At 44.4% G+C, this 72,089-nt stretch overlaps 1 protein-coding gene across 1 annotated transcript; it reads right to left on the bottom strand.

Annotated features, from left to right (window-relative positions):
- Positions 1 to 17,609: 17,609 nt before the first annotated feature.
- On the bottom strand, positions 17,610 to 68,580 carry sema7a (semaphorin 7A). Its single transcript, XM_041849679.2, has 14 exons — positions 68,120 to 68,580; positions 59,813 to 59,952; positions 58,712 to 58,753; positions 56,140 to 56,235; positions 51,618 to 51,720; positions 49,957 to 50,067; positions 47,476 to 47,618; positions 35,621 to 35,799; positions 30,368 to 30,476; positions 24,136 to 24,331; positions 21,721 to 21,836; positions 19,193 to 19,338; positions 18,386 to 18,459; positions 17,610 to 18,262 (listed from the first exon to the last, which is right to left on the bottom strand). Exons 1-14 carry the CDS (start codon positions 68,202 to 68,204, stop codon positions 17,775 to 17,777), a joined length of 2,028 nt encoding a protein of 675 aa, XP_041705613.2. The 5' UTR covers positions 68,205 to 68,580; the 3' UTR covers positions 17,610 to 17,774.
- Positions 68,581 to 72,089: the final 3,509 nt, after the last annotated feature.

Genomic DNA, 72,089 nt, shown 5'->3' with positions numbered 1-72,089 from the left:
GTGTAGTACTACTGTGGGGAGTGTATGGTGTAGTACTACTGTAGGGGAGTGTATGGTGTAGTACTACTGTGGGGAGTGTATGGTGTAGTACTACTGTAGGGAGTGTATAGTGTAGTACTACTGTGGGGAGTGTATAGTGTAGTACTACTGTGGGGAGTGTATGGTGTAGTACTACTGTGGGGAGTGTATGGTGTAGTACTACTGTGAGTGTATGGTGTAGTACTACTGTGGGGAGTGTATGGTGTAGTACTACTGTGGGGAGTGTATGGTGTAGTACTACTGTGGGGAGTGTATGGTGTAGTACTACTGTAGGGAGTGTATGGTGTAGTACTACTGTAGGGGAGTGTATAGTGTAGTACTACTGTGGGGAGTGTATGGTGTAGTACTACTGTGGGGAGTGTATGGTGTAGTACTACTGTAGGGAGTGTATGGTGTAGTACTACTGTGGGGAGTGTATGGTGTAGTACTACTGTAGGGAGTGTATGGTGTAGTACTACTGTGGGGAGTGTATGGTGTAGTACTACTGTAGGGGGTGTATGGTGTAGTACTACTGTGGGGGAGTGTATGGTGTAGTACTACTGTGGGGAGTGTATGGTGTAGTACTACTGTGGGGAGTGTATGGTGTAGTACTACTGTAGGGAGTGTATGGTGTAGTACTACTGTAGGGAGTGTATAGTGTAGTACTACTGTGGGGAGTGTATGGTGTAGTACTACTGTGGGGAGTGTATGGTGTAGTACTACTGTGGGGAGTGTATAGTGTAGTACTACTGTGGGGGAGTGTATGGTGTAGTACTACTGTGGGGAGTGTATGGTGTAGTACTACTGTGGGGAGTGTATGGTGTAGTACTACTGTGGGGAGTGTATGGTGTAGTACTACTGTGGGGAGTGTATGGTGTAGTACTACTGTGGGGAGTGTATGGTGTAGTACTACTGTGGGATATGGTGTAGTACTACTGTGGGGAGTGTATAGTGTAGTACTACTGTAGGGAGTGTATGGTGTAGTACTACTGTAGGGAGTGTATGGTGTAGTACTACTGTAGGGAGTGTATGGTGTAGTACTACTGTGGGGAGTGTATAGTGTAGTACTACTGTAGGGTGTGTATAGTGTAGTACTACTGTAGGGAGTGTATAGTGTAGTACTACTGTAGGGAGTGTATAGTGTAGTACTACTGTAGGGAGTGTATAGTGTAGTACTACTGTGGGGAGTGTATGGTGTAGTACTACTGTGGGGAGTGTATGGTGTAGTACTACTGTAGGGAGTGTATGGTGTAGTACTACTGTGGGGAGTGTATGGTGTAGTACTACTGTGGGGAGTGTATGGTGTAGTACTACTGTGGGGAGTGTATGGTGTAGTACTACTGTAGGGGAGTGTATAGTGTAGTACTACTGTAGGGAGTGTATAGTGTAGTACTACTGTAGGGAGTGTATAGTGTAGTACTACTGTAGGGAGTGTATGGTGTAGTACTACTGTAGGGAGTGTATAGTGTAGTACTACTGTGGGGAGTGTATGGTGTAGTACTACTGTGGGGAGTGTATGGTGTAGTACTACTGTGGGGAGTGTATAGTGTAGTACTACTGTGGGGAGTGTATAGTGTAGTACTACTGTGGGGAGTGTATGGTGTAGTACTACTGTGGGAGTGTATGGTGTAGTACTACTGTGGGGAGTGTATGGTGTAGTACTACTGTAGGGAGTGTATGGTGTAGTACTACTGTAGGGGAGTGTATGGTGTAGTACTACTGTGGGGAGTGTATGGTGTAGTACTACTGTGGGGAGTGTATGGTGTAGACTACTGTGGGTGTATAGTGTAGTACTACTGTGGGGAGTGTATAGTGTAGTACTACTGTAGGGGAGTGTATGGTGTAGTACTACTGTGGGGAGTGTATGGTGTAGTACTACTGTAGGGGAGTGTATGGTGTAGTACTACTGTGGGGAGTGTATGGTGTAGTACTACTGTGGGGAGTGTATAGTGTAGTACTACTGTGGGGAGTGTATGGTGTAGTACTACTGTGGGGAGTGTATGGTGTAGTACTACTGTGGGGGAGTGTATGGTGTAGTACTACTGTGGGGAGTGTATGGTGTAGTACTACTGTGGGGGAGTGTATGGTGTAGTACTACTGTGGGGAGTGTATGGTGTAGTACTACTGTGGGGAGTGTATGGTGTAGTACTACTGTAGGGAGTGTATGGTGTAGTACTACTGTGGGGAGTGTATGGTGTAGTACTACTGTAGGGAGTGTATAGTGTAGTACTACTGTGGGGAGTGTATGGTGTAGTACTACTGTAGGGAGTGTATAGTGTAGTACTACTGTGGGGAGTGTATGGTGTAGTACTACTGTAGGGAGTGTATGGTGTAGTACTACTGTGGGGAGTGTATGGTGTAGTACTACTGTGGGGAGTGTATGGTGTAGTACTACTGTAGGGAGTGTATGGTGTAGTACTACTGTGGGGAGTGTATGGTGTAGTACTACTGTGGGGAGTGTATGGTGTAGTACTACTGTGGGGAGTGTATGGTGTAGTACTACTGTAGGGAGTGTATAGTGTAGTACTACTGTGGGGAGTGTATGGTGTAGTACTACTGTAGGGAGTGTATAGTGTAGTACTACTGTGGGGAGTGTATGGTGTAGTACTACTGTGGGGAGTGTATGGTGTAGTACTACTGTGGGGAGTGTATAGTGTAGTACTACTGTAGGGAGTGTATGGTGTAGTACTACTGTAGGGAGTGTATAGTGTAGTACTACTGTGGGGAGTGTATAGTGTAGTACTACTGTGGGGAGTGTATGGTGTAGTACTACTGTAGGGAGTGTATGGTGTAGTACTACTGTAGGGAGTGTATAGTGTAGTACTACTGTGGGGAGTGTATAGTGTAGTACTACTGTGGGGAGTGTATAGTGTAGTACTACTGTGGGGAGTGTATGGTGTAGTACTACTGTGGGGAGTGTATAGTGTAGTACTACTGTAGGGAGTGTATGGTGTAGTACTACTGTAGGGGAGTGTATGGTGTAGTACTACGTGGGGAGTGTATAGTAGTACTACTGTGGGGAGTGTATGGTGTAGTACTACTGTGGGGGAGTGTATGGTGTAGTACTACTGTGGGGAGTGTATAGTGTAGTACTACTGTGGGGAGTGTATAGTGTAGTACTACTGTGGGGAGTGTATGGTGTAGTACTACTGTAGGGGAGTGTATGGTGTAGTACTACTGTAGGGAGTGTATAGTGTAGTACTACTGTAGGGGAGTGTATGGTGTAGTACTACTGTGGGGAGTGTATGGTGTAGTACTACTGTGGGGAGTGTATAGTGTAGTACTACTGTAGGGGAGTGTATGGTGTAGTACTACTGTGGGGAGTGTATAGTGTAGTACTACTGTAGGGGAGTGTATGGTGTAGTACTACTGTGGGGAGTGTATGGTGTAGTACTACTGTGGGGAGTGTATGGTGTAGTACTACTGTAGGGAGTGTATAGTGTAGTACTACTGTGGGGAGTGTATGGTGTAGTACTACTGTGGGGAGTGTATGGTGTAGTACTACTGTGGGGAGTGTATAGTGTAGTACTACTGTAGGGAGTGTATGGTGTAGTACTACTGTGGGGAGTGTATGGTGTAGTACTACTGTGGGGAGTGTATGGTGTAGTACTACTGTGGGGAGTGTATGGTGTAGTACTACTGTAGGGAGTGTATGGTGTAGTACTACTGTAGGAGTGTATAGTGTAGTACTACTGTGGGGAGTGTATGGTGTAGTACTACTGTGGGGAGTGTATGGTGTAGTACTACTGTGGGGAGTGTATGGTGTAGTACTACTGCGGGATATGGTGTAGTACTACTGTGGGGAGTGTATGGTGTAGTACTACTGTGGGGAGTGTATGGTGTAGTACTACTGTGGGGTATGGTGTAGTACTACTGTGGGGAGTGTATGGTGTAGTACTACTGTGGGGGAGTGTATGGTGTAGTACTACTGTGGGGAGTGTATGGTGTAGTACTACTGTAGGGAGTGTATGGTGTAGTACTACTGTAGGGAGTGTATGGTGTAGTACTACTGTGGGGAGTGTATGGTGTAGTACTACTGTGGGGAGTGTATAGTGTAGTACTACTGTAGGGGAGTGTATGGTGTAGTACTACTGTGGGGAGTGTATGGTGTAGTACTACTGTAGGGGAGTGTATGGTGTAGTACTACTGTGGGGAGTGTATGGTGTAGTACTACTGTGGAGTGTATGGTGTAGTACTACTGTGGGGAGTGTATGGTGTAGTACTACTGTGGGGAGTGTATGGTGTAGTACTACTGTGGGGAGTGTATGGTGTAGTACTACTGTGGGATATGGTGTAGTACTACTGTGGGGAGTGTATGGTGTAGTACTACTGTGGGGAGTGTATAGTGTAGTACTACTGTGGGGAGTGTATGGTGTAGTACTACTGTGGGGAGTGTATAGTGTAGTACTACTGTGGGGAGTGTATGGTGTAGTACTACTGTGGGGAGTGTATGGTGTAGTACTACTGTAGGGAGTGTATAGTGTAGTACTACTGTGGGGAGTGTATGGTGTAGTACTACTGTGGGGAGTGTATGGTGTAGTACTACTGTGGGGGAGTGTATAGTGTAGTACTACTGTGGGGGGAGTGTATGTGTAGTACTACTGTGGGGGAGTGTATGGTGTAGTACTACTGTGGGGAGTGTATAGTGTAGTACTACTGTGGGGAGTGTATGGTGTAGTACTACTGTAGGGGAGTGTATGGTGTAGTACTACTGTAGGGGAGTGTATGGTGTAGTACTACTGTAGGGGAGTGTATAGTGTAGTACTACTGTGGGGAGTGTATGGTGTAGTACTACTGTAGGGGAGTGTATGGTGTAGTACTACTGTAGGGAGTGTATAGTGTAGTACTACTGTGGGGAGTGTATGGTGTAGTACTACTGTAGGGAGTGTATGGTGTAGTACTACTGTAGGGAGTGTATGGTGTAGTACTACTGTGGGGAGTGTATGGTGTAGTACTACTGTGGGGAGTGTATAGTGTAGTACTACTGTGGGGAGTGTATAGTGTAGTACTACTGTAGTGTATGGTGTATGTACTACTGTGGGGAGTGTATAGTGTAGTACTACTGTGGGGAGTGTATGGTGTAGTACTACTGTAGGGGAGTGTATGGTGTAGTACTACTGTGTGGAGTGTATGGTGTAGTACTACTGTGGGGGAGTGTATGGTGTAGTACTACTGTGGGGAGTGTATGGTGTAGTACTACTGTAGGGAGTGTATAGTGTAGTACTACTGTGGGGAGTGTATAGTGTAGTACTACTGTGGGGAGTGTATGGTGTAGTACTACTGTGGGGAGTGTATGGTGTAGTACTACTGTAGGGGAGTGTATGGTGTAGTACTACTGTGGGGAGTGTATGGTGTAGTACTACTGTGGGGAGTGTATGGTGTAGTACTACTGTGGGGAGTGTATGGTGTAGTACTACTGTGGGGAGTGTATGGTGTAGTACTACTGTGGGGAGTGTATGGTGTAGTACTACTGTGGGGAGTGTATAGTGTAGTACTACTGTGGGGGAGTGTATGGTGTAGTACTACTGTGGGGAGTGTATGGTGTAGTACTACTGTAGGGAGTGTATGGTGTAGTACTACTGTAGGGAGTGTATGGTGTAGTACTACTGTGGGGAGTGTATGGTGTAGTACTACTGTGGGGAGTGTATGGTGTAGTACTACTGTGGGGAGTGTATAGTGTAGTACTACTGTAGGGGAGTGTATAGTGTAGTACTACTGTAGGGGAGTGTATAGTGTAGTACTACTGTGGGGAGTGTATGGTGTAGTACTACTGTAGGGAGTGTATGGTGTAGTACTACTGTGGGGAGTGTATGGTGTAGTACTACTGTAGGGAGTGTATAGTGTAGTACTACTGTAGGGAGTGTATAGTGTAGTACTACTGTAGGGAGTGTATAGTGTAGTACTACTGTAGGGAGTGTATGGTGTAGTACTACTGTAGGGAGTGTATAGTGTAGTACTACTGTAGGGAGTGTATAGTGTAGTACTACTGTAGGGAGTGTATGGTGTAGTACTACTGTGGGGAGTGTATAGTGTAGTACTACTGTGGGGAGTGTATAGTGTAGTACTACTGTGGGGAGTGTATAGTGTAGTACTACTGTGGGGAGTGTATGGTGTAGTACTACTGTGGGGAGTGTATGGTGTAGTACTACTGTGGGGAGTGTATAGTGTAGTACTACTGTAGGGAGTGTATAGTGTAGTACTACTGTAGGGAGTGTATGGTGTAGTACTACTGTGGGGAGTGTATGGTGTAGTACTACTGTGGGGAGTGTATGGTGTAGTACTACTGTGGGGAGTGTATAGTGTAGTACTACTGTAGGGAGTGTATGGTGTAGTACTACTGTGGGGAGTGTATGGTGTAGTACTACTGTAGGGAGTGTATGGTGTAGTACTACTGTAGGGAGTGTATAGTGTAGTACTACTGTAGGGAGTGTATAGTGTAGTACTACTGTGGGGAGTGTATGGTGTAGTACTACTGTGGGGAGTGTATAGTGTAGTACTACTGTAGGGAGTGTATGGTGTAGTACTACTGTGGGGAGTGTATAGTGTAGTACTACTGTGGGGAGTGTATAGTGTAGTACTACTGTAGGGAGTGTATGGTGTAGTACTACTGTGGGGAGTGTATAGTGTAGTACTACTGTGGGGAGTGTATGGTGTAGTACTACTGTAGGGGAGTGTATGGTGTAGTACTACTGTAGGGGAGTGTATAGTGTAGTACTACTGTAGGGGAGTGTATAGTGTAGTACTACTGTAGGGAGTGTATGGTGTAGTACTACTGTGGGGAGTGTATGGTGTAGTACTACTGTGGGGAGTGTATAGTGTAGTACTACTGTGGGGAGTGTATAGTGTAGTACTACTGTGGGGAGTGTATAGTGTAGTACTACTGTGGGGAGTGTATAGTGTAGTACTACTGTGGGGAGTGTATGGTGTAGTACTACTGTGGGGAGTGTATGGTGTAGTACTACTGTGGGGAGTGTATGGTGTAGTACTACTGTGTGGAGTGTATAGTGTGGTACTACTGTGGGGAGTGTATGGTGTAGTACTACTGTGGGGAGTGTATGGCGTAGTACTACTGTGTGGAGTGTATGGCGTAGTACTACTGTAGGGAGTGTATGGCGTGGTACTACTGTGGGGAGTGTATGGTGTAGTACTACTGTGGGGAGTGTATGGTGTAGTACTACTGTGGGAGTGTATGGTGTAGTACTACTGTAGGGAGTGTATGGTGTAGTACTACTGTGGGGAGTGTATGGTGTAGTACTACTGTGGGGAGTGTATGGTGTAGTACTACTGTAGGGAGTGTATAGTGTAGTACTACTGTGGGGAGTGTATAGTGTAGTACTACTGTGGGGAGTGTATGGTGTAGTACTACTGTGGGGAGTGTATGGTGTAGTACTACTGTAGGGAGTGTATAGTGTAGTACTACTGTGGGGAGTGTATGGTGTAGTACTACTGTAGGGAGTGTATAGTGTAGTACTACTGTAGGGAGTGTATGGTGTAGTACTACTGTGGGGAGTGTATGGTGTAGTACTACTGTGGAGAGTGTATAGTGTAGTACTACTGTGGGGAGTGTATGGTGTAGTACTACTGTAGGGAGTGTATGGTGTAGTACTACTGTGGGAGTGTATGGTGTAGTACTACTGTAGGGAGTGTATGGTGTAGTACTACTGTAGGGAGTGTATGGTGTAGTACTACTGTAGGGAGTGTATGGTGTAGTACTACTGTAGGGAGTGTATAGTGTAGTACTACTGTGGGGAGTGTATGGTGTAGTACTACTGTGGGGAGTGTATGGTGTAGTACTACTGTGGGGAGTGTATGGTGTAGTACTACTGTAGGGAGTGTATGGTGTAGTACTACTGTGGGGGAGTGTATGGTGTAGTACTACTGTGGGGAGTGTATGGTGTAGTACTACTGTAGGGGAGTGTATGGTGTAGTACTACTGTGGGGAGTGTATAGTGTAGTACTACTGTAGGGGAGTGTATGGTGTAGTACTACTGTGGGGAGTGTATGGTGTAGTACTACTGTGGGGAGTGTATAGTGTAGTACTACTGTAGGGAGTGTATGGTGTAGTACTACTGTGGGAGTGTATGGTGTAGTACTACTGTAGGGGAAGTGTATGGTGTAGTACTACTGTGGGGAGTGTATGGTGTAGTACTACTGTAGGGGAGTGTATGGTGTAGTACTACTGTGGGGGAGTGTATGGTGTAGTACTACTGTGGGGAGTGTATGGTGTAGTACTACTGTGGGGAGTGTATGGTGTAGTACTACTGTGGGGAGTGTATGGTGTAGTACTACTGTAGGGGAGTGTATGGTGTAGTACTACTGTGGGGGAGTGTATAGGTGTAGTACTACTGTGGGGAGTGTATGGTGTAGTACTACTGTGGGAGTGTATGGTGTAGTACTACTGTAGGAGTGTATGGTGTAGTACTACTGTAGGGGAGTGTATGGTGTAGTACTACTGTAGGGAGTGTATGGTGTAGTACTACTGTGGGGAGTGTATAGTGTAGTACTACTGTAGGGGAGTGTTTGGTGTAGTACTACTGTAGGGAGTGTATAGTGTAGTACTACTGTAGGGAGTGTATGGTGTAGTACTACTGTGGGGAGTGTATGGTGTAGTACTACTGTGGGAGTGTATGGTGTAGTACTACTGTGGGGAGTGTATGGTGTAGTACTACTGTAGGGAGTGTATGGTGTAGTACTACTGTAGGGGAGTGTATAGTGTGTAGTACTACTGTGGGGAGTGTATGGTGTAGTACTACTGTGGGGAGTGTATGGTGTAGTACTACTGTGGGGAGTGTATGGTGTAGTACTACTGTAGGGAGTGTATGGTGTAGTACTACTGTGGGGAGTGTATGGTGTAGTACTACTGTGGGGAGTGTATAGTGTAGTACTACTGTAGGGAGTGTATGGTGTAGTACTACTGTGGGGAGTGTATAGTGTAGTACTACTGTAGGGAGTGTATAGTGTAGTACTACTGTGGGGAGTGTATGGTGTAGTACTACTGTAGGGAGTGTATAGTGTAGTACTACTGTGGGGAGTGTATAGTGTAGTACTACTGTGGGGGAGTGTATAGTGTAGTACTACTGTGGGAGTGTATGGTGTAGTACTACTGTGGGGAGTGTATGGTGTAGTACTACTGTGGGGAGTGTATAGTGTAGTACTACTGTGGGGAGTGTATAGTGTAGTACTACTGTGGGGAGTGTATGGTGTAGTACTACTGTAGGGAGTGTATAGTGTAGTACTACTCTACATATTATATATGTGGGGGATTGGAAATGATGCAGACAATTAAATTGTTAGAAGCCACAATCTTTCTGCAACATTAAAGCTGATCTACCCCCCTAAAGAAAAATAAGTTTAAAAAAATGTGTATAGTCGGTAGGGTAGTCGGATTTCTTCCTCTGCAAAACATTTCTACAAACTGGGATGGAAATGTAATACTGGTGCTTTTCTTATAACTAATTTATGTGTTCTATTCATGTCCTGTTCTAATAACCAATTTCTGTGTTCATGCAAGTGACTGATTGAACGAATCCTCACTTATCAGTATCTGCAATTTGGCAGTACGCCCAGACCTTATTTTGAGAATGAAAGATATCTCAGTTTCAAGGTCTCAGCTTAGAGAGAAGAAGCCTCGTGAGGTATTGGTCAGTCACAGTAATGAAGCAAACGTCCATTAATTATGAATGATGAATAAGCTAAATCATGCAAATATGACTTGTCTGCAGTAAATAAGGGAACTAACGGGACTGCCCCGTTAGAGCTCCTGATTGACATGTGTACTATGGTGCATTAAGTTGGTTGGAACCTCTCCAGCCCGCTGATAATAAAGGATGATTCATTTAAGATTGACTTCGAGTGTCCCTGGTGGTAATTTCCACGACATGGTGGTGAATCTCAACGACAAAACAAACAACATTATCATTTTAGCAGACGCTCTTATCCAGAGCGACTTACAGTTAGTGAGTGCATACATCATTTTTTTTTATACTGGCCCCCCATGGGAATCAAACCCACAACCCTGGCGTTGCAAACGCCATGCTCTACCAAATGAGCTACATCCCTGCCGGCCATTCCCCTCCCCTACCCTGGACCAATTGTGCGCCGCCCCATGGGTCTCCCGGTCGCGGCCGGCTACGACAGAGCCTGGATTCGAACCAGGATCTCTAGTGGCACAGCTAGCACTGCGATGCAGTGCCTTAGACCACTGCGCCACTCGGGATAACTACAAGCAAAGGGAAAGCGAGTGTGTGGTTGTCATATTTATATCTGATAGTAATAGTAAAACAACACATATTCCAGGTCAAGTGTGAGTTGAGTTCCTGTAAAAGAATGTGGATATTGTTTGAGTTTCAACTGATTGTATGGTTTCAATGAGCATCATATATTTAGAGAGTCCTTACCATAGTCCTCCCCTAGGAACCAAGGAGTCGTCAAACTGGAAGAGAATGAACAACAACAGGAAACCACAACAATCAATTCCACAGTGACACACTGAGGGATCCAAGGCTTGATGCTGCCCAAAATAACACAACCACTCTGATTCAACCTTCACCCAACCCTGGAACAATGTTGTCGTCCACCCCCCTCCCTCCCCACCGATACAGCTACAGAAGGGTCAACCCTTTGAGGGGGTTCAAGGCCTTCTGATGAAGCCTAGAGAAACACTACACTGGCGGCTTAGTGTTCACACCCCCAAGGCGTTTAAGGGCTGATGGTGAAAAAGATCCCTCAGCCCTTTTACATCCCCTATGCTGCTACCAGAGGTCAGGCGTGTGTGTGTGTGTGTGTCTGTGTGTGTGTGTGTGTCTGTGTGTGTGTGTCTGTGTGTGTGTGTCTGTGTGTCTGTGTGTGTGTGTGTGTGTTTGTGTGTGTGTGTGTGTGTGTGTGTTTGTGTGTGTGTGTGTCTGTGTATGTGTATGTGTGTTTGTGTGTGTGTGTGTGTGTGTGTGTGTGTGTGTGTGTGTGTGTGTGTGTGTGTGTGTGTGTGTGTGTGTGTCTGTGTGTGTGTGTGTGTCTGTGTGTGTGTGTGTGTCTGTGTGTGTGTGTGTGTGTGTGTGTGTGTGTGTGTGTGTGTGTGTGTGTGTGTGTGTGTGTGTGTGTGTGTGTGTGTGTGTGTGTGTGTGTGTGTGTGTGCTGATGGTAGGGGTTATGTGGGGTTATTCAAACAGTGAAACAGCTGCTGTTGAGGAAAACACAGCTGGGGCTGCAGAACAGAATCTACGAACGAGGATATGAATGAGAGTATTGTAGGTTAACAACAGAGGTGCTTTTAGAACCAGGAAGTCAGAGCTGATTAGTTTTACTGTCCTATCCCCCTTTAGCTAGAATCTGATCAGTACACAGGGCTAGACTACTATATTTCATTCTCCAACATGAGAAGATTCAAGGCTCTATTCAACCTGGATCGCTGAAGCGTTACTGATTTACCTGATAGAAATGTAAAGGTCATTTCACTCATAATTACAATGAGACTTATGGCTCTATTCAATCTGGATCGCTGAAGCGTTACTGATTTACCTGATAGAAATGGAAAGGTCATTTCACTCATAATTACAATGAGACTTATGGCTCTATTCAATCTGGATGGCTGAAGTGTTACTGATTGCCTGATAGAAATGTAAAGGTCATTTCCCATTGAGGCTACATATGCAGCGTTTACCGTTAACACGGGAACGTTTCCTTAAAATTGTTATCACGCTGTAACGCTGAACTTCCGCGATACGGATTGAATAGAGCCCTTAGTCCCAGGAGTGAAGTAATTAGGAGTCATGGCAACCTGAAGTAATTAGGAGTCATGGCAACCACAACACTTCCATCTCCTCTTATCATCCCCTTAACTATAGAATGTTCTGACTCAGCTGGTGAATTAGGCCAATTAGACGTGTTGTGTAACCGGGCCGTTGCCTCCAGGGTGATTCTGTAGCCTCCTGGCCAGAGCGGTTTGATTCCAGCCTTGGGTACTGTGCTGTCAGCTCTGGGCTTAATTCCATGATCTTCATTAAAGTGACCTGGGGTTAGGACAGACTGCATACACCACTGACGGGCCGCATGGCCCTGCCAAGTAGGACAGGTGGCTGCCTGTATCTCAGACTGCGTGGGATAGGAGAGAGGAGGGAGAGGAACCGTTTATAACAACATGGTTCACACACTCCGTTCAGATACTATATTCACACATCAACATCAGAGAAACAAGCATTTATTTCTTAGCTAATGGTGATAAACCCCAAAATGTAAACGTCATTCCAAAATGTTTCCTTTGACCATCCCTCTTGGGACAGGGGCTAACCCAATGCAGGGCTAACCCAATGCAGGGCTAACCCAATGCAGGGCTAACCCAATGCAGGGCTAACCCAATGCAGGGCTAACACAATGCAGGGCTAACCCAATGCAGGGCTAACCCAATGCAGGGCTAACCCAATGCAGGGCTAACCCAATGCAGGGCTAACCCAATGCAGGAACAACACAATTGAACCAAACCCAAAACAAAGGAAAGTGAACCAAAGCAGCAGAGGTAAGCAGACCAGTGAGGAAGTCTGTCTGGTGCTGGTCCATCAAGTCTGTATGGTACTGGTTTATCAAGTCTGTATGGTGCTGGTCCATCAAGTCTGTCTGGTACTGGTTTATCAAGTCTGTATGGTGCTGGTCCATCAAGTCTGTATGGTACTGGTTTATCAAGTCTGTATGGTGCTGGTCCATCAAGTCTGTATTGTGCTGGTCCATCAAGTCTGTATGGTACTGGTTTATCAAGTCTGTATGGTGCTGGTCCATCAAGTCTGTATTGTGCTGGTCCATCAAGTCTGTCTGGTGCTGGTCCATCAAGTCTGTATGGTACTGGTTTATCAAGTCTGTATGGTGCTGGTCCATCAAGTCTGTATGGTGCTGGTCCATCAAGTCTGTATGGTACTGGTCCATCAAGTCTGTATGGTGCTGGTCCATCAAGTCTGTATGGTGCTGGTCCATCAAGTCTGTATGGTACTGGTCCATCAAGTCTTAGTGGTGCTGGTCCATCATGTCTGTGCCTGTTATCCAGAGTAAATTGCTATTTGTTCCAAAGCCAGGCTGAGTAGACACTACTCCACCCAACTTCATAACATAGTTATATAATATTAATAATGTGAATGTTTCCCTTACTTCATAACATAGTTATATAATATTAATAATGTGAATGTTTCCCTTACTTCATAACATAGTTATATAATATTAATAATGTAAATGTTTCCCCTACTTCATAACATAGTTATATAATATAATAATGTGAATGTTTCCCCTACTTTCAGTACTAGATTCATTCTCTGATCCTTTGATTGGGTGGACAACGACAGTTCATGCTGCAAGAGCTCTGATAGGTTGGACGACGTCCTCCGGAAGTTGTCATAATTACTGTGTAAGTCTATGGAAGGGGGTGAGAACCATGAGCCTCCTAGGTTTTGTATTGAAGTCAATGTACCCAGAAGAGGACGGAAGCTAGCTGTCCTCCGGCTACACCATGGTGCTACCCTACAGAGTGCTGTTGAGGCTACTGTAGACCTTCACTGCAAAACAGTGTATTTTAATCAATTATTTGGTGACGTGAATATATTTAGTATAGTTTTATCTGAAAAGGATAACTTTTTTAAATGTTTCACTATTTTTCTTTTTCTGAAATTCACTGAGGAGGATGGTCCTCCCCTTCCTCCTCTGAGGAGCCTCCACTGGTTGTCCAGGAGGAGTCAGGACAGAACAGCCATAATAACAAAATCACGAACACACATTTCCAGAATGGAAAAATATTTACTTAATTTAGTATTTAGTACAGTTAATTGTTTAACTTACTGTTTGGTACATTTTAATTATTCATTTATGTCCATGCTGTTGGAAGCAAAGCACACCATTGCATTTTTTTGTTAAAATAGCAGTATCCTCCCAATATCAACTGAACTGGCCTTGGCATGGGAACAGGTGGTGGCAGTCTAGTTCCAAAAGGAATTACATAAGTGTATTCTCTGTTGTTTACCGCCTCACCCCAGCCAACCATTTCCTCTGATACTATCTCAACTGTCATTAGATGGCGTGGGTCTGTGTCTGGGTCAAGCTGTTGCATGTCATTGTCATGTCTCAGTGGGTACAATGGGCTTCAACAAACACATAGCGGCTATGACAGAGTCAACATTGCTGGGCGTTGCTAATGCATTGGGAGTCTGTATGACAGATCCTCTTTAGCTAACTGTTTACCCTAAGCAGATCCTACGGAAAGGTCTTAGTACTTTGAAACCATCCTTGTATTAAAAAACCCAAAGTCCATCAAAACATTGCTTGTTGCAGTTTGTCTGTTTTAGACAGAGCAGCAACACTCTCCTACTTTCTAAAAGGCATTTCTAGTGACTAACTAACTAAACTGTCCCTGACTGCTCTTATCCTGAGCCTTCTGCCCTGGATCAGTAATCAGGTGGTTATTTAATGAGGCATTCCCTTCAACGCGACACACTTCCTTCCACCAAGAGTGCTGCTGCTATCTAACATACCGGTAAAGAAAAGTGCTCTGGCTCCTGCTATCTGAGATAAGACATGCCTCTATATCCCCAGCCAAGCCTCTTTAGAAAGGAACAGCCCAATCTGATCTGGGTCCTACACAACAGGGTCGTGTTCAATCGGCACCAAACGGAAGAAAACTGACTGAAACAGGGAGGGACTAGCTGGGACTAACAGTTTCCATCGCAAAGCGTTTTTAAAGGTTTTGTTTCGGTGTGCCCTAACGAACATGACCCAGGTTAAACGTCCCCCTCCCCACCTCTTATACAGTGCATTCAGAAAGTATTCAGACCCCTTGACTTTTTCCACATTTTGTTACGTTACAGCCTTATTCTAAAATGTATTACATTGTTTTTTTTACTCATCAGTCTACACACAATCCTCTATAATTACAAACCAAAAACAGGTTTTTAAATAAAAAAATAATATCACGCATACATTAGTATTCAGACCCTTTACTCAGTACTTTGTTGAAGCACCTTTGGCAGCGATTACAGCCTAGAGTCTTCTTGGGTATGACGCTACAAGCTTGGCACACCTGTATTTGGGGAGTTTCTCCCATTCTTCTCTGCAGATCCTCTCAAGCTCTGTCAGGTTGGATGGGGAGCGTCGCTGCACAGCTATTTTCAGGTCTTTCCAGAGATGTCAAATCAAACCAAATCACATTTTATTTGTCACATACACGTGTTTAGCAGATGTTATAGCGGGTGTAGTGAAATGCTTGTGCTTCTAGCTCCGACAGTGCAGTAATATCTAACAAGTAATATCTAACAATTTCACAACATATACCCAATACACACAAATGTAAGTAAAGCAACGGAATTAAGAATATATAAATAAATATATGGACAAGCAATGACAGAGCGGCATGGACTAAGATACAGTAGAATAGTATAGAATACAGTATATACAGCTGAAGTCGGAAGTTTACATACACCTTAGCCGAATACATTTAAACTCAGTTTTTCACAATTCCTGACATTTAATCCTAGTAAAAATTCCCTGTCTTAGGTCAGTTAGGATCACCACTTTATTTTAAGAATGTGAAATGTCAGAATAATAGTAGAGAGAATGATTTATTTCAGCTTTTATTTTATTTTTATTTTTAGGGGGGGTGGATCAGCTTAATATTGCAGATAGATTGTATCTTCTATCAATGTAATTGTCTGCATCACTTCCAATCCCCCATGTTTTTATATATATACTCCCCTTTATTACTTTTCAACCCCGCCATCCTTTCCCTACTTGGGGTAAATTAGTGAACAACAATGCCCAGGCCTCTACTTCCGGTCTATACTTACTATCTACACCTTATGGACACAGTTAATTTTACAATAATTCTATTATATATACATATATATATATCTTTTTTTTGCTCCTGAACTTCTTCTACTCTCAACCTCTCCGATCATTTTCATGATGTCCATCCGGTTTGCTTCTATATGCCATATCTTTCTAACTGTGCTCTTTCCCAAAAGCTCCCAACATACAACCTATATACTTATTATGGACACAGTATGCTTACATTATTAGCTATCTTTGTTATTATTTGTTGTTAGTTGTTATTAGTCCCATCCTTCAACTCTATTCAATACCTCCCATCTATCTCTTAACACCATCCATATAGGATTTCTATTTGCCATATATATTTCAACCGTACTGTGATGTTTTACAAAAGTTCTGAACCCTTCTATTCTCATTGCTTCTACAGATTGTGGTAGCATTGGCTTTCAATTGTTTAACTTGGGTCAAACGTTTCGGGTAGCCTTCCTCAAGCTTCCCACAATAAGTTGGGTGAATTTTGGCCCATTCCTCCTGACAGAGCTGGTGTAACTGAGTCAGGTTTGTAGGCCTCCTTGCTCGCACACGCTTTTTCAGTTCTGCCCACAAATTTTCTATAGGATTGAGGTCAGGGCTTTGTGATGACCACTCCAATACCTTGACTTTGTTGTCCTTAAGCCATTTTGCCACAACTTTGGAAGTATGCTTGGGGTCATTGTCCATTTGGAAGACCCATTTGCGACCAAGCTTTAACTTCCTGACTGATGTCTTGAGATGTTGCTTCAATATATCCACATAATTTTCCTTCTTCATGATGCCATCTATTTTGTGAAGTGCACCAGTCCCTCCTGCAGCAAAGCACCCCCACAGCATGATGCCGCCACCCCCGTGCTTCACGGTTGGGATGGTGTTCTGATAGCAGCCTCTAATGTGCTAGTGATGGCTATTTAACAGTCTGATGGCCTTGAGATAGAAGCAGTTTTTCAGTCTCTCGGTCCCAGCTTTGATGCACCTGTACTGACCTCGCCTTCTGGATGATAGCGGGGTGAACAGGCAGTGGCTCAGGTGGTTGATGTCCTTGATGATCTTTTTGGCCTTCCTGTGACATCGGATGCTGTAGGTGTCCTGGAGGGCAGGTAGTTTGCCCCCGGTAATGTGTTCGGCAGACCGCACCACCCTCTGGAGAGCCCTGCGGTTGTGGGCGGTGCAGTTGCCGTACCAGGCGGTGATACAGCCCGACAGGATGCTCTCAATTGTGCATCTGTAAATGTTTGTGAGGGTTTTAGGTGCCAAGCCAAATTTATTCCGCCTCCTGAGGTTGAAGAGGCTCTGTTGCGCCTTCTTCACCACACTGTCTGCGTGGGTGGACCATTTCAGTTTGTCGGTGATGTGTACGCCACTGTGTTCTTGGGGACCTTCAATGCTGCAGACATTTTTTGGTACCCTTCCCCAGATCTGTGCCTCGAAACAATCCTGTCTCTGAGCTCTACGGGCAATTCCTTCGACCTCATGGCTTGGTTTTTGCTCTGACATGCACTGTCAACTGTGGGACCTTATATAGACAGCTGTGTGTCTTTCTAAATCATGTCCAATCAATTGAATTTACCACAAATGGACTCCAATCAAGTTGTAGAAACATCTCAAGGATTATCAATGGACACAGGATGCACCTGAGCTCAATTTCAAGTCTCATAGCAAAGGGTCTGAATACAATTGCTAAAATTTCTAAAAAACAGTTTTTGCTTTGTCATTATGGGGTATTGTGTGTAGATTGATGAGGAAAAAATACATAATTCAATCAATTTTAGAATAAGGCTGTAACATAACAAAATGTGGAAAAAGTCAACTTCTTTATAAATAAATATATGGACGAGCGATGTCTAAAGGAAAAAGTCTAAAGTCCTCTATAAAGTGCAGATGGGAAGTAGACGGAAAGTGTCATATCATGATGAAGTCCATGTGGACATGATTTATTGCAGAAGTCGCACGAGAATGGCCAAAGCTGCAAAGGTCCCGAACCATCCCGCGTGCACCGCCATAACAGCTGTCCCTCCGTTGGTCTTAGACTCCCTGTTCATGGGCCTCACAGGTCTCAGAGGCCTGGTGATTACGGCTGGGTTGTGGTTGTTGAGCAGCTGTGTAGCTCGAACCTCCCGGACCACCCTGGTATAGTCCCTCTCCTTGGAGACACACCGGTAATTCCCATAGTGCTCTGTCTGCATGGAGGGGATGAGGTGGAGACAGCTGGCCTGCAGCCGCAGACAGGGGTGTGTCGTGCCCAGGTGTTCCCAGCTGTAGTGTGCGTGGTAAGAGTCGATGGGACAGGACAGGTAGAAGGGGACGTCCAGGGGCAAAGAGTGGACCGATACACCGAGGGCGTTCGTGGACGAGGAGGGGGAGGGGGGGTGGGAAGGCTGTGTGTCGCGTCTGGTCCTGTTGCTGGTAGGCATCTTTGGTTCTGGAGAAAGAGCAGGAAAAATGTATTTAACCAGGTAGGGGAATGAAAATCCAGCCTACTCAGATTGACTGATTTGATTGATTGTATTATTATCAGTGTGTGAGATGTCAAAGTACAGTATACCTTCTGCTATTTCAGCTTCTGCTGTTTTAGGGCACACATTAGTTTGTCCTCCATTGATATTTTGAATGCCTCCCCTATGGACAGAGACACAACAACAACAACAACTAAAACAACATTTTAATCACAACATTCAGTTCACAAAGACTATAACTAAGGTTATATCAGTTTAGATACGGTAGACAGCAATTCTAGGTATTTAAATACGAACCAAAAGAGGGAAGCTCTGCTACAGTTACTGTAAAAGGTTCTTTGGGGTCTAGACAGGTTACTGTAAAAGGCTATTTGGGGTCTAGACAGGTTACTGTAAAAGGCTCTTTGGGGTCTAGACATGTTCCTGTAAAAGGCTCTTTGGGGTCTAGACATGTTACTGTAAAAGGTTCTTTGGGGTCTAGACATGTTACTGTAAAAGGCACTTTGGGGTCTAGACATGTTCCTGTAAAAGGCTCTTTGGGGTCTAGGACAGTTACTGTAAAAGGCTCTTTGGGGTCTAGGACAGTTGCTGTAAAAGGCTCTTTGGGGTCTAGACAGGTTACTGTAAAAGGCTCTTTGGGGTCTAGGACAGTTACTGTAAAAGGCTCTTTGGGATCTAGGCCAATTACTGTAAAAGCACTTTATGAAAACTGCTGATGTGAAAAGGCCTTCTAAATAAAGTTGATTGAAAGATATAACTTATGGAACAGCCATGCTGACGGAACAGCCATGCTGACGGAACAGCCATGCTGACGGAACAGCCATGCCGACTGAACAGCCATGCCGACGGAACAGCCATGCTTGGTCATTTGAGTAGGAGAAAAAGAGGAAACTTACGGGACAGTGGGACGGCAGCCAGCCTCTGTCCAGGCGCAGTACGGGTCTCTGGCCAGAACACACTCAGCACAGGATACGTTATAGTCCTGGCACCTCTGGAGGTCCAGAATGGAGATCTGCTCTGACAAACCCACCACCAGCTTCCTCTGGGCGTGGACAGAAAGACGCTAGTTAATATTAAAACATCCCGTCACATATATTTCACATTTGAACAATATCTATCTTTAATACCCATCAGAGTCTAAGCCCTGTCTTTTTTGGGCTTACTGATATTAGCTCATACAAATGCTTAGCACAGAGGGGTCATATTAGTGTGTAATCCAAACAGTTCGGACGCTACAAACAGAAGTTGGCAGATCGGCGTTACCGACTTCAGACGAGTCTCCTGACACTTGTGGAGGTTGTAGAGCAAAATGGAGAACACCATCGTGTTTGTGAGAGTGTCATCTTTCCAGGGGTCATACTAGTTTGTAGGCTAAAACGTTCGGACGCTACAGACGATATTGTGAGAAGACACAGTCTCCTGGTCTGACCAACACCGCTCTAGCTCTGCCACCTTTCACCACAGATGAGGAAGTGCGACATCGGCGGCTGTGGTGGATTGAGACGATGCAAAAAAACAACATATCTCCAGCTTAAACTGACAGATTTTTAAGGGGATTATTTGATTATGCTAATTAGATGGCAGTGCGGGCGTGGACATCGCCCTTAGGGGGTTAAAATCATTAGCGGTTTGTAAAAGCAATAAGGCATACAGTATTTTGTGAATAACAACACGGCTAATGGCGGTTCCCTTTCAGTCAGTCAACTTCAGTTCAACATACTATGGGGAATCGGAATCTCGCAACTTCAGTTGAAGGAACTAAAATTACGACTGACAAAGCCAATGAAATCCGCGTCTCACTGGAAGCCCCGGGTTCAAGTCCGGGCTCTGGCTGGGCCACTCAAGGACATTCAGAGACTTGTCCCAAAGCCACTCCTGCGTTGTCTTGGCTGTGTGCTTGGGGTCATTGTCCTGTTGGAAGGTGAACCTTCGCCCCAGTCTGAGGTCCTGAGCGCTCTGGAGCAGGTTTTCATCAAGGATCTCTCTGTACTTTGCTCTGTTCACCTTTCCATCGATCCTGACTAGTCTCCCAGTCCCTGCCACTGAAAAACATCCCCACAGCACGATGCTGCCACCACCATGCTTCACCGTATGGATGGTATTGGCCAGGTTATGAGAGGTGCCTGGTTTCCTCCAGACGTGACACTTGGCATTCAGGCCAAAGAGTTCAATCTTGGTTTCATCAGACCAGAGAATCTTGTTTCTCATGGTCTGAGAGTCCTTTACGTGCCTTTTGACAAACTCCAATTGGGCTGTCATGTGCCTTTTACTGAGGAGTGGCTTCCGTCTGGCCACTCTACCATAAAGGCCTGATTAGTGGAGTGCTGAAGAGATGGTTATCCTTTAAAAAAAATCCATTTTAGAATAAGGCTGTAACCAGTGGTGGAAAAAGTACCCAATTGTCATACTTGAGTAAAAGTAAAGATACATTAATAGAAAATTACTCAAGTAAAAGTGAAAGTCACCCAGTAAAATACTACTTGAGTAAATGTCTAAAAGTATTTGGTTTTAAATATACTTAAGTATCAAAAGTAAATGTAATTGCTAAACTATACTTAAGTATCAAAAGTAAAAGTAAAAGTATAAATCATTTCACATTCCTCATATTAAGCAAACCAGACGGCATGATTTTCTGGTTGTTTTAATGTACGGATAGCCAGGGGCACACTCCAACACTCAGACATCATTTACAAACAAAGCATTGGTGTTTAGTGAGTCCGCCAGATCAGAGGCAGTAGGGATGACCAGGGATGTTCTCTTGATAAGTGTGTGAATTGGACCATTTTCCTGTCCTGCTAAGCATTCAAAATGTAACAAGTACTGTTGGGTGCCAGGGAAAATTTATGGAGTAAAAAGTACATTATTTTCTTTAGGAATGTACGGAAGTAAAAGTAAAAGTTGTCAAAAATAGAAATAGTAAAGTAAAGTACAGATACCCAAAAAAATTCCGACCCCTTCACTTTTTCCACATTTTGTTACGTTACAGCCAGTGGTGTAAAGTACTTAAGTAAAAATACTTTAAAGTACTAAGTAGTACTTTATACCACTGGCTGTAACGTAACAAAATGTAGAAAAAGTGAAGGGGTCTGAATACTTTCCGAATGCACTGCAACCTGATCACATAGGGCTTAGGTCATATCTCATTTAACCTGTACACTCACTGTATATCTATACTGAATACCACCCTTCTGAATACCAACCACCCTTCTGGTCATGTCCAAAATAACATGATCACGGTACATTTTTGTAATTTAACAGACGCTCTTATCCAGAGCGACTTACAGGAGCAATTAGGGTTAAGTGCCTTACTCAAGGGCACATTGAAAGATTTTTCACTTAGTCTTCTCTGGGATTCGAAACAGCAACCTTTCATTACTGGCCCAACACTCTTAACCACTAGGCTTCCTGCCACCCCTGCCAGTACCTTTCTAGAGTCCAGTTTCATTGATCTGATGACATCAGAGTGGTTGGAGAGATGAGTCTCTGAGATGATGAATGGTTTAAAACCATCCTTTAAGATCTTATGGATCATTCCGGTGTCTGGGAGGGAAGAAGGATACAGAAAGTTAACACAGTCAGTTACAAGCTGAAGTAGGCCTGTTTGCAGAGGCCTGGCAGTAAGTAAGTAGCCCTCTAAGAGCTTTGGCTTGTGCCATCTGGATGAGACTGAGAAACAGCTTCTCCGCCCAGTACCCTGCCCTGAACTTAGTCACTGTCAATAGCCGGCTACCACCCGGTACTCTACCCTGCACCTTAGAGACTGCTGCCCTATGTACACAGTCATTGAACATTTTAATAATGTTTACACACTGTTTTACCCACTTCCTATGTATACACTGTATTCTAGGCATGGTTCATCCTATTTCCTTTTGTGTGTATAGTTTATTTTACATTACTGCCCTGGTATTACTGATCATGTAAATACAAGATTATTGTTGTATTTGACACTCTGAATAACATGTGAATGTGATAAAGTTATCATAATGCTGTTATCAACCATATGATAAACAATGGTCACGTTGTAATCTTCATTTCATCGTCCTGTTGTTAGAGGAATGTTCCAGAACAGCAGGAAATGCAAACTTGTTGTGGATTCAAGGTTTAAACAGGCTTCTAAAGTTTGTAATTTCCACTTTAAAACTTCAGGAAAAACTTAACAAAAAATGTATCAACCTCTACCACAAATGTCCATTAAATATAATCCACATTTCCTGTTGCTGCAGGATTATTTTCCTGTTGTGTGAAACTGGCTCAAATTAAGATCCGACATCTGTAGTTCACCAACAACATCAAGAGAACCAACAGCATCAATAGAACCAACAGCATCAAGAGAACCAACAGCATCAAGAGAACCAACAGCATCAAGAGAACCAACAGCATCAATAGAACCAACAGCATCAAGAGAACCAACAGCATCAAGAGAACCAACAGCATCAAGAGAACCAACAGCATCAAGAGAACCAACAGCATCAATAGAACCAACAGCATCAAGAGAACCAACAACATCAAGAGAACCAACAGCATCAAGAGAACCAACAGCATCAAGAGAACCAACAGCATCAAGAGAACCAACAACATCAAGAGAACCAACAACATCAAGAGAACCAACAGCATCAAGAGAACCAACAGCATCAAGAGAACCAACAGCATCAAGAGAACCAACAGCATCAATAGAACCAACAGCATCAATAGTACCAACAGCATCAAGAGAACCAACAGCATCAATAGTACCAACAGCATCAAGAGAACCAACAGCATCAATAGAACCAACAGCATCAATAGTACCAACAGCATCAAGAGAACCAACAGCATCAAGAGAACCAACAGCATCAAGAGAACCAACAGCATCAATAGAACCAACAGCATCAAGAGAACCAACAGCATCAAGAGAACCAACAGCATCAAGAGAACCAACAGCATCAAGAGAACCAACAGCATCGAGAACCAACAGCATCAAGAGAACCAACAGCATCAAGAGAACCAACAGCATCAAGAGAACCAACAGCACCAAGAGAACCAACAGCATCAAGAGAACCAACAGCATCAAGAGAACCAACAGCATCAAGAGAACCAACAGCATCAATAGAACCAACAGCATCAAGAGAACCAACAGCATCAAGAGAACCAACAGCATCAATAGAACCAACAGCATCAAGAGAACCAACAGCATCAAGAGAACCAACAGCATCAAGAGAACCAACAGCATCAAGAGAACCAACAGCATCAAGAGAACCAACAGCATCAAGAGAACCAACAGCATCAAGAGAACCAACAGCATCAATAGAACCAACAGCATCAAGAGAACCAACAGCATCAAGAGAACCAACAGCATCAAGAGAACCAACAGCATCAATAGAACCAACAGCATCAAGAGAACCAACAGCATCAATAGAACCAACAGCATCAAGAGAACCAACAGCATCAAGAGAACCAACAGCATCAATAGAACCAACAGCATCAAGAGAACCAACAGCATCAATAGAACCAACAGCATCAAGAGAACCAACAGCATCAAGAGAACCAACAGCATCAAGAGAACCAACAGCATCAATAGAACCAACAGCATCAAGAGAACCAACAGCACCAAGAGAACCAACAGCATCAATAGAACCAACAACATCAAGAGAACCAACAGCATCAAGAGAACCAACAGCATCAAGAGACCAACAGCACCAAGAGAACCAACAGCATCAATAGAACCAACAGCATCAAGAGAACCAACAGCATCAAGAGAACCAACAGCATCAATAGAACCAACAGCATCAATAGTACCAACAGCATCAAGAGAACCAACAACTTGAGAGTCTATTTCCAGACTTGGAGCCCAGACATCACATACCAGTTGCTAGCAGCAGGACGTTGTGCATGGTGTGGTCTGCCGCCTGTACTCTGTCCACAGCTATCTTGGTGTAGTAATAGTTAGATATGTAGAATGGGGTGTAGGGCTGGATGGGATGGATCCAGTCTGTCATCTCTGGGTGATCCTTTATCACGTTCACCGTAGCCAACGGCAGGTCTTTACTGTTAGGGACACACTGAGGAGATAAGACAGGAGAACAGGTCTTTACTGTTAGGGACACACTGAGGAGATAAGACAGGAGAACAGGTCTTTACTGTTAGGGACACACTGAGGAGATAAGACAGGAGAACAGGTCTTTACTGTTAGGGACACACTGAGGAGATAAGACAGGAGAACAGGTCTTTACTGTTAGGGACACACTGAGGAGATAAGACAGGAGAACAGGTCTTTACTGTTAGGGACACACTGAGGAGATAAGACAGGAGAACAGGTCTTTACTGTTAGGGACACACTGAGGAGATAAGACAGGAGAACAGGTCTTTACTGTTAGGGACACACTGAGGAGATAAGACAGGAGAACAGGTCTTTACTGTTAGGGACACACTGAGGAGATAAGACAGGAGAACAGGTCTTTACTGTTAGGGACACACTGAGGAGATAAGACAGGAGAACAGGTCTTTACTGTTAGGGACACACTGAGGAGATAAGACAGGAGAACAGGTCTTTACTGTTAGGGACACACTGAGGAGATAAGACAGGAGAACAGGTCTTTACTGTTAGGGACACACTGAGGAGATAAGACAGGAGAACAGGTCTTTACTGTTAGAGACACACTGAGGAGATAAGACAGGAGAACAGGTCTTTACTGTTAGGGACACACTGAGGAGATAAGACAGGAGAACATGTCTTTACTGTTAGGGACAAACTGAGGAGATAAGACAGGAGAACAGGTCTTTACTGTTAGGGACACACTGAGGAGATAAGACAGGAGAACAGGTCTTTACTGTTAGGGACACACTGAGGAGATAAGACAGGCTTGTTGTTGTTGATGCCATAACATTTTCCTTTTTGGAATGTAACTTTACCCATATAAGCACCCCATTCGATGGAAGCCTTTGCCAAATAAGTTAATAAAATCTGAATTTCGCAGCAAATAATATGGTTAATGAGACATTAATCTCATTTATCCCAGAACTAAATATTGCATAGTTAGATCAGATGCATGTTATGTAGTATGTCCACGAGAGATTAACGAGAAATTGGCTGCTAACATAAATCTTCCAGTACATTTTACTATCGGTGTGTGGAGTTGGTGTTTACGTTTCTCAGAAGGTCACAGGAAGTTTCTTAGTCCAAATATGGGCATAAAACCTGCTTTTGTTTAGACTCCTATAAGTCACTTAATGTTTCTGAAAACACGTGTATAAATGTTAACACTCCTATATGTCAAACCACCTACAGTTGAAGTCGGAAGTTTACATACACTTAGGTTGGAGTCATTCAAACTCGTTTTTCAATCACTCCACAAATGTCTTGTTAACAAACTATAGTTTTGGCAAGTTGGTTAGGACATCTAATTTGTGCATGACACAAGTAATTTTTCCAACAATTGTTTACAGACAGATTATTTCACTTATAATTCACTGTATCACAATTCCAGTGGGTCAGAAGTTTACATACACTAAGTTGACTGTGCCTTTAAACAGCTTGGAAAAGCCCAGAAAATGACGTCATGGCTTTAGAAGCTTCTGATAGGCTAATTGACATAATTTGTGTCACTTGGAGGTGTACCTATGGATGTATTTCAAGGCCTACCTTCAAACTCAGTGCCTCTTTGCTTGACATCATGGGAAAATCAAAATAAATCAGCCAAGACCTCAGAAAAAAAATTGTAGACCTCCACAAGTCTGGTTCATCCTTGGGAGCAATTTCCAAATACCTGAAGGTACCACTTTTCATCTGTACAAACAATAGTACGCAAGTATAAACACCATGGGACCACGCAGCCGTCATACCGCTCAGGAAGGAGACGCTTTCTGTCTCCTAGAGATGAACGTACTTTGGTGCGAAAAGTGCAAATCAATCCCAGAACAACAGCAAAGGACCTTGTGAAGATATTGGAGGAAACAAGTACAAAAGTATCTATATCCCCAGTAAAACGAGTCCTATATCGACATAACCAGAAAGGCCGCTCAGCAAGGAAGAAGCCACTACTCCAAAACCGCCATAAAAAAGCCAGACTATGGTTTGCAACTGCACATGGGGACAAAGATCATACTTTTTGGAGAAATGTCCTCTGGTCTGATGAAACAAAAATAGAACTGTTTGTCCATAATGACCATCGTTATGTTTGGAGGAAAAAGGGGGGGCTTGCAAGCCAAAGAACACCATCCCAACCGTGAAGCACGGGGGTGGCAGCATCATGCTGTGGGGGTGCTTTGCTGCAGGAGGGACTGGTGCACATCACAAAATAGATGGCATCATGAGGAAGGAAAATTATGTGGATATATTGAAGCAACATCTCAAGACATCAGTCAGAAAGTTAAAGCTTGGTCGCAAATGGGTCTTCCAAATGGACAATGACCCCAAGCATACTTCCAAAGTTGTGGCAAAATGGCTTAAGGACAACAAAGTCAAGGTATTGGAGTGCCCATCACAAAGCCCTGACCTCAATCCTATAGAAAATGTGTGAGCAGAACTGAAAAAGCGTGTGCGAGCAAGGAGGCCTACAAACCTGACTCAGTTACACCAGCTCTGTCAAGAGGAATGGGCCAAAATTCACCCAACTTATTGTGGGAAGCTTGTGGAAGGCTACCCGAAATGTTTGACCCAAGTTAAACTATTTTACGGCAATGCTACCAAATACTAATTGAGTGTATGTAAACTTCTGACCCACTGGGAATGTGATGAAAGAAATAAAAGCTGAAATAAATCATTCTCTCTACTTTTATTCGGACATTTCACATTCTTAAAGTGGTAACCTCCCGAGGTCTAAGGCATCTTGTTCCTTTCGGTGTGTTCCGTGTTTGTTGTGTTTAACATAGGACGTCACGTTATCGTTTGTTGTTTTGTTGTTCGTGCATTCATTAAATAAAAGAAGTATGTTCGTTCATCACGCTGCGCCTTGGTCTACTCCCTTTGACGATCGTGACAGTTAGGTGGTTTATTGTCTGAACAACTTCCTCAATTTGTTTTTCCTCTGCCCTCCACCCTGACCCTACCTTCGTCATTCTCTTCCTTTATGAGACGTTCTATTGTTTTGTCTACGTTGGTATTGTGACTAAGACATTTTTTTATAGGCTATAACAACTGTCTGAGAAGGACTTGTATTGTTTTACCTCCTGACTAAGGCCACTGTGCTTCCAGACTCCCTTTACCACTGCTCCCGAGTGGCGCAGTGGTCTAAGGCACTGCATCGCAGTGCTAGCTGTGCCACTAGAGATTCTGGTTCGTATCCAGGCTCTGCTGTAGCCGGCCGCAACCGGGAGATCAATGGGGCGGCGCACAATTGGCCCAGCGTTGTCCAGGGTAGGGGAGGGAATGGCCGGCAGGGAGGTAGCTCAGTTGGTAGAGTATGGCGTTTGCAACGCCAGGGTTGTGGGTTCGTTTCCCACGGGGGGCCAGTATGAAAATAAATAAAAAAAGAATAATGTATGCACTAACTGTAAGTCGCTCTGGATAAGAGCGTCTGCTAAATGACGTTAATGTAATGTAATGTAATCCTAACTGACCTAAGACAGGGAATTTTTACCTTGATTAAATGTCAGGAATTGTGAAAAACTGAGTTTAAATGTATTTGGCTAAGGTGTATGTAAACTTCCTACTTCAAATGTATATAAATATGTCTTATGGCGGTATACAAGAAGAACAGTCACTTCCTTCCTTCCAGTCAACGTGCAGCCTGGTATCATTTAGCAGACGCTCTTATCCAGAGCGACTTACATTATCTTTTTATTTTATTTTTCATACTGGCCCCCCGTGGGAAACGAACCCACAACACTGGCGTTGCAAACGCCATGCTCTACCAACTGAGCTACATCCCTGCCGGCCATTCCCTCCCCTACCCTGGACGACGCTGGGCCAACTGTGCGCCGCCCCATGGGTCTCCCGGTCACGGCCGGCTACGACAGAGCCTGGATTCGAACCAGGATCTCTAGTGGCACAGCTAGCACTGTGATGCAGTGCCTTAGACCACTGCGCCACTCGGGAGCAGTGGTAAAGGGAGTCTGGAAGCACAGTGGCCTTAGTCAGGAGGTAAAACAATACAAGTCCTTCTCAGTTGTTATAGCCTATAAAAAAATGTCTTAGTCACAATACCAACGTAGACAAAACAATAGAACGTCTCATAAAGGAAGAGAATGACGAAGGTAGGGTCAGGGTGGAGGGCAGAGGAAAAACAGATTGAGGAAGTTGTTCAGACAATAAACCACCTAACTGTCACGATCGTCAAAGGGAGTAGACCAAGGCGCAGCGTGATGAACGAACATACTTCTTTTATTATACACACCCTGGCTCAAAATATAGAGTCCCCAGAGCCAGGGTGTGACACTAACAGAAACCCGACTACACCCAAAAACCTGCAGGGTCTCAGTAGTGGTAGATGTTACAACACCGAGGGACACGTCAAACCTGCAGGGTCTCAGTAGTGGTAGATGTTACAACACCGAGGGACACGTCAAACCTGCAGGGTCTCAGTAGTGGTAGATGTTACAACACCGAGGGACACGTCAAACCTGCAGGGTCTCAGTAGTGGTAGATGTTACAACACCGAGGGACACGTCAAACCTGCAGGGTCTCAGTAGTGGTAGATGTTACAACACCGAGGGACACGTCAAACCTGCAGGGTCTCAGTAGTGGTAGATGTTACAACACCGAGGGACACGTCAAACCTGCAGGGTCTCAGTAGTGGTAGATGTTACAACACCGAGGGACACGTCAAACCTGCAGGGTCTCAGTAGTGGTAGATGTTACAACACCGAGGGACACGTCAAACCTGCAGGGTCTCAGTAGTGGTAGATGTTACAACACCGAGGGACACGTCAAACCTGCAGGGTCTCAGTAGTGGTAGATGTTACAACACCGAGGGACACGTCAAACCTGCAGGGTCTCAGTAGTGGTAGATGTTACAACACCGAGGGACGGGTCAAACCTGCAGGGTCTCAGTAGTGGTAGATGTTACAACACCGAGGGACACGTCAAACCTGCAGGGTCTCAGTAGTGGTAGATGTTACAACACCGAGGGACACGTCAAACCTGCAGGGTCTCAGTAGTGGTAGATGTTACAACACCGAGGGACGCGTCAAACCTGCAGGGTCTCAGTAGTGATAGATGTTACAACACCGAGGGACGCTTTCTGTTAGCTAAATGTATCTGCTGCTTTAATGCTGTGGTCATAGATACAGCCCAGACAGGCAACTATGAGTCACACAGCAGTGGATGTTATGTGTCATGACTGCACAGCCACAGCCCCAGCCACAGCCCCAGCCACAGCCCCAGCCACAGCCCCAGCCACAGCCCCAGCCACAGCCCCAGCCCCAGCCACAGCCACAGCCCCAGCCACAGCCCCAGCCACAGCCACAGCTATAGAAAGACGTGTGATCTGAACTCTGAGCTGTAAAGGCCCGTGTTTCCATGCTTTAGTCAGCTGTACAGGCCAGGCCAGGGAGGGCCCATCTTTAGGATGTGTCCCAAATGGCACCCTATTCCCTATCTAGTGCACTACTTTAGACCAGAGCCCATAGCCAAATGGCACCCTATTCCCTATCTAGTGCACTACTTTAGACCAGAGCCCATAGCCAAATGGCACCCTATTCCCTATCTAGTGCACTACTTTAGACCAGAGCCCATAGCCAAATGGCACCCTATTCCCTATCTAGTGCACTGCTTTAGACCAGAGCCCATAGCCAAATGGCACCCTATTCCCTATGTAGTGCACTACTTTAGACCATGGCTTTGGACAAAAGTAGTGCCCAATATAGGGAACAGGGTGCCATTTGGGAAGCAGGCCAGGTTTCCCTTTGTCTCTGGGAATACTGATGTTCCTATAATGCACGTGAATAATGAGTCCGGTCCTATGTGCCTCAAACTTTCCTTTGTTTTTCAGTCACTTGTTATTCATGGTCCACATGAGGCCGGCTGAAATATGTCTGATTCTCTAGCTCAGAATAAGAAGGCAACAGACTCCTTTTCTTAACGTGAGTCTCTCGATATGAACAGTAGAGATTTACATGTAGCTGCAGAATAGATGAGGAAAACAGGCAGGATTCCTTACTGTTCCAGGTCTTGGGTTGGGGATGTCGTTATTGTATCCCTTGAAGGGAGAGTTCTGGAATATCCTGTCGATCTCTTCCATGGAGTAGACGCAGACAGCTGTGCCATTCCTATTGGTGGAGAGAACAGGTTAGACTCAGGTTAGATTGTTCATCTTCAGAGGCTTATGTAAATGTTGATCAAGAAGACAGCATTTCTCTACAAATTCCTTCTGAAATGTACACAAACTCCATTGTGGCTACCCAACACTCCCAAAGACTACAGAAACGGCCTGAGACTACAGCCTGAGACTACAGAAACGGCCTGAGACTACAGAAGCGGCCTGAGACTACAGAAACGGCCTGAGACTACAGAAACGGCCTGAGACTACAGAAACGGCCTGAGACTACAGAAACGGCCTGAGACTACAGAAACGGCCTGAGACTACAGAAACGGCCTGAGACTACAGAAACGGCCTGAGACTACAGAAATGGCCTGAGACTACAGAAACGGCCTGAGACTACAGAAACGGCCTGAGACTACAGAAACGGCCTGAGACTACAGAAACGGCCTGAGACTACAGAAACGGCCTGAGACTACAGAAACGGCCTGAGACTACAGAAACGGCCTGAGACTACAGAAATGGCCTGAGACTACAGAAACGGCCTGAGACTACAGAAACGGCCTGAGACTACAGAAACGGCCTGAGACTACAGAAACGGCCTGAGACTACAGAAACGGCCTGAGACTACAGAAATGGCCTGAGACTACAGAAATGGCCTGAGACTACAGAAACGGCCTGAGACTACAGAAACGGCCTGAGACTACAGAAACTGCCTGAGACTACAGAAACGGCCTGAGACTACAGAAACGGCCTGAGACTACAGAAACGGCCTGAGACTACAGCCTGAGACTACAGAAACGGCCTGAGACTACAGAAGCGGCCTGAGACTACAGAAACTGCCTGAGACTACAGAAACGGCCTGAGACTACAGCCTGAGACTACAGAAACGGCCTGAGACTACAGCCTGAGACTACAGAAACGGCCTGAGACTACAGAAGCGGCCTGAGACTACAGAAACTGCCTGAGACTACAGAAACGGCCTGAGACTACAGCCTGAGACTACAGAAACGGCCTGAGACTACAGCCTGAGACTACAGAAACGGCCTGAGACTACAGAAACGGCCTGAGACTACAGAAACGGCCTGAGACTACAGAAACGGCCTGAGACTACAGAAACGGCCTGAGACTACAGAAACGGCCTGAGACTACAGAAACGGCCTGAGACTACAGAAACGGCCTGAGACTACAGCCTGAGACTACAGAAACGGCCTGAGACTACAGCCTGAGACTACAGAAACGGCCTGAGACTACAGAAACGGCCTGAGACTACAGAAACGGCCTGAGGTTCCTCAGGTAGAACCTTTGTTTAACAGAACACGGTCATCTTCCTCAGGTAGAACCTTTGTTTAACAGAACACGGTCATCTTCCTCAGGTAGAACCTTTGTTTAACAGAACACGGTCATCTTCCTCAGTGTAACAAGTGTTGAATTTCATGTTGTATAATTGCAACAAAAAAATTGTATAGTTCCCATGCCTGATATTAGTATATATTCCTTTTGTTGTTGTCAGTGCCCTTTTAAATGTCACACACTTCCTTCTCCTTCTGCATTCCCCCTCATAAACATCTCCTGTCCCCCCTTACCTCTCCTTCTGCATTCCCCCTCATAAACATCCCCTGTCCCCCCTTACCTCTCCTTCTGCATTCCCCCTCATAAACATCCCCTGTCCCCCCTTACCTCTCCTTCTGCATTCCCCCTCATAAACATCCCCTGTCCCCCCTTACCTCTCCTTCTGCATTCCCCCTCATAAACATCTCCTGTCCCCCCTTACCTCTCCTTCTGCATTCCCCCTCATAAACATCCCCTGTCCCCCCTTACCTCTCCTTCTGCATTCCACCTCATAAACATCCCCTGTCCCCCCCTTACCTCTCCTTCTGCATTCCCCCTCATAAACATCTCCTGTCCCCCTTACCTCTCCTTCTGCATTCCCCCTCATAAACATCCCCTGTCCCCCCTTACCTCTCCTTCTGCATTCCCCCTCATAAACATCTCCTGTCCCTCCTTCCTTCTCCTTCTGCATTCCCCCTCATAAACATCTCCTGTCCCCCCTTACCTCTCCTTCTGCATTCCCCCTCATAAACATCCCCTGTCCCCCCTTACCTCTCCTTCTGCATTCCACCTCATAAACATCCCCTGTCCCCCCTTACCTCTCCTTCTGCATTCCACCTCATAAACATCCCCTGTCCCCCCTTACCTCTCCTTCTGCATTCCACCTCATAAACATCCCCTGTCCCCCCTTACCTCTCCTTCTGCATTCCACCTCATAAACATCCCCTGTCCCCCTTTACCTATTCCATGTCTACTGTATCCATGTGGAAGAGGTAGATTATGAAAATCATAATCAATCCTATATGTTAAAATACTTATAATGAGTGAATAGGGTCACTGACAGTGTTTGATAAAGGTCTCCCACCATGATATTGGGATATGTATGCATTTCAGTCATTTATTCACTTTTATCTGTTGACTGCTAGCTAGTTACTGTACTTTTCTCTGTACACGTCATCATGGAGCTAGCTAGCATGGCTATTCATGTCCCCTTTCATTGTTCATTTTTACTTTGCAGAGTTGGCGTATAAAGGCAGCACAGCATTTGTTTCTGGAAGTGTTTCCTGACATTATCAGAAAATAAAACCTAATTAGACCAACCCAGATCCTCTGGTCATCTGATCAAAACACAATGCAGAGGAAATCTACACCGGTCACATCAGGAAGAACCTTTGTTTAACAGAATAATATAATTAACGGTTATCTTCGTGTTCTGTTAAAAGAGCACACAGCTCAGACTTTCGAATAAATCATTTATTTTTATTTTATTTCTAAGTGATCCCAAACTTTTGAACGGTAGTGTACATATATTTATTTATTTATATTTTATTTCACCTTTATTTAACCAGGTAAGCCAGTTGAGAACAAGTTCTCATTTACAACTGCGACCTGGCCAAGATAAAGCAAAGCAGTGCGATAAAAACAACACAGAGTTACATATGGGGTAAAAAACATAAAGTCAAAAATACAACAGAAAATATATATACAGTGTGTGCAAATGTAGCAAGTTATGGAGGTAAGGCAATAAATAGGCTATAGTGCAAAATAATTACAATAGTATTAACACTGGAATGCTAGATGTGCAAGAGATTATGTGCAAATAGAGATACTGGGGTACAAATGAGCAAAATAAATAACAATATAGGGATGAGGTAGTTGGGCGGGCTAATTTCAGATGGGCTGTGTACAGGTGCAGTGATCGGTAAGGTGCTCTGACAACTGATGCTTAAAGTTAGTGAGGGAGATAAGAGTCTCCAGCTTCAGAGATTTTTGCAATTCCTTCCAGTCATTGGCAGCAGAGAACTGGAAGGAATGGCGGCCAAAGGAGGTGTTGGCTTTGGGAATGACCAGTGAGATATACCTGCTGGAGCGCAGACTACGGGTGGGTGCTGCTATGGTGACCAATGAGCTAAGATAAGGCGGGGATTTGCCTAGTAGTGATTTATAGATGGCCTGGAGCCAGTGGATTTGGCGACGAATATATTTTATATTTTTTATATTTTTTTTATTTAGCAGACGCTCTTATCCAGAGCGACTTACAGGAGCAATTAGGGTTAAGTGCCTTGCTCAAGGGCACATCGACAGATTTTTCACCTAGTCGGCTCGGGGATTAGAACCAGCGACCTTTCGGTTACTGGCACAACGCTCTTACCCACTAAGCTACCTGCCGCCCCAGGCGGCCCCATACACTACCCGCCCCAATATGTAGTGAGGACCAGCCAACAAGAGCGTACAGGTCACAGTGGTGGGTAGTGTATGGGGCTTTGGAGACAAAACGGATGGCACTGTGATAGACTACATCCAATTTGCTGAGTAGAGGGTTGGAGGCTATTTTGTAAATGACATCGCCGAAGTCAAGGATCGGTAGGATAGTCAGTTTTACGAGGGCATGTTTGGCAGCATGAGTGAAGGAGGCTTTGTTGCGAAATAGGAAGCCGATTCTAGATTTAACTTTGGATTGGAGATTCTTTATGTGAGTCTGGAAGGAGAGTTTACAGTCTAACCAGACACCTAGGTATTTGTAGTTGTCCACATACTCTAGGTCAGACCCGTCGAGAGTGGTGATTCTAGTCGGGTGGGCGGGTGCCAGCAGCGTTCGATTGAAAAGCATGCATTTAGTTTTACTAGTGTTGGAGGCTACTGAAGGAGTGTTGTATGGCATTGAAGCTCGTTTGGAGGTTTGTTAACACAGTGTCCAATGAAGGGGCAGATGTATACAAAATGGTGTCGTCTGCGTAGAGGTGGATCTGAGAGTCACCAGCAGCAAGAGCGACATCATTGATATACACGGAGAAAAGTGTCGGCCCAAGAATTGAACCCTGTGGCACCCCCATAGAGACTGCCATAGGTCCAGACAACAGGCCCTCCGATTTGACACACTGAACTCTATCTGAGAAGTAGTTGGTGAACCAGGCGAGGCAGTCATTTGAGAAACCAAGGCTATTTAGTCTGCCAATAAGAATGCGGTGGTTGACAGAGTCAAAAGCCTTGGCCAGGTCGATGAAGACTGCTGCACAGTACTGTCTATTATCAATCGCGGTTATAATATCGTTTAGGACCTTGAGCGTGGCTGAAGTGCACCCATGACCAGCTCGAAACCGGATTGCATAGCGGAGAAGGTACGGTGGTATTCGAAATGGTCGGTGATCTGTTTGTTAACTTGGCTTTCAAATACTTTCGAAAGGCAGGGCAGGATGGATATAGGTCTGTAGCAGTTTGGATCTAGAGTGTCACCCCCTTTGAAGAGGGGGATGACCGCAGCAGCTTTCCAATCTCTGGGGATCTCAGACGTTATGAAAGAGAGGTTGAACAGACTAGTAATAGGGGTTGCGACAATTTCGGCGGCTAGTTTTAGAAAGAAAGGGTCCAGATTGTCTAGCCCAGCTGATTTGTAGGGGTCCAGATTTTGCAGCTCTTTCAGAACATTTTGCAGCTCTTTTTATTGACGTCAGTGGGAGACTTGCTTGAAAATCTGAGGTAAGCGCGCAGATCTCAAGTCAGAATACCACTCCAGTGACTTAGTAGTTTAGAACTTGGAGCATTGGGAGAATGCATATGTACAGTAGCTGCTGGGAGATAAGAGAGACAGCAGAATCTTCTCACCAGCTGCTAGTGAACAGAGCATACACTTGTGAGTCCCTCCATTCCTCCGCGTGGAGCACGAAGATGTCTTGGAGACGGTTGAAGTAGAGCGACTCGTTGGGAATCCCACAAACCAGCCGAGCCTTCAGGAATGACGTCCACATGTTCTGGAAGAACCGCTTAGAACCACCTTCATCCACCTGTAGAATGACATCACCACCATCATCACCATCATCATCGACATTATCATCATCACCACCATCATCACCATCATCCTCACCACCACCATCATCCTCACCACCACCATCATCACCACCATCATCACAATCATCCTCACCACCACCACCATCATCCTCACCACCACCATCACCACCACCATCATCACAATCATCCTCACCACCACCATCATCACAATCATCCTCACCACCACCATCATCATCATCCTCACCACTACCATCATCCTCACCACCACCATCATCCTCACCACTACCATCATCCTCACCACCACCATCATCACAATCATCCTCACCACCACCATCATCATCCTCACCACCACCATCATCATCACCACCATCATCATCATCAACAACAAACCTTCATACACCTGCACAACGATGACGTCATCAGAACAAACCTCCTTCATACACCTGCACAATGATGACATCATCAGAACAAACCTCCTTCATACACCTGCACAATGATGACATCATCAGAACAAACCTCCTTCATACACCTGCACAATGATGACATCATCAGAACAAACCTCCTTCATACACCTCCACAATGATGACATCATCAGAACAAACCTCCTTCATACACCTCCACAATGATGACATCATCAGAACAAACCTCCTTCATACACCTCCACAATGATGACATCATCGGAACAAACCTCCTTCATACACCTGCAAAATGATGACATCATCAGAACAAACCTCCTTCATACACCTGCACAATGATGACATCATCAGAACAAAGAAACTGAAGAAGAACCAAGCCAAACAAAGGTCTTCATTTCAATGCTTCCAGAACTGTGACCCCTTTAATCGGACCAGTAACAAACATGGAACCAAGACAGATGTCTCACAGTGGAAGTGTAGTCTTTGAAAGCCATGTAGTGTTCATCTGCACAGATGGTTCTGTTCCTGGTTCACATCTCTTCACATAACGTACTGTAGCTAGAATGTTAGTGGCCTTCAAGATTCACAGGTGGCATGGTTGGCCTACATTCCAGTATCTACAGTAATGTGTCTTCTCAAACAAACAGCAGAGCTGGGCTGCTAGACAGAGCTGGGCTGCTAGACAGAGCTGGGCTGCTAGACAGAGCTGGGCTGCTAGACAGAGCTGGGCTGCTAGACAGAGCTGGGCTGCTAGGCAGAGCTGGGCTGCTAGACAGAGCTGGGCTGCTAGACAGAGCTGGGCTGTAGACAGAGCTGGGCTGCTAGACAGAGCTGGGCTGTAGACAGAGCTGGGCTGCTAGACAGAGCTGGGCTGCTAGACAGAGCTGGGCTGCTAGACAGAGCTGGGCTGCTAGACAGAGCTGGGCTGCTAGACAGAGCTGGGCTGCTAGACAGAGCTGGGCTGCTAGACAGAGCTGGGCTGCTAGACAGAGCTGGGCTGCTAGACAGAGCTGGGCTGCTAGACAGAGCTGGGCTGCTAGACAAGCTGGGCTGCTAGACAGAGCTGGGCTGCTAGACAGAGCTGGGCTGCTAGACAGAGCTGGGCTGCTAGACAGAGCTGGGCTGCTAGAAGGCCTTGTACTGCAGTACAATAAACACAAAAGGTGCTGTCACAGCTGGTCGTGGGACTGACTGGAATCTGTGGGATGTGGGGAGTGTTAGTGTGGATATTACCAGGCCTAGTTCAGCACTATAAGCCTATGGTTCATCAACCACTGAACTGTGCTGAATGAAAAACACTTCTAATCCTGGAGTCAGATACATTTTTGCTGTATAACTCCAACTATGCAGGCGTTAAGCCAGGATATACACTACGTTACCAAAAGTATGTGGACACCTGATTGTCGAATATCTCATTTGTATTAGTATTTATTAAGGATCCCCATTAGTTCCTGCCAAGGCAGCAGCTACTCTTCCTGGGGTTTATTATGGATCCTAATAAGTTGCGTCAATTCAAATCTGGTATTAGGAACAAAAGAGGTCAATACACGTCTTCTAAAATAGACTAGTATTTTAATTAATGCAAAACACTTCAATGGTAAATATGATGTTCGTATATACGGGTCCACTGAAATACCACGCAGGGCACTCAGAGAACTGATCCATTGTTCTAAGTTCTTCTTCAAATACTCTGACAGAGATAGTTCCCGCTCCCTGCTGGCCAATCAGAGTAGAGACTGAGCGTGGTTTAGACTTACTCAGCCTATCGTTGGCGCACAGGCTGGTCCCAGCCCCTTGGCGCTTCACTGTTGCCAGGCATAAGTTGTTATCTGCAGCTGGTCCAGAAAGTCAGCACCCATAGACACAGTTTCCCAGTACTTTCCCACCCTTACTGTACTCGTCCTTGGGCAGTTCAACAAAGAGGCAGTGTTTGTGTCTTATCTCATCCTACCCCCTAACGTTCCTCACATGAATCACAGCTTGTTATGTGAAACAATTTATATCAGTACAGTACAAACCTATTATGTTTAATCATTAATGCATTCCTTCTAAGCTAGTCATCACATCTAGTTATAAGAAAATAGACCCCCACAATCCCCATTAGTTCCTGCCAAGGCAGCAGCTACTCTTCCTGGGGTTTATTATGGATCCCCATTAGTTCCTGCCAAGGCAGCAGCTACTCTTCCTGGGGTTTATTATGGATCCCCATTAGTTCCTGCCAAGGCAGCAGCTACTCTTCCTGGGGTTTATTATGGATCCCCATTAGTTCCTGCCAAGGCAGCAGCTACTCTTCCTGGGGTCCAGCAAAATTAAGGCAGTTATACAAATAATTGTACTGCTTGCATCAGTTACTTGATGTGGAATAGAGTTCCATGTAGTCATGGCTCTATGTAGTACTGTGCACCTCCCATAGTCTGTTCTGGACTTGGGGACTGTGAAGAGACCTCTGGTGGCATGTCTTGTGGGGTATGCATGGGTGTCCGAGCTGTGTGACAGTAGTTTAAACAGACAGCTTGGTGTATTCAACATGTCAACACCTCTCATAAACACAAGTAGTGATGAAGTCAATCTCTCCTCCACTTTGAGCCAGGAGAGATTGACATGCATATTATTCATGTTAGCTCTCGGTGTACATCCAAGGGCTAGCCATGCTGGCCTGTTCTGAGCCAATAGCAATTTTCCTAAGTCCCTCTTTGTGGCACCTGACCACACGACTGAACAGTTGTCCAGGTGCGACAAAACTAGGGCCTGTAGGACCTGCCTTGTTGATAGTGTTGTTAAGAAGGCAGAGCAGCGCTTTATTATAGACAGACTTCTCCCCATCTTAGCTACTGTTGTATCAATATGTTTTGACCATGACAGTTCACAATCCATGGATACTCCAAGCAGTTTAGTCACCTAAACTTGCTCAATTTCCACATTATTCATGACAAGATTTAGTTGAGTTTTGGGTTTAGTGAATGATTTGTCCCAAATACAATGCTTTTAGTTGTTGAAATATTTAGGACTAACTTATTCCTTGCCACCCATTCTAAATCTAACTGCAGCTCTTTGTTAAGTGTTGCAGTCATTTCAGTCGCTGTAGTAGCTGACGTTGTTACGTTTCAGCCTTATTCTAAAATAGATTAAATTGTTTTTTTCTCTCATCAATCTACACACAATACCCCATAATGACAAAGCAAAAACAGGTTGTTTGCATATTTATTACAAATAAATAAACTTAAATATTACATTTACATAAGTAATCAGACCCTCCCATTCTTCTCTGCAGATCCTCTCAAGCTCTGTCAGGTTGGATGAGGAGCGTCGCTGCACAGCTATTTTCAGGTCTCTCCAGAGATGTTCGATCGGGTTCAAGTCCGGGCTCTGGCTGAGCCACTCAAGGACATTCAGAGACTTGTCCCGAAGCCACTCCTGCATTGTCTTGGCTGTGTGCTTAGGGTCATTGTCCTGTCGGAAGGTGAACCTTCACCCCAATCATGAGGTCCTGTGCGCTCTGGAGCAGGTTGTCATCAACGATCTCTCTGTACTTTGCTCCGTTCATCTTTGCCTCAATCCTGACTAGTGTCCCAGTCCCTGCCACTGAAAAACATCCCCACAGCATGATTCTGCCACCACCACGCTTCACCGTAGGGATGGTGCCAGGTTTCATCCAGACGTGACGCTTGGCATTAAGGCCAAAGAGTTCGATCTTGGTTTCATCAGACCAGAAAACCTTGTTTCTCATGGTCTGAGAGTCTTTAGGTGCCTTTTGGCAAACTCCAAGCGGGCTGTCATGTGCCTTTTACTGAGGAGTGGCTTCCGTCTGGCCCCTCTACCATAAAGGCCTGATTGGTGGAGTGCTGCAGAGATGGTTGTCCTTCTGGAAGGTTCTCCCATCTCCACAGAGGAGAGTGACCATCAGAGTGACCTTCGCCCCGATTCCTCAGTTTGGTCGGCCGGTGAGCTCTAGGAAGAGTCTTGGTGGTTCCAAACTTATTCAATTTAAGAATGATGGAGGCCACTGTGTTCTTGTGAACCTTCAATGCTGCAGAAATGTTTTGGTACCCTTCCCCAGATCTGTGCCTCGAAACAATCCTGTCTCGGAGCTCTACGGACAATTCCTTTGACCTCATGGTTTGGTTTTGCTCTGACATGCCCTGCCAACTGTGGGACCTTATATAGACAGTTGTGTGCCTTTCCAAATCATGTCCATACAATTGAATTTACCACAGGTGGACTCCAATCAAGTTGTAGAAACATCTCAAGGATGATAAATGGAAACAGGATGCACCTGAACTCAATTTCGAATCTCATTGCAAAGGGCCTGAATACTTATGTAAATCATTTCTCAAAACCTGTTTTCGGTATTGTGTGTAGATTGCTGAGGATTTTTATTTATTTATTCATTTCAGAATAAGGCTGTAACGTAACAAAATGTGGATAAAGTCAAGGGGTCTGAATACTTTCTGAAGGCACTGTACAAGGCCAGTGCCATATCGTTAGTAAAGATTGAACAAAGTAAGGGGCCCAGACAGCTGCCCTGGGGAATGCCTGACTCTACCTGGATTATGTTGGAGAGGCTTCCATTAAAGAACACCCTCTGTGTTCTCTTAGACAGGTAACTCTTTATCCACAATATAGCAGGGGGTGTAAAGCCATAACACATAGGTTTTTCCAGCAGCAGACTATGATTGATAATGTCAAAAGCCGCACTGAAGTCTAACAAAACAGCCCCCACAATCTTTTTATCATCAATTTCTCTCAGCCAATCAACAGTAATTTGTGTAAGTGCTGTGCTTGTTGAATGTCCTTCCCTATAAGCGTGCTGAAAGTCTATTGTCAATTTGTTTACTGTAAAATAGCATTGTGTCTGGTCAAACACAGAGGGTTGGTAACAGGCTGATTGGTCGGCTATTTCAGCCAGTAAAGGGGGCTTCACTATTCTTAGGCAGTGGAATGACTTTTGCTTCCCTCCAGGCCTGAGGGCACACACTTTCTAGTAGGCTTAAATTGAAGATATGGCCAATAGGAGTTTTCCATCCAAGTTGTCATTTGAAGAGGTGTCCACATACTTTTGTATATATAGTGCACTGTAGGTATGGCCTCATCTTTTCATGACTAGTGGATAATATACCATAGGTAGGTCATACATACTGCAGTTCACTAACCACTGAACTGCTGAACTGGGTCCGAACTGGGTCCGAACTGGGTCCGAACTGGGTCTGAACTGGGTCCGAACTGGGTCTGAACTGGGTCTTAACTGGGTCTGAACTGAATGGAAAACACTGCTAATCTATATCTAATCACGTCACAACGATCATAGGAGTTGGCTACAAAGCCCAGACAGATCTGGGATCTGAGGTGTTAAAGGACCCACAGATGTCAGTTCAACGTCTAGTTTTTGATTTACATTCGTGAATTCAACATGAAATCAACAACAACAAAAATTATATTCCAATCAGTTTTCCACATTGATTCAACATCATCATGTTGCATTTTTTGGTTGAAATGAAACAACGTTGAGTCAACCACTTTTTGCCCAGTGGGTAGGTCTAGATCAACAACCACTGAACTGCATCTGAGCTGGATGGAAAAACAGTGTTAATCTACCCTGGTCTCAGATAACTCATGCTATAGGAGTGTCAAGGCAACACTAACCACTAAGCCAAACCCTAGCATCAGACAGGCCTCAGGTTCTCATTTCCTGTGAGTATCAATCTCCCTGGGAATATTTTCCATCTCCTCTCCTTCCCCGTCTCAGAGACACATGGCCAAACTCATGAATAATAGACTGTGTACTAATCACATGCTATCTAAAAAAAGGTAGAAACGAAAAGCTGGATGGAGGAAATATCCAACAGAAAACAATGTAGGCATTGTTCTCAGACTAACTGACCTAGTGAGGTCATCAACCAACACCCGTTCAACTTCCTTCACCTACTGCTGACACTTGTTCTATTTATTACAGGATCATAAAGCCTTCATAAACACTACATAAGTGTTACAAATCATCTATAACTTTATGTCATGGTTCATAAATGTGGCATAACTGTGTGACATAACCACCAATGTCAAATGTGACATAACCCATTATGTTAAATATGACATAACCCTGTGCTTTATAAAGGGTGGTATAAGCACTGCTTAATAAAGGCCTTATAAATAATATTAAATTGAGGCTTCACAAAGCATTTATAACCCTGTCATGCATCTTGGTAGAGCATTGCAACGCCAGGATAGTGGGTTCGATTCCCGAGGCCATCAATGTAAAAATGTATTCATGCATGACTGTAAGTCGCTTTGGAGAAAAGTGTCTGCTAAATTGTATATATTATATTTCACTAAAACATTTCTAGGATGGCCCAACCTCTTTCCCTCTTGGGTGCATAGTCAATATTGGACCTGACGTCAACTTCCCCCATAATGCTATGTTGCAGGATGAACACACCCTGTTGACTAACGACAGGAAACACCACTCAGATTATTACCAAAATATTACATATACTGAGGAACCGTGTGTGGAAGACTGGAAGCCGAAGATACTGTTTGACTATCTCATACAACACCGTCCTGCTGACGACGTAGTAGAACAGCTCATTTGCCTTCAGGTTTTCCATTTCCTCTGTCAGTAATGTGAACTGAACCGTATTTACAACGTAGAACAGTCTGGAACAGCATTGTTTTATCACCAGCTGACCTTCTAAAGGCAACATATCTCTTAGCAGGGGCAGAGACAAGTCTCATGGCAGGGGAGAGGATTTTTGCATCTATCTGATGAGGAGACAGCTGACAACTCTTGGTCTCTTCACAGTCCATTAGTCCAGAACAGACTATGGGAGGCGCACAGTACTACATAGAGCCATGACTACATGGAACTCTATTCCACATCAAGTAACTGATGCCAGCAGAATAATCAGATTTAAAAAAACAGGTAAAAATACACCTTATGGAACAGGACTGTGAAGCAACACAAACATAGGCACAGACACATGCATACACACACACATGATAACATACGCACTATACACACACGTACACATGGATTTTGTGTTATAGATATGTGGTAGTAGAGTAGAGGCCTGAGGGCACACACTTAATGTGTTGTGAAATCTGTTATGAATGTATTGTAATGTTTTGTTTTAAAAATGTATAACTGCCTTAATTTTGCTGGACCCCAGGAAGAGTAGCTGCTGCTAATGGGGATACTTTATAGATACAAATACAAACTAACATCCAGTCTGTCACTAGCCTGTCACCCCATCTTACCTTACCAACTACCACTGTGTCTCTATCCATCCCACCATCTAACAGACTGTCTCTATCCCACCATCTAACAGACTGTCTCTAACAGACTGTCTCTATCCCACCATCTAACAGACTGTCTCTATCCCACCATCTAACAGACTGTTTCTAACAGACTGTCTCCATCCCACCATCTAACAGACTGTCTCTATCCCACCATCTAACAGACTGTCTCCATCCCACCATCTAACAGACTGTCTCCATCCCACCATCTAACAGACTGTCTCTATCCCACCATCTAACAGACTGTTTCTAACAGACTGTCTCCATCCCACCATCTAACAGACTGTTTCTAACAGACTGTCTCTAACAGACTGTCTCCATCCCACCATCTAACAGACTGTTTCTAACAGACTGTCTCCATCCCACCATCTAACAGACTGTCTCTATCCCACCATCTAACAGACTGTCTCTATCCCACCATCTAACAGACTGTCTCCATCCCACCATCTAACAGACTGTTTCTAACAGACTGTCTCCATCCCACCATCTAACAGACTGTCTCCATCCCACCATCTAACAGACTGTCTCCATCCCACCATCTAACAGACTGTTTCTAACAGACTGTCTCTATCCTACCATCTAACAGACTGTCTCTATCCCACCATCTAACAGACTGTCTCTAAAAGACTGTCTCTATCCCACCATCTAACAGACTGTCTCTAACATACTGTCTCCATCCCACCATCTAACAGACTGTCTCTATCCCACCATCTAACAGACTGTCTCTAACAGACTGTCTCTATCCCACCATCTAACAGACTGTCTCTATCCCACCATCTAACAGACTGTCTCTAACAGACTGTCTCTATCCCACCATCTAACAGACTGTCTCTATCCCACCATCTAACAGACTGTATCCATCCCACCATCTAACAGACTGTCTCCATCCCACCATCTAACAGACTGTCTCTATTCCACCATCTAACAGACTGTCTCTATCCCACCATCTAACAGACTGTCTCTATCCCACCATCTAACAGACTGTCTCTATCCCACCATCTAACAGACTGTCTCTATCCCACCATCTAACAGACTGTCTCTAACAGACTGTCTCCCATCCCACCATCTAACAGACTGTCTCTATCCCACCATCTAACAGACTGTCTCTATCCCACCATCTAACAGACTGTCTCTATCCCACCATCTAACAGACTGTCTCTAACAGACTGTCTCTATCCCACCATCTAACAGACTGTCTCCATCCCACCATCTAACAGACTGTCTCTATCCCACCATCTAACAGACTGTCTCCATCCCACCATCTAACAGACTGTCTCTATCCCACCATCTAACAGACTGTCTCTAACAGACTGTCTCTATCCCACCATCTAACAGACTGTCTCTATCCCACCATCTAACAGACTGTCTCTAACAGACTGTCTCTAACAGACTGTCTCTAACAGACTGTCTCTAACAGACTGTCTCTAACAGACTGTCTCTATCCCACCATCTAACAGACTGTCTCTATCCCACCATCTAACAGACTGTCTCTATCCCACCATCTAACAGACTGTCTCCATCCCACCATCTAACAGACTGTCTCCATCCCACCATCTAACAGACTGTCTCTATCCCACCATCTAACAGACTGTCTCTATCCCACCATCTAACAGACTGTCTCCATCCCACCATCTAACAGACTGGCTCCATCCCACCATCTAACAGACTGTCTCTATCCCACCATCTAACAGACTGTCTCTAACATACTGTCTCTATCCCACCATCTAACAGACTGTCTCTATCCCACCATCTAACAGACTGTCTCCATCCCACCATCTAACAGACTGTCTCCATCCCACCATCTAACAGACTGTCTCTATCCCACCATCTAACAGACTGTCTCTATCCCACCATCTAACAGACTGTCTCTATCCCACCATCTAACAGACTGTCTCTATCCCACCATCTAACAGACTGTCTCTAACAGACTGTCTCTATCCCACCATCTAATAGACTGTCTCCATCCCACCATCTAACAGACTGTCTCTATCCCACCATCTAACAGACTGTCTCTATCCCACCATCTATCAGACTGTCTCCATCCCACCATCTAACAGACTGTCTCTATCCCACCATCTAACAGACTGTCTCTAACAGACTGTCTCTATCCCACCATCTAACAGACTGTCTCTATCCCACCATCTAACAGACTGTCTCCATCCCACCATCTAACAGACTGTCTCTAACAGACTGTCTCTAACAGACTGTCTCTAACAGACTGTCTCTAACAGACTGTCTCCATCCCACCATCTAACAGACTGTCTCCATCCCACCATCTAACAGACTGTCTCTAACAGACTGTCTCTAACAGACTGTCTCTATCCCACCATCTAACAGACTGTCTCTATCCCACCATCTAACAGACTGTCTCTAACAGACTGTCTCCATCCCACCATCTAACAGACTGTCTCTATCCCACCATCTAACAGACTGTCTCTAACAGACTGTCTCCATCCCACCATCTAACAGACTGTCTCTATCCCACCATCTAACAGACTGTCTCTAACAGACTGTCTCTATCCCACCATCTAACAGACTGTCTCTATCCCACCATCTAACAGACTGTCTCTAACAGACTGTCTCTAACAGACTGTCTCTATCCCACCATCTAACAGACTGTCTCTAACAGACTGTCTCTAACAGACTGTCTCTATCCCACCATCTAACAGACTGTCTCTATCCCACCATCTAACAGACTGTCTCTAACATACTGTCTCTATCCCACCATCTAACAGACTGTCTCTATCCCACCATCTAACAGACTGTCTCCATCCCACCATCTAACAGACTGTCTCTATCCCACCATCTAACAGACTGTCTCTATCCCACCATCTAACAGACTGTCTCTATCCCACCATCTAACAGACTGTCTCTATCCCACCATCTAACAGACTGTCTCTAACAGACTGTCTCTATCCCACCATCTAATAGACTGTCTCCATCCCACCATCTAACAGACTGTCTCTATCCCACCATCTAACAGACTGTCTCTATCCCACCCTCTATCAGACTGTCTCCATCCCACCATCTAACAGACTGTCTCTATCCCACCATCTAACAGACTGTCTCTAACAGACTGTCTCTATCCCACCATCTAACAGACTGTCTCTATCCCACCATCTAACAGACTGTCTCCATCCCACCATCTAACAGACTGTCTCTAACAGACTGTCTCTAACAGACTGTCTCTAACAGACTGTCTCTAACAGACTGTCTCAATCCCACCATCTAACAGACTGTCTCCATCCCACCATCTAACAGACTGTCTCTAACAGACTGTCTCTAACAGACTGTCTCTATCCCACCATCTAACAGACTGTCTCTATCCCACCATCTAACAGACTGTCTCTAACAGACTGTCTCCATCCCACCATCTAACAGACTGTCTCTATCCCACCATCTAACAGACTGTCTCTATCCCACCATCTAACAGACTGTCTCTATCCCACCATCTAACAGACTGTCTCTATCCCACCATCTAACACACTGTCTCTAACAGACTGTCTCTATCCCACCATCTAACAGACTGTCTCTATCCCACCATCTAACAGACTGTCTCTATCCCACCATCTAACAGACTGTCTCCATCCCACCATCTAACAGACTGTCTCTATCCCCCCATCTAACAGACTGTCTCTATCCCCCCATCTGACAGACTGTCTCTATCCCACCATCTAACAGACTGTCTCTATCCCACCATCTAACAGACTGTCTCTATCCCACCATCTAACAGACTGTCTCTATCCCACCATCTAACAGACTGTCTCTAACAGACTGTCTCTAACAGACTGTCTCTATCCCACCATCTAACAGACTGTCTCTATCCCACCATCTAACAGACTGTCTCTATCCCACCATCTAACAGACTGTCTCTATCCCACCATCTAACAGACTGTCTCTAACAGACTGTCTCTAACAGACTGTCTCTATCCCACCATCTAACAGACAGTCTCCGTCCCACCATCTTACCTTACAGACTTGTGCTACCCTAGAGATCCAGGGATCAGCTTCCGGGCTGCTGTCAGAGTTCTTCTCCCTGAAGAAGATATATATCTTCTCATTGGCTGGCTCCTCCCTGCGTCTCACCCAGCAGGCGGAGATGAACGTGGGCTCTGGGAGGACATTGAATATCAATCAATCAAATCAACCAATTCCTCTATAAACACTCAATACATTTGTTTCCAATTATCATTTATAATGTTCCACTACCTAGCCTACGATTACACAATAATTTCTGCCCACAAAAGGTAATCAGAAACAAACATGTCGCATCTCATCACGGCATACTCTGAAGAACGTATCAGAAAGAAAACAACAGAACACATGGGTGTTTCAGTGCATCAACAGAAAGTACTAACACTGATGAACCCTGAGAGAGAGAGTTCCATCCAAACTAATCCATGATTAACAGCCACAGAGCCAAGTCTGCCACCTTAAATCATGACGTAGCTAGTAGCCTTGGTCTGGCAGCTATGCTGACCCGCCGAAGAGGAGACGGAAAGAAAAGGATTTCACTAATTAAGCTGCACTGTGGCTATACTGCTGTCTCCACCTCTCTCCCTCCCTCCCTCTCCCTCCCTCCCTCCCTCCCTCCCTCTCCCTCCCTCCCTCCCTCCCTCCCTCTCTCTCCCTCCCTCCCTCCCTCTCTACCTCTCTTTCTCTCCCTCTCTACCATACCTGCTGTCTCGACCTCTGAATGCTCGGCTATGAAAAGCCAAATGACATTTACTCCTGATGTACTGACCTGTTGCAACCTCTACAACCACTGTGATTATTATTGGACCCTGCTGGTCATCTATGGAACGTTTGAACATCTTGAAGAACAATCTGGCCTTAATGGCCATGTACTCTTATAATCTCCACCCGGCACAGCCAGAAGAGGACTGGTCACCCCTCAGAGCCTGGTTCCTCTCTACCCAGTACAGCCAGTAGAGGACTGGCCACCCCTCAGAGCCTGGTTCCTCTGGTCTACCCAGTACAGCCAGAAGAGGACTGGCCACCCCTCAGAGCCTGGTTCCTCTGGTCTACCCAGTACAGCCAGAAGAGGACTGGCCACCCCTCAGAGCCTGGTTCCTCTCTACCCAGTACAGCCAGTAGAGGACTGGCCACCCCTCAGAGCCTGGTTCCCCTCTACCCAGTACAGCCAATAGAGGACTGGCCACCCCTCAGAGCCTGGTTCCTCTCTACCCAGTACAGCCAGAAGAGGACTGGCCACCCCTCAGAGCCTGGTTCCTCTCTACCCAGTACAGCCAGAAGAGGACTGGCCACCCCTCAGAGCCTGGTTCCTCTGGTCTACCCAGTACAGCCAGTAGAGGACTGGCCTCCCCTCAGAGCCTGGTTCCTCTCTACCCAGTACAGCCAGAAGAGGACTGGCCACCCCTCAGAGCCTGGTTCCTCTCTACCCAGTACAGCCAGAAGAGGACTGGCCACCCCTCAGAGCCTGGTTCCTCTGGTCTACCCAGTACAGCCAGTAGAGGACTGGTCACCCCTCAGAGCCTGGTTCCTCTCCACCCAGCACAGCCAGAAGAGGACTGGCCACCCCTCAGAGCCTGGTTCCTCTGGTCTACCCAGTACAGCCAGAAGAGGACTGGCCTCCCCTCAGAGCCTGGTTCCTCTGGTCTACCCAGTACAGCCAGAAGAGGACTGGCCTCCCCTCAGAGCCTGGTTCCTCTGGTCTACCCAGTACAGCCAGTAGAGGACTGGTCACCCCTCAGAGCCTGGTTCCTCTGGTCTACCCAGTACAGCCAGAAGAGGACTGGCCTCCCCTCAGAGCCTGGTTCCTCTCTACCCAGTACAGCCAGTAGAGGACTGGCCACCCCTCAGAGCCTGGTTCCTCTCTAGGTTTCTTCCTAGGTTCCTGCCTTTCTTGGAGTTTTTCCTAGCCACCGTGCCTCTACATCTGCATTGCAGCTGTTTGGGGTTTTAGACTGGGTTTCTGTATCTGCTGATGTTAAAAAAGGGCTTTATAAATACAATTGATTTGATTTGATTTGGGACGCACCGAGAGTGTAAACTAAATGTCAGGTCAGGGCTAGTTTCCTTCAGGCTGATAAAGCACTGAGAGTCTGAAGAGCTTATAGCCTTTGACTTAGAAGCACTTTAAATGGGGAATCTCCTTATCTGTCTGGGGGAAATGGGCCATAGTGTTCGAGGATATGTAGGCTAAGAGCAACATCGACCCACTTCAACATAATCTACCAACTCTGGTGTGGGAGTCATTTCTGACTGTTTAAAGTATTTTGTGTTCTATTCTATATACATTATCTATTAACACATCGTCACATTAATACATTATCTATTAATACATCACCACATTAACACATTATCAAATGTATACATTATCACATTTATATTTATATATATATATATATATAAAATATGCACACATGACTGTAAGTCGCTTTGGATAAAAGTGTCTGCTAAATGGCATATATATATCTGTTAACGTACCGGTCACCCATTTGTTGTACATCCATACATTGGTTCTGCTGCCAGCTTTCCTTCTGAACTGTAGTGAGCTCCCATCGCTGTATAAGGGAGCAGCAGCATATAGATCCCCCTCTAAAACAACACAACAGGCCCTCCTTACAACCAGGAAGCAAACATATTCAATCACGCATTGCATTCTAGTAAAAAAATATATATACATTTTATAAGGTATTTCTACTGGAATTCATTAGGTGGTTATATAGTATGAAGATCTCAAGTCACACACACACAAACAAACAAACAGGCATTCAATAATTCATTGCATTTTAGTGAAAACATATGTATTCTACGCCAAGGGATCTGATTGGGTAGTTATACACTACATGACCAGAAGTATGTGGACACCTGCTCGTCAAACATCTCATTCCAAAATCCTGGGCATTAATATGGAGTTGGTCCCCCCTTTGCTGCTATAACAGCCTCCACTCTTCTGGGAAGGCTTTCCACTAGATGTTGGAACATTGCTGAGGGGACTTGCTTCCATTCTGCCACAAGAGCATTAGTGAGGTCGGGCACTGATGTTGGGCGATTAGGCCTGGCTCACAGTCGGCGTTCCAATTCATCCCAAAGGCGTTCGATGGGATTGAGGTCAGGGCTCTGTGCAGGTCAGTCAAGTTCTTCCACACCGATCTCGACAAACAATTTCTGTATGAACCTCGCTTTGTACATGGGGGCATTGCCATGCTGAAACAGGAAAGGGCCTTCCCAAACTGTTGCCACAATGTTGGAAGGACAGAATCATCTTGAATATCATTCTATGCTGTAGCGTTAAGATTTCCCTTCACTGGAACTAAGGTGTCTAGCCTGAGCCATGAAAAACAGTCCCAGACCATTATTCCTCCTCCGCCAAACTTTACAGTTGGCACTATGCATTGGAGCAGATAGCGTTCTCCTGGCATCCGCCAAACCCAGATTAGTCCGTCGGACTGCCAGATGGTGAAGCGTGACTCATCACTCCAGAGAACACGTTTCCACTGCTCCAGAGTCCAATGGCCGCAAGCTTTACACCACTCCAGCCGACGCTTGGCATTGTGCATGGTAATCTTAGGCTTGTGTGTGGTTGCTCATGGAAACCCATTTCATGAAGCCCCCGAAGAACAGTTATTGTGCTGACGTTGCTTCCAGAGGCAGTTTGGAACACGGTAGTGAGTGTTATAACCGAGGACAGACTATTTTTATGCACTGCGCGCTTCAGTACTCGGCGGTCCCGTTCTGTGAGCTTGTGTGGCCTACCACTTTGCGGCTGAGTCGTTATTGCTCCTAGACGTTTCCACTTCACAATAACAGCACTTACAGTTGACCAGGGCAGCTCTAGCAGGGCAGATATTTGACGAACTGACTTGTTGGAAAGGTGGCAATCCTATGACGGTGCCACGTTGAAAGTCACTGAGCTCTTCAGTGAGGCCATTCTACTGCCATTGTTTGTCTATGGAGATCGCATGGCTGTGTGCTCGATTTTATACACCTGTCAGCAACAGGTGTGGCTGAAATAGCTGAATTCACTAATTTGAAGAGGTGTCCACATACTTTTGTTTACATAGTGTATCTCTGCCACTGAACAACTGAATGTTACATTAGTCTTCTAGTGAAGACCACAGTCCACAGCTATGTGTTCCACATACCTACAGTGAGGGAAAGTGCGTTCTGGGAGTAGACGTAAGGAGACAGTCCAGTGCCTTCGTAACTCTCAACTATCTCATGTGTGTGATTGGGCATCTGAGAATACTGTGGCATAAACACAGGAAAATACTCATCAAAATAGGAACCAAAAGATCACAATGGTTGACTCCCAAATGGCACCCTATTCCCTATCTAGTGCACTACTTTAGACCAGGGCCCATAGCCAAATGGCACCCTATTCCCTATGTAGTGCACCACTTTTGACCAGGACCCTTAGCCAAATGGCACCCTATTCCCTATGTAGTGCACCACTTTAGACCAGGGCCCTTAGCCAAATGGCACCCTATTCCCTATGTAGTGCACTACTTTTGACCAGGACCCTTAGCCAATAGGGGGACATTTGGGACACATCCCATGAAAACATATGTGATAGTGGAAAAGAAAACATACTTTTACATAACAATACATCATCATAGTTTCACAATTGAACTATAGTGAGAAAGCCACTCTGGGTGGACTCCCTATGAACTATAGTGAGAAAGCCACGCTGGGTGGACTCCCTATGAACTATAGTGAGAAAGCCACGCTGGGTGGACTCCCTATGAACTATAGTTAGAAAGCCACGCTGGGTGGACTCCCTATGAACTATAGTGAGAAAGCCACGCTGGGTGGACTAGCTATGAACTATAGTGAGAAAGCCACGCTGGGTGGACTAGCTATGAACTATAGTGAGAAAGCCACGCTGGGTGGACTAGCTATGAACTATAGTGAGAAAGCCACGCTGGGTGGACTCCCTATGAACTATAGTTAGAAAGCCACGCTGGGTGGACTCCCTATGAACTATAGTGAGAAAGCCACGCTGGGTGGACTCCCTATGAACTATAGTGAGAAAGCCACGCTGGGTGGACTAGCTATGAACTATAGTGAGAAAGCCACGCTGGGTGGACTCCCTATGAACTATAGTGAGAAAGCCACGCTGGGTGGACTAGCTATGAACTATAGTGAGAAAGCCACGCTGGGTGGACTCCCTATGAACTATAGTGAGAAAGCCACGCTGGGTGGACTAGCTATGAACTATAGTGAGAAAGCCACGCTGGGTGGACTCCCTATGAACTATAGTTAGAAAGCCACGCTGGGTGGACTCCCTATGAACTATAGTGAGAAAGCCACGCTGGGTGGACTCCCTATGAACTATAGTGAGAAAGCCACGCTGGGTGGACTAGCTATGAACTATAGTGAGAAAGCCACGCTGGGTGGACTCCCTATGAACTATAGTGAGAAAGCCACGCTGGGTGGACTCCCTATGAACTATAGTGAGAAAGCCACGCTGGGTGGACTCCCTATGAACTATAGTGAGAAAGCCACGCTGGGTGGACTAGCTATGAACTATAGTGAGAAAGCCACGCTGGGTGGACTAGCTATGAACTATAGTGAGAAAGCCACGCTGGGTGGACTAGCTATGAACTATAGTGAGAAAGCCACGCTGGGTGGACTCCCTATGAACTATAGTGAGAAAGCCACGCTGGGTGGACTAGCTATGAACTATAGTGAGAAAGCCACGCTGGGTGGACTAGCTATGAACTATAGTTAGAAAGCCACGCTGGGTGGACTCCCTATGAACTATAGTGAGAAAGCCACGCTGGGTGGACTCCCTATGAACTATAGTGAGAAAGCCACGCTGGGTGGACTAGCTATGAACTATAGTGAGAAAGCCACGCTGGGTGGACTAGCTATGAACTATAGTGAGAAAGCCACGCTGGGTGGACTAGCTATGAACTATAGTGAGAAAGCCACGCTGGGTGGACTCCCTATGAACTATAGTGAGAAAGCCACGCTGGGTGGACTCCCTATGAACTATAGTGAGAAAGCCACGCTGGGTGGACTCCCTATGAACTATAGTGAGAAAGCCACGCTGGGTGGACTAGCTATGAACTATAGTGAGAAAGCCACGCTGGGTGGACTAGCTATGAACTATAGTGAGAAAGCCACGCTGGGTGGACTAGCTATGAACTATAGTGAGAAAGCCACGCTGGGTGGACTCCCTATGAACTATAGTGAGAAAGCCACGCTGGGTGGACTAGCTATGAACTATAGTGAGAAAGCCACGCTGGGTGGACTAGCTATGAACTATAGTGAGAAAGCCACGCTGGGTGGACTCCCTATGAACTATAGTGAGAAAGCCACGCTGGGTGGACTCCCTATGAACTATAGTGAGAAAGCCACGCTGGGTGGACTCCCTATGAACTATAGTGAGAAAGCCACGCTGGGTGGACTCCCTATGAACTATAGTGAGAAAGCCACGCTGGGTGGACTCCCTATGAACTATAGTGAGAAAGCCACGCTGGGTGGACTCCCTATGAACTATAGTGAGAAAGCCACGCTGGGTGGACTCCCTATGAACTATAGTTAGAAAGCCACGCTGGGTGGACTAGCTATGAACTATAGTGAGAAAGCCACGCTGGGTGGACTCCCTATGAACTATAGTTAGAAAGCCACGCTGGGTGGACTCCCTATGAACTATAGTGAGAAAGCCACGCTGGGTGGACTAGCTATGAACTATAGTTAGAAAGCCACGCTGGGTGGACTAGCTATGAACTATAGTGAGAAAGCCACGCTGGGTGGACTCCCTATGAACTATAGTGAGAAAGCCACGCTGGGTGGACTAGCTATGAACTATAGTGAGAAAGCCACGCTGGGTGGACTCCTATGAACTATAGTGAGAAAGCCACGCTGGGTGGACTCCCTATGAACTATAGTGAGAAAGCCACGCTGGGTGGACTCCCTATGAACTATAGTGAGAAAGCCACGCTGGGTGGACTCCCCTATGAACTATAGTTAGAAAGCCACGCTGGGTGGACTCCCTATGAACTATAGTGAGAAAGCCACGCTGGGTGGACTCCCTATGAACTATAGTGAGAAAGCCACGCTGGGTGGACTCCCTTTGAACTATAGTTAGAAAGCCACGCTGGGTGGACTCCCTATGAACTATAGTTAGAAAGCCACGCTGGGTGGACTCCCTATGAACTATAGTTAGAAAGCCACGCTGGGTGGACTAGCTATGAACTATAGTGAGAAAGCCACGCTGGGTGGACTCCCTATGAACTATAGTGAGAAAGCCACGCTGGGTGGACTAGCTATGAACTATAGTTAGAAAGCCACGCTGGGTGGACTCCCTATGAACTATAGTGAGAAAGCCACGCTGGGTGGACTAGCTATGAACTATAGTGAGAAAGCCACGCTGGGTGGACTAGCTATGAACTATAGTGAGAAAGCCACGCTGGGTGGACTCCCTATGAACTATAGTGAGAAAGCCACCTGGGTGGACTAGCTATGAACTATAGTGAGAAAGCCACGCTGGGTGGACTCCCTATGAACTATAGTGAGAAAGCCACGCTGGGTGGACTCCCTATGAACTATAGTGAGAAAGCCACGCTGGGTGGACTCCCTATGAACTATAGTGAGAAAGCCACGCTGGGTGGACTAGCTATGAACTATAGTGAGAAAGCCACGCTGGGTGGACTAGCTATGAACTATAGTGAGAAAGCCACGCTGGGTGGACTCCCTATGAACTATAGTGAGAAAGCCACGCTGGGTGGACTAGCTATGAACTATAGTTAGAAAGCCACGCTGGGTGGACTCCTATGAACTATAGTGAGAAAGCCACGCTGGGTGGACTAGCTATGAACTATAGTTAGAAAGCCACGCTGGGTGGACTCCTATGAACTATAGTGAGAAAGCCACGCTGGGTGGACTAGCTATGAACTATAGTGAGAAAGCCACGCTGGGTGGACTCCCCTATGAACTATAGTGAGAAAGCCACGCTGGGTGGACTCCCTATGAACTATAGTGAGAAAGCCACGCTGGGTGGACTCCCTATGAACTATAGTGAGAAAGCCACGCTGGGTGGACTCCCTATGAACTATAGTGAGAAAGCCACGCTGGGTGGACTAGCTATGAACTATAGTTAGAAAGCCACGCTGGGTGGACTAGCTATGAACTATAGTGAGAAAGCCACGCTGGGTGGACTAGCTATGAACTATAGTGAGAAAGCCACGCTGGGTGGACTAGCTATGAACTATAGGGAGAAAGCCACGCTGGGTGGACTAGCTATGAACTATAGTGAGAAAGCCACGCTGGGTGGACTCCCTATGAACTATAGTGAGAAAGCCACGCTGGGTGGACTCCCTATGAACTATAGTGAGAAAGCCACGCTGGGTGGACTAGCTATGAACTATAGTTAGAAAGCCACGCTGGGTGGACTAGCTATGAACTATAGTAAGAAAGCCACGCTGGGTGGACTAGCTATGAACTATAGTTAGAAAGCCACGCTGGGTGGACTAGCTATGAACTATAGTGAGAAAGCCACGCTGGGTGGACTGCTTTGCCACATTCCTTAACACCCTCGGCTGTCAGCACATGCTGTATTTGCCTCCCCACAGGAGACCAGGGTTCAATCCCCGTCTCCAACCTTCCTCTGGTTCTACAGCTGTCTAATAAAGCAGGAAATAATCAACCAATCCTCACCAGCTTCCAGCACTGAGGCTTGTTCCCATTGGTCCCACAGACAAACAGACTGTCCTGAAACTTCTGGATAACAGTGATGACATTCTCACACGGACCCTGGGAAGGGGTTAGAATCAGAACGTCACTCCCATCAGCTAATCAATTAGAAAAGCGTGGGTTGAGTATCGTGTCAAACATTGAACAAAACAACGTTTGTAATTACAGTACATCACTACAAAAAAACCTCTACAACTAAAGCAACAGTTGAAGGTCAACATCGTTACCAACACCAGTGGGATGGACCAGAAAGAGATGGCTGGCGTGCTGCATGAGCTGAAGCTGATTAACAACAACATAGACAGCTGGCTTGCTGCCAGTAGTTACATTTTACATTTTAGTCATTTAGCAGACGCTCTTATCCAGAGCAATTAGGGTTAAGTGCCTTGCTCCTAGTCGGCTCTGGGATTAGAACCAGCGACCTTTCGGTTACTGGCACAACGCTCTTAACCACTAAGCTACCTGCCACCCCAGTAGTTACAGGAGTTCAGCACATGCAGTAAGCCAGCTGTCTATTTAGTTGTTTATCAAATTCAGCAGAGAATGAATGAAGTTCACTTTTTATTTAGGGGACATAGAGAATGAAGTTCACTTTTTATTTAGGGGACATAGAGAATGAACTTTACTGTCGTCTATATGATGATTGAAGAGAAACCTTGTTTGAAAAAATGCAACAACAGACACCAGAACTGTTCTGGAGTAGTGATGCAGAACCAGAAACCAGAACTGTTCTGGAGTAGTGATGGAGAACCAGAAACCAGAACTGTTCTGGAGTAGTGATGGAGAACCAGAAACCAGAACTGTTCTGGAGTAGTGATGGAGAACCAGAAACCAGAACTGTTCTGGAGTAGTGATGGAGAACCAGAAACCAGAACTGTTCTGGAGTAGTGATGGAGAACCAGAAACCAGAACTGTTCTGGAGTAGTGATGCAGAAACAGAAACCAGAACTGTTCTGGAGTAGTGATGGAGAAAGACTTGAATGTCCTGGTTGCACATGTTATTTCCATAGAATACGCGACTATATAAGTTGTATAACTGAAAGGTTTTGGTTTTTGTGTTTCAATTGTTTTCATTTCAGTAGAAATGCAAATGTCTATGTTCGTGGTATGTAGGTGGGTAGCTAGGTAGGTAGGTAGGTGAATATTTAAGTATGATCATTTTATTTGATTACTAATCATATAGTGTCTTATAAGCCCATGTGGGCTGGGCATCATGAAGATGCATGACATTATAATAAAATCAATCAATCAATCATATTAGTAAGGACAGATACAATTGAAACATTAGCATATGAAATACACAAAAGTCAGGTGCATTGCACCGTCACACTTTGCACTCAGGTACAGGGCTTAGTAAGGTTGAAGGGTAAATTAAATCAAAAGGTTGAATATTATTCAGACAGCCGGGGGAAACGGAACCATATCTATTCTCAGTCTGATTAAAATGAGTTGTGTGTATCTGCTATGCTTAGCGCTGATCCGCTGGCACTGAGGAAGTCTCTAAATATTCCTAGTAGACGCTAATATGAATCAGGGTGTTGTCAACTTTCAATATAAACCTGTCAGTTAGTATTGTTTTATATACAATTTAAAATTGTTGATTATAACCTGTCAGTTAATACAGTTTTATATACCATTTATATTGCTGATTATAACCTGTCAGTTTATACAGAAAAATATTCCAAAACATGCATCCGGTTTGCAACAAGGCACTAAAGTTATACTGCAAAAAAATTTGGCAAAGCAATTAACTTTTTTGTCCCAAATACAAAGTGTTATGTTTGGGGCAAATCCATACAACACATTACTGAGTACCTCTCTCTCCATATTTTCAAGCATGGTGGTGGCTGCATCATGTTATGGGTATGCTTGTAATCGTTAAAAACAGGGGAGTTTTTCAGGATAAAAAAATTAACGGAATGGAGCTAAGCACAGGCAACATCCTAGAGGAAAACCTGGTTCAGTTTGCTTTCCACCAGACACTGGGAGATGAATTCACCTTTCAGCAGGACAATAACCTAAAACACAAGGCCAAATCTACACTGGAGTTGCTACCAAGACGACATTGAATGTTCCTGAGTGGCCGAGTTACAGTTTTGACTTAAATCTACTTTAGAATCTATGGCAAGACCTGAAAATGGTTGTCTAGCAATGATCAACAACCAATTTGACAGAGGTTGAAGAATTTTGAAAAGAATAAATGGGCAAATATTGAACAATCCAGGTGTGCAAAGCTCTTAGAGACTTACCCAGAAAGACTCACAGCTGTAATCGCTGCCAAAGGTGCTTCTCCAAAGTATTGACTCAGGGGTGTGAATACTTATGAAAATGAGATATTTCTGTATTTCATTTTCAATAACTTTGCAAAAATTTCTAAAAACATGTTTTGACTTTGTCATTATGGGGTATTGTGTGTTTATGGGTGAGAACATTTTTATAGTTCATCCATTTTGAATTCAGGCTGTAACAATCAAAATGTGGAATAAGTCAAGAGGTGTGAATACTTTCTGAAGGCGCTGCATACGGACTCACTCACCTCTCCACACGTCTGTCCACCTGTCGTGCTGAGTGGGAACAACTGCAGAAGAAAATACATGATGGAGAAAACAGTCAGTCAACAACAATCCCCAGTTTTACCTTCCCTGCCTCGGAGCTGTTTACGGCCTTGGCTGAATCAGGAGGTTTCCACACTGCAAACCAACATATCTTTTTCCATCGTCCAGGTTATTGCTTAACTCAAGATGAACGCATGGCTTTCATATCAGTATCCAGATTCTAAGAACTAACTCTGGCACCAGCGTAAATATTTGACATAGCAGCATTTATCCCCTAAATACCACCAAACACACAGTATTTTCAGCTTGAATGGAAACATTCCTCATACCATTGTTAATATAACTAAATGTGCTTCTTCCTCTGCATTGCTAGCTCTTTGGGGTTGTAGTGTGGGTTTCTGTAAAGCACTTTGTGACAACTGCTGATGTAAAAAGGGCTTAATAAAACGCACGAGTGAAATTTGATTGAAACTGAAACCTACCTATCCGAACGACTGTTTCTATTGGATGATAGGCGTATCCTGACAGCGTTCTGTGTAATAGCATACATTAGCTTGTTCCAGTCTGGATATCGTCAACTTGATTGTTTGTTCATGTTGAGTTGACTGTTCTGTCTTTTATCCACTGAATCGTTAAAATCAGCAGGTGCTGACAGTGAGGCTGACATTCCTATTGTCCAAATGCCAACGCACTTTGGCTAATAGCTTTGAGATGTCTAACTTGATATGTAGCCTGCGCTGGCATTGGCGTTATACTTGAATGTCTGGCCTTTGTAGCAAACACAATGCCTACTATATATCTCAAAAGGGCCAGACAGTCATTTGTTACAAACAGTTACACATTTGTTACAAAATAGCCCTGTGAGACTAACCCAACAAACAAGTAACATTTTCTAGAAAGGGGAATATGGCATTCAACATACTGTATGATACGAATAATCATTACAAGGGCACTGCATAGAAAATGATCATCACAAGAAGCAAAATAACTAGTGAAATGGGATTTTCTATTTGTCTATGATCAAAACAGATCATTGTGATCTTAGGAAGGAAGGAAAGGGAACAGTGACTGCGAATACCAACCTCTATGATTCGACTGCACTCCACATCAATCTGAAAGACAAAGTCTGTCCCTCCAACGTAGAGCTCATCACTGTCTTCTGGGCGGAAGAAGACTGTGTGGTTCTGATGAACGTTATACTCCAGCCTGTCATCATTCCTGTCTGGAGGGAGGAAGAGAACAGAGGATTTATGGTGTCACAGTCATTAGAAAGAAAGCACTGTATTAGCTGTTATTTACAATTACTAATGCTATTTCTCTGGGTACAGTACAAGGCTACAGAAAGCAAATGGGGACAAAGCAAGAATGAAGAAAAGAACAGAACTTCTTTGATAATATTTGTGATTATACATTAGACGACCGTAGGTTGAGCATTCCACAGACAACTGCAAACTGTTTCTAAGTCAGTGTGGCACTATTCATTTCTCACACAGATGATGGAAGTCATCATGAGTGTCATTCTAGTGTCATTCTAGTGTCAAGTAGCATGTTATTCATTTCATGCACATACTATTGAAGTCATCATGCAGACTTTATGCAGTAATTTCTTTCCATTTATGGTAAGGCTAATTATTTCCATTTAGGGTTAGGCTAATTATTTCCATTTAGGGTTAGGCTAATTCTTTCCATTTAGGGTTAGGCTAATTCTTTCCATTTAGGGTTAGGCTAATTCTTTCCATTTAGGGTTAGGCTAATTCTTTCCATTTAGGGTTAGGCTAATTATTTCCATTTAGGGTTAGGCTAATTATTTCCATTTAGGGTTAGGCTAATTATTTCCATTTAGGGTTAGGCTAATTATTTCCATTTAGGGTTAGGCTAATTCTTTCCATTTAGGGTTAGGCTAATTCTTTCCATTTAGGGTTAGGCTAATTCTTTCCATTTAGGGTTAGGCTAATTCTTTCCATTTAGGGTTAGGCTAATTCTTTCCATTTAGGGTTAGGCTAATTATTTCCATTTAGGGTTAGGCTAATTCTTTCCATTTAGGGTTAGGCTAATTCTTTCCATTTAGGGTTAGGCTAATTCTTTCCATTTAGGGTTAGGCTAATTCTTTCCATTTAGGGTTAGGCTAATTATTTCCATTTAGGGTTAGGCTAATTATTTCCATTTAGGGTTAGGCTAATTATTTCCATTTAGGGTTAGGCTAATTATTTCCATTTAGGGTTAGGCTAATTATTTCCATTTAGGGTTAGGCTAATTATTTCCATTTAGGGTTAGGCTAATTATTTCCATTTAGGGTTAGGCTAATTCTTTCCATTTAGGGTTAGGCTAATTATTTCCATTAAAACGGTTAAAGTCATCATGTGGAGTTCTTGTAATGTCATGTCACCCAGCAGGATGAAGCAGCCCTGGGCTTTATCATTCTGTAGCCTGTTAACATATAGTTGTTTTATTCATTTCCACATAGAGCTCGCAATTGCATGCAGTGCCATCCTGTAACCTATGTCCTCTGTCATCATCCTGTAGCCTATGTCCTCTGTCATCATCCTGTAGCCTATGTCCTCTGTCATCATCCTGTAGCCTATGCCCTCTGTCATCATCCTGTAGCCTATGTCCTCTGTCATCATACAGTAGTCTATGTCCTCTGTCATCATACAGTAGTCTATGCCCTCTGTCATCATCCTGTAGCCTATGCCCTCTGTCATCATACAGTAGTCTATGTCCTCTGTCATCATACAGTAGTCTATGTCCTCTGTCATCATCCTGTAGCCTATGTCCTCTGTCATCATCCTGTAGCCTATGTCCTCTGTCATCATCCTGTAGCCTATGTCCTCTGTCTTCATACTGTAGTCTGTCATCATACAGTAGCCTATGCCCTCTGTCATCACCCTGTAGTCTATGCCCTCTGTCATCATACAGTAGTCTATGTCCTCTGTCATCATCCTGTAGCCTATGTCCTCTGTCATCATCCTGTAGCCTATGTCCTCTGTCTTCATACTGTAGTCTGTCATCATCCTGTAGCCTATGTCCTCTGTCATCATCCTGTAGTCTATGCCCTCTGTCATCATACAGTAGTCTATGTCCTCTGTCATCATCCTGTAGCCTATGTCCTCTGTCATCATCCTGTAGTCTATGTCCTCTGTCATCATCCTGTAGCCTATGTCCTCTGTCATCATCCTGTAGTCTATGCCCTCTGTCATCATACAGTAGTCTATGTCCTCTGTCATCATCCTGTAGTCTATGTCCTCTGTCATCATCCTGTAGCCTATGTCCTCTGTCATCATCCTGTAGCCTATGTCCTCTGTCATCATCCTGTAGCCTATGCCCTCTGTCATCATCCTGTAGCCTATGTCCTCTGTCATCATACAGTAGTCTATGTCCTCTGTCATCATACAGTAGTCTATGTCCTCTGTCATCATACAGTAGCCTATGCCCTCTGTCATCATACAGTAGTCTATGTCCTCTGTCATCATACAGTAAGTAGTCTATGCCCTCTGTCATCATCCTGTAGCCTATGCCTTCTGTCATCATCCTGTAGTCTATGTCCTCTGTCATCATACTGTAGTCTATGTCATCATACAGTAGTCTATGTATTCTGTCATCATACTGTAGTCTATATCCTCTGTCATCATACTGTAGTCTATGTCCTCTGTCATCATACTGTAGTCTATATCCTCTGTCCTCTGTCATCATACTGTAGTCTATATCCTCTGTCATCATACAGTAGTCTATGTCATCATACAGTAGTCTATGTATTCTGTCATCATACTGTAGTCTATATCCTCTGTTATCATACTGTAGTCTATGTCCTCTGTCATCATATTGTAGTCTATGTCCTCTGTCATCATACAGTAGTCTATGTCCTCTGTCATCATACATTAGTTTATGTCCTCTGTCATCATACTGTAATCTATGTCATCATACAGTAGTATATGTCTTCTGTCATCATACAGTAGTCTATGCCCTCTGTCATCATACAGTAGTCTATGTCATCATACAGTAGTCTATGTATTCTGTCATCATACTGTAGTCTATATCCTCTGTCATCATACTGTAGTCTATGTCCTCTGTCATCATACTGTAGTCTCTGTCCTCTGTCATCATACTGTAGTATATGTCATCATACAGTAGTCTATGTCTTCTGTCATCATACAGTAGTTTATGTCCTCTGTCATCATACTGTAATCTATGTCATCATACAGTAGTCTATGTATTCTGTCATCATACAGTAGTCTATGCCCTCTGTCATCATACTGTAGCCTATGCCCTCTGTCATCATACAGTAGTCTATGTCATCATACAGTAGTCTATGTATTCTGTCATCATACTGTAGTCTATATCCTCTGTCATCATACTGTAGTCTATGTCCTCTGTCATCATACAGTAGCCTATGTCATCTGTCATCATACAGTAGTCTATGTCCTCTGTCATCATCCTGTAGCCTATATCCTCTGTCATCATACTGTAGTCTATGTCCTCTGTCCTCTGTCATCATACAGTAGTCTATGTCTTCTGTCATCATACAGTAGTCTATGTCCTCTGTCATCATACTGTAGTCTATGTCTTCTGTCATCATACAGTAGTCTATGTCCTCTGTCATCATACTGTAGTCTGTCATCATACTGTAGTCTATGTCCTCTGTCATCATACTTTAGTCTATGTCCTCTGTCCTCTGTCATCATACAGTAGCCTATGTCCTCTGTCATCATCCTGTAGTCTATGTCCTCTGTCATCATACAGTAGTCTATGTCCTCTGTCATCATACTGTAGTCTGTCATCATCCTGTAGTCTATGTCCTCTGTCATCATACAGTAGTCTGTCATCATACTGTAGTCTGTGTCCTCTGTCATCCTGTGCATTCCTTTGCATGGCCATGGAAAATATTAACCCTTCCTAATCTCCTTATAGGGTTGCTCTTTGGGTGCTAGTTCTAATGCCCTCTCTCTTCATTGAGGATCACCAGCACAGAGATGAGACTATTCAGAGTTCAATGATTGTTATGTGATATGGTTAGAAACGTGTCCCTAACTCCTGATAAACAGCTTGGAGCACTAAAATACAGGCATATAGGCTACATATTTACACTGAGTGTACAAAACATTAGGAACACCTTCCAAATATTGAGTTGCACCCCCCCTTTTTCCCCTCAGAACAGCCTCAATTCGTCGGGGCATGGACTCTACAAGGTGTCGAAAGCATTCCACAGGGATGCTGGCCCATGTTGACTCCAATGCTACCCACAGTTACGTCAAGTTGGCTGGATGTCCTTTGGGTGGTGGACCATTCTTGATACACACGGGAAACTGTTGAACGTGAAAAACCCAGCAGTGTTGCAGTTCTTGACACACTCAAACTGGTGTGCCTGGCACCTACTACCATACCCCGTTCAAACGCACTTAAATATTTTGTCTGGCCCATTCACCCTCTGAATGGCACACATCCACAATCCATGTCTCAATTGTCTCAAGGCTTAAAAATCCTTCTTTAACCTGTCTCCTCCCCTTCATCTACACTGATTGAAGGGGATTTAACAGGTGACATCAATAAGGGATCATATCTTTCACCTGGATTCACCTGGCCAGTCTGTCATGGAAAGAGCAGGTGTTCCTAATGTTTTGTACTCTCAGTGTAAATACCATATATAGATATATATACACTATCGTTCAAAAGTTTGGGGTCACTTAGAAATGTCCTTGTTTTCGAAAGAAAAGCAATGTTTTTGTCCATTAGAATAACATCAAATTGATCAGAAATACAGTGTAGACATTGTTAATGTTGTAAATGGCTATTGTAGCTGGAAACGGCTGATTTTTAATGGAATATCTACATAGGCGTACAGAGGCCCATTATCAGCAACCATCAGTCCTGTGTTTCAATGGCACGTTGTGTTTGCTAATCCAAGTTTATCATTTTAAAAGGCTAATTGATCATTCGAAAACCCTTTTGCAATTATGTTAGTACAGCTGAAAACTGTTGTGCTGATTAAAGAAGCAATAAAACTGGCCTTCTTGAGACTAGTTGAGTATCTGGAGCATCAGCAATTGTGGGTTTGATTACAGGCTCAAAATGGCCGGAAACAAATAACTTTCTTCTGAAACTCGTCAGTCTATTCTTGTTCTGAGAAATGAAGGCTATTCCATGCGAGAAATTGCCAAGAAACTGAAGATCTCGTACAACGCTGTGTACTACTCCCTTCCCAGAACAGCGCAAACTGGCTCTAACCAGAATAGAAAGAGAAGTGGGAAGCCCCGGTGCACAACTGAGCATGAGGACAAATACATTAGTGTGTCTAGTTTGAGAAACAGTGAAGAGGCGACTCCGGGATGCTGACCTTCAGAGTTGCAAAGAAAAAGCCATATCTCAGACTGGCCAATATAAAGAAAAGATTAAGATGGGCAAAAGAACACAGACACTGGACTTTTTCTTTGCACCTCTGCCTAGAAGGTCAGCATCCCGGAGTCGCCTCTTCACTGTTGACGTTGAGACTGGTGTTTTGCGGGTACTATTTAATGAAGCTGCCAGTAGTCGTCTGTGTGCAATGCTGGAAAGGGGGGCATATGAAGGCCACCTACTAGGTGACAATGGATATGCCTGTCGTGGGTACCTTATGACTCCTCTTTTAAACCCCCAGACACCTGAAGAGAGAGAACACAACACCTCTCATATCCTGACAAGAGGTCTCAGAGAGAGAGAGAATACACCACCTCTCATATCCTAGCAAGAGGTCTCATAGAGAGAATACACCACCTCTCATATCCTAGCAAGAGGTCTCAGAGAGAGAGAGAATACACCACCTCTCATATCCTGACAAGAGGTCTCAGAGAGAGAGAGAATACACCACCTCTCATATCCTGACAAGAGGTCTCAGAGAGTTTTTGGAGTGTGGAAAAAAGGATTCCCGTGCCTAAAGGAGGGGCTCCACATGAAGATGGACACTACACTGACAATCATTATTTCAGTGGTAGTTCTGTATAACTTTGGCAAGAGCCAAGGAGACGAGCTACCTGAGGAGGACCTTCCTGAGGATAATGCAGAAGATGGCCAGGTGCAACATGCAACACGTGTACAATTCCTAATTAGGCTATCTGTATTCAAATGTATTATTTAGACTTTGTTATTCTCAATACAATACAGGGTGGATCTGGAAGCACCAGAATACAAGACTGGAGGACACCACATTGCTTGGGAAAGCATTGTTTTAATAAATAATTGTTTTAATAAATAATAGTTTTAATAAATATTTTACATTTACATTTTTAGTCATTTAGCAGACGCTCTTATCCAGAGCGACTTACAGTTAGTGATTACATTTTTTTTATTTTTTTATACTGGCCCCCCGTGGGAATCGAACCCACAACCCTGGCGTTGCAAACGCCATGCTCTATCAACTGAGCTACATCCCTGCCGGCCATTCCCTCCCCTAACCTAGACGACGCTGGGCCAATTGTGCGCCGCCCATGAGTCTCCCGGTCGCGGCCGGCTGCGACAGAGCCTGGATTCGAACCAGGATCTCTAGTGGCACAGTTAGCACTGCGATGCAGTGCCTTAGACCAAAAGATCAGCATTCTTTACACAGTGGGCATTTGTTTCCCTGAAGGAGTTTCTGTTTCTGAATTTACAGTAGCTCTTTTTGTAAATTCAGGACATCAATCTGCAGTAGATTTCTCTCTCTGCAGCTCCAAAACATCAATATGAGCTTGGTTCATGTCAGTTCTGGGGCGTTTGCTTGGCCTGTCTGGTGTTTTGCTGCTGGTGCAAGATCCAGGCCCTGCTGTTTCTCCATGACACAGGGTGTCAGCTCAACTAACGGAAAGGAGAGACAGAAAATTAACTCATTAGTAGGCTATTTCCGTACAACAGTTGAATTGGGGCTTATGATACGCCCAGCCTTGGTATGAATGATGATGTTATGTAACATGCTGTAATGATCCTGATAACGGTCACATTGTAGTGAAGTAGCGTTAACGTTAGTTTTAACGTGCATTATAGTCATTTATATTTACCAGTTATTTATGCTTACTAAATATTGGTGGGTCGAGTTGTCCGTCGTCATCATAGGGGTTAAGGAGAGGGGGGCAAACTGCTGGGGAATCATCTCGCATATCTTCTGGGAGAGAGGATCAACTCCCCTGGATGGAGGCCCCCCTCCGGTCTGAAAGAGCCCCCGCCGCCTCCTTTTTGGCTCTTAAGTTTCTCCAGCAGCCTTCATCCGATTTGGGTTCCTCTTCTCTTTAATCCATGTCGAGCCATTAAATATGTCGCGTAAAACGGCCCAGGTGTCTTCCTTCTTTCTGACAGTCGCGTTGTCTGTTCTTTTATCCTCCAGTTCGTTACTAAATTCCTCCCGACAAGGGTTTTTTTTCATTAACGGAGAAATGTGAACTTCTTTGTAGTGCCATGATCAGGTGGCTAGCGGACAAATAATACGCGGCTAAATAACGACAATAATAAGTTATATTTTAAGATAGCTCGTTTGGTTTATAAACTATCTAGCTACAGTAGCTAACGAATGAGTTCTGTCTAGTGCTGCTAAATAAGGGATTTGATTTCCAATCAGCCAACCCATGAGACCTTTCATGATGGAGTTGCAGTAGTTCTACATAGTTATTATTTTATCAAGGAACAGCAACTTTGTGTCCTCTTTTGTCCAGGAGTCTAGCTACGTATCAACTCACGAAATACCTCATATATTGGTGTAACACGTCACTAATCATAGTTTAACCCTCCCGTTGTCCTAGGGTCAAAATGACCCGCCACTGTGTTGAACCAACTTTATTGAATTTTTATATTTTGGGGATCATTTGTGAGAAGGAGGCAGTGAGACTTTAAAGAAAGTATCACTGCTAAAGTATCACTGCCTCCTTCTCACAAATGATCCAAAAAATATAAAAATTAAATAAAGTTGGTTCAACACAGTGGCGGGTCATTTTGACCCTAGGACAACGGGAGGGTTAAAAACGGTTAATCATAGATTTACTGATCCAGATTTAAAATTAAGCGGTGCAACACATCTCTGATTAGTTATAAATCTAGATGGACAAACCTAGATTAGCTCTAATCCTAGATTAATTTAAACCATGTTGGTGCCACCCACCCATGATGTTTAAAAGGGGTTTGAAATCCTAAATCACGCCGGCGCAACGGTGGGACTCATTTGGGTTAATTGACTTTGAATGTCGCTTTCATGATATATATATATATATATATATAGAAATGTTACTATTTTTATATTTTTTGCACTTTGAGATTATTCTTGTATAATGAAAAGCACTTCACAACGGTAATACGTTATTATTATTTTGACACCTTGCATCAGACTTGATAGCCTTCGTTGCAGAATTGTTAGAGTTAAAGAGCAGGTGCAGTAGACAGAAGTCACAGAATACATTTACCTTGTCTCAAGATGAGTCTCGGTATGTCCCTCACACCTCGGGTAAATGGAAAATTGATCAAAGCAAGAAAAACAAACAATTTCATTTTCGTTTTGATTTGTGGTCAAATTACTCAGAATAATTAATTAGTGTTGCCATGACGACAATTTCCCGAGCCTTGGAATAATGATGTCAGTCTCCTCTGCGTGCATCGCATAAACTGGGAAATAACCGGTTTATACCTGACGGGTACACAACTCCGCCCCAGGCTTGTAATCTGTGCCCCGCCCCCCTCACTCCGCGTACAACATTGACAAATCTAACATTACTACTAAAATGGTAAACACTTCTCTTTCTATCTTGGTTTTATATCCATAAAGTGAGCCAATGTGAATATGTTGTTGCCTGCCATTACTACTTAGCTACAGCTGAGTGTTTGCTAGATCAGTCTGGACAAGACTAAGTCAAGACACGAAATGCTAGATGGCTAAAAACGATCAGTTAATAACGTCAGCTAGACAGCTGTTTGATGGCCATTGAAACTAAACAAAGACCGTAGAGAAAGCGCTCCACCCCACTCCCTCATTTATCTGGTCGGGGCGGGTGGGAGGAGACAATGAGGGGCGTTCGATTCATCTCGCCGCCTGTTAAAGCATGTTTTACACCAGTTTAAAGTTGATTGCATTCGATTTGGATAATGTTGTTTATTCCAGGTGGAGTGGTTTCAGTCCCATAATGTTGTTTATTCCAGGTGGAGTGGTTTCAGTCCCATAATGTTGTTTATTCCAGGTGGAGTGGTTTCAGTCTCATAATGTTGTATATTCCAGGCGGAGTGGTTTCAGTACCATAATGTTGTTTATTCCAGGTGGAGTGGTTTCAGTCTCATAATGTTATTTATTCCAGGTGGAGTGGTTTCAGTCCCATAATGTTGTTTATTCCAGGTGGAGTGGTTTCAGTCTCATAATGTTGTTTATTCCAGGTGGAGTGGTTTCAGTCTCATAATGTTGTATATTCCAGGCGGAGTGGTTTCAGTACCATAATGTTGTTTATTCCAGGTGGAGTGGTTTCAGTCTCATAATGTTGTTTATTCCAGGTGGAGTGGTTTCAGTCCCATAATGTTGTTTATTCCAGGTGGAGTGGTTTCAGTCTCATACTGTTGTTTATTCCAGGTGGAGTGGTTTCAGTCTCATAATGTTGTTTATTCCAGGTGGAGTGGTTTCAGTCCCATAATGTTGTTTATTCCAGGTGGAGTGGTTTCAGTCTCATAATGTTGTTTATTCCAGGTGGAGTGGTTTGAGTCTCATAATGTTGTTTATTCCAGGTGGAGTGGTTTCAGTCTCATAATGTTGTTTATTCCAGGTGGAGTGGTTTGAGTCTCATAATGTTGTTTATTCCAGGTGGAGTGGTTTCAGTCCCATAATGTTGTTTATTCCAGGTGGAGTGGTTTGAGTCTCATAATGTTGTTTATTCCAGGTGGAGTGGTTTCAGTCTCATAATGTTGTTTATTCCAGGTGGAGTGGTTTCAGTCCCATAATGTTGTTTATTCCAGGTGGAGTGGTTTCAGTCCCATAATGTTGTTTATTCCAGGTGGAGTGGTTTCAGTCTCATAATGTTGTTTATTCCAGGTGGAGTGGTTTCAGTCTCATAATGTTGTTTATTCCAGGTGGAGTGGTTTCAGTCCCATAATGTTGTTTATTCCAGGTGGAGTGGTTTCAGTCCCATAATGTTGTTTATTCCAGGTGGAGTGGTTTCAGTCTCATAATGTTGTTTATTCCAGGTGGAGTGGTTTCAGTCTCATAATGTTGTTTATTCCAGGTAGAGTGGTTTCAGTCCCATAATGTTGTTTATTCCAGGTGGAGTGGTTTCAGTCTCATAATGTTGTTTATTCCAGGTGGAGTGGTTTCAGTCTCATAATGTTGTTTATTCCAGGTGGAGTGGTTTCAGTCTCATAATGTTGTTTATTCCAGGTGGAGTGGTTTCAGTCTCATAATGTTGTTTATTCCAGGTGGAGTGGTTTCAGTCCCATAATGTTGTTTATTCCAGGTGGAGTGGTTTCAGTCTCATAATGTTGTTTATTCCAGGTGGAGTGGTTTGAGTCTCATAATGTTGTTTATTCCAGGTGGAGTGGTTTCAGTCCCATAATGTTGTTTATTCCAGGTGGAGTGGTTTCAGTCTCATAATGTTGTATATTCCAGGCGGAGTGGTTTCAGTACCATAATGTTGTTTATTCCAGGTGGAGTGGTTTCAGTCTCATAATGTTATTTATTCCAGGTGGAGTGGTTTCAGTCCCATAATGTTGTTTATTCCAGGTGGAGTGGTTTCAGTCTCATACTGTTGTTTATTCCAGGTGGAGTGGTTTCAGTCTCATAATGTTGTTTATTCCAGGTGGAGTGGTTTCAGTCCCATAATGTTGTTTATTCCAGGTGGAGTGGTTTCAGTCTCATAATGTTGTTTATTCCAGGTGGAGTGGTTTCAGTCTCATAATGTTGTTTATTCCAGGTGGAGTGGTTTCAGTCTCATAATGTTGTTTATTCCAGGTGGAGTGGTTTCAGTCTCATAATGTTGTTTATTCCAGGTGGAGTGGTTTCAGTCCCATAATGTTGTTTATTCCAGGTGGAGTGGTTTCAGTCCCATAATGTTGTTTATTCCAGGTGGAGTGGTTTCAGTCTCATAATGTTGTTTATTCCAGGTGGAGTGGTTTCAGTCTCATAATGTTGTTTATTCCAGGTGGAGTGGTTTCAGTCCCATAATGTTGTTTATTCCAGGTGGAGTGGTTTCAGTCCCATAATGTTGTTTATTCCAGGTGGAGTGGTTTCAGTCTCATAATGTTGTTTATTCCAGGTGGAGTGGTTTCAGTCTCATAATGTTGTTTATTCCAGGTAGAGTGGTTTCAGTCCCATAATGTTGTTTATTCCAGGTGGAGTGGTTTCAGTCTCATAATGTTGTTTATTCCAGGTGGAGTGGTTTCAGTCTCATAATGTTGTTTATTCCAGGTGGAGTGGTTTCAGTCTCATAATGTTGTTTATTCCAGGTGGAGTGGTTTCAGTCTCATAATGTTGTTTATTCCAGGTGGAGTGGTTTCAGTCCCATAATGTTGTTTATTCCAGGTGGAGTGCTTTCAGTCTCATACTGTTGTTTATTCCAGGTGGAGTGGCTGGAGTCTCATAATGTTGTTTATTCCAGGTGGAGTGGTTTCAGTCTCATAATGTTGTTTATTCCAGGTGGAGTGGTTTCAGTCCCATAATGTTGTTTATTCCAGGTGGAGTGGTTTCAGTCTCATAATGTTGTTTATTCCAGGTGGAGTGGTTTGAGTCTCATAATGTTGTTTATTCCAGGTGGAGTGGTTTCAGTCCCATAATGTTGTTTATTCCAGGTGGAGTGGTTTGAGTCTCATAATGTTGTTTATTCCAGGTGGAGTGGTTTCAGTCTCATAATGTTGTTTATTCCAGGTGGAGTGGTTTCAGTCCCATAATGTTGTTTATTCCAGGTGGAGTGGTTTCAGTCCCATAATGTTGTTTATTCCAGGTGGAATGGTTTCAGTCTCATAATGTTGTTTATTCCAGGTGGAGTGGTTTCAGTCTCATAATGTTGTTTATTCCAGGTGGAGTGGTTTCAGTCCCATAATGTTGTTTATTCCAGGTGGAGTGGTTTCAGTCCCATAATGTTGTTTATTCCAGGTGGAGTGGTTTCAGTCTCATAATGTTGTTTATTCCAGGTGGAGTGGTTTCAGTCTCATAATGTTGTTTATTCCAGGTGGAGTGGTTTCAGTCCCATAATGTTGTTTATTCCAGGTGGAGTGGTTTCAGTCTCATACTGTTGTTTATTCCAGGTGGAGTGGTTTCAGTCCCATAATGTTGTTTATTCCAGGTGGAGTGGTTTCAGTCTCATAATGTTGTTTATTCCAGGTAGAGTGGTTTCAGTCCCATAATGTTGTTTATTCCAGGTGGAGTGGTTTCAGTCTCATAATGTTGTTTATTCCAGGTGGAGTGGT

The sequence above is a fragment of the Coregonus clupeaformis genome, chromosome 26 (genome assembly GCF_020615455.1).
Source record: "Coregonus clupeaformis isolate EN_2021a chromosome 26, ASM2061545v1, whole genome shotgun sequence".
NCBI lineage: Eukaryota > Metazoa > Chordata > Actinopteri > Salmoniformes > Salmonidae > Coregonus > Coregonus clupeaformis.
This window is presented reverse-complemented; position numbering and strand designations above follow the sequence as displayed.

Excerpts from the sequence above, each read along its gene's own strand:
- sema7a (XM_041849679.2), bottom strand. The coding sequence starts at position 68,204 with ATGAAATTGTTTGTTTTTCTTGCTTTGATCAATTTTCCATTTACCCGA. Across the intron at positions 58,754-59,812 it reads AGTGCAGTCGAATCATAGAG|TTGTTCCCACTCAGCACGAC; the intron begins GTTGGTATTCGC and ends TTTCTTCTGCAG. Across the intron at positions 21,837-24,135 it reads CGTCCTGCTGCTAGCAACTG|ACACCGGAATGATCCATAAG; the intron begins GTATGTGATGTC and ends CTTCCCTCCCAG.